The 70,708-nt window shown below is 38.7% G+C and overlaps 5 protein-coding genes across 7 annotated transcripts; 2 read left to right on the top strand and 3 right to left on the bottom strand.

The window, feature by feature from the left end:
• Positions 1 to 12,639: 12,639 nt before the first annotated feature.
• On the top strand, positions 12,640 to 19,385 carry LOC101466519 (uncharacterized). 2 transcript variants are annotated; one of them, XM_076880067.1, is made up of 7 exons: positions 14,373 to 14,398; positions 14,527 to 14,610; positions 16,790 to 17,106; positions 17,295 to 17,389; positions 17,478 to 17,612; positions 17,801 to 18,176; positions 18,980 to 19,385. In XM_076880067.1, exons 3-7 carry the CDS (start codon positions 16,824 to 16,826, stop codon positions 19,045 to 19,047), a joined length of 957 nt encoding a protein of 318 aa, XP_076736182.1. In that variant the 5' UTR covers positions 14,373 to 14,398; positions 14,527 to 14,610; positions 16,790 to 16,823; the 3' UTR covers positions 19,048 to 19,385. The 2 variants fall into 2 exon arrangements, with proteins under 2 accessions (XP_004572353.2, XP_076736182.1); XM_004572296.3 differs by lacking the exons at positions 14,373 to 14,398; positions 14,527 to 14,610 and adding an exon at positions 12,640 to 12,719.
• A 1,269-nt stretch (positions 19,386 to 20,654) lies between these two features.
• On the top strand, positions 20,655 to 27,178 carry fgb (fibrinogen beta chain). The gene is made up of 12 exons (XM_004572297.5): positions 20,655 to 20,814; positions 22,522 to 22,640; positions 22,899 to 23,001; positions 23,947 to 24,015; positions 24,230 to 24,344; positions 24,705 to 24,811; positions 24,973 to 25,087; positions 25,213 to 25,332; positions 25,422 to 25,544; positions 25,649 to 25,743; positions 26,086 to 26,276; positions 26,618 to 27,178. Exons 1-12 carry the CDS (start codon positions 20,665 to 20,667, stop codon positions 26,847 to 26,849), a joined length of 1,539 nt encoding a protein of 512 aa, XP_004572354.1. The 5' UTR covers positions 20,655 to 20,664; the 3' UTR covers positions 26,850 to 27,178.
• Positions 27,179 to 27,494: 316 nt separating this feature from the next.
• Positions 27,495 to 31,331, bottom strand: LOC101467072 (fibrinogen alpha chain). The gene is made up of 4 exons (XM_004572298.4): positions 30,657 to 31,331; positions 29,263 to 29,446; positions 29,013 to 29,158; positions 27,495 to 28,652 (listed from the first exon to the last, which is right to left on the bottom strand). The coding sequence occupies exons 1-4, from the start codon at positions 30,717 to 30,719 to the stop codon at positions 28,302 to 28,304; spliced, it is 744 nt and encodes a 247-aa protein (XP_004572355.1). The 5' UTR covers positions 30,720 to 31,331; the 3' UTR covers positions 27,495 to 28,301.
• A 1,496-nt stretch (positions 31,332 to 32,827) lies between these two features.
• On the bottom strand, positions 32,828 to 40,756 carry fga (fibrinogen alpha chain). The gene is made up of 8 exons (XM_004572299.4): positions 40,602 to 40,756; positions 38,799 to 38,900; positions 38,099 to 38,282; positions 37,566 to 37,711; positions 36,700 to 36,798; positions 35,657 to 35,818; positions 34,199 to 34,835; positions 32,828 to 33,750 (listed from the first exon to the last, which is right to left on the bottom strand). Exons 1-8 carry the CDS (start codon positions 40,752 to 40,754, stop codon positions 33,050 to 33,052), a joined length of 2,184 nt encoding a protein of 727 aa, XP_004572356.3. The 5' UTR covers positions 40,755 to 40,756; the 3' UTR covers positions 32,828 to 33,049.
• A 5,664-nt stretch (positions 40,757 to 46,420) lies between these two features.
• LOC101467679 (uncharacterized) lies at positions 46,421 to 53,358 on the bottom strand. Of its 2 annotated transcripts, none has more exons than XM_004572300.3 (4): positions 53,102 to 53,358; positions 51,658 to 51,778; positions 50,039 to 50,575; positions 46,421 to 48,124 (listed from the first exon to the last, which is right to left on the bottom strand). In XM_004572300.3, the coding sequence occupies exons 2-4, from the start codon at positions 51,758 to 51,760 to the stop codon at positions 46,797 to 46,799; spliced, it is 1,968 nt and encodes a 655-aa protein (XP_004572357.2). In that variant the 5' UTR covers positions 51,761 to 51,778; positions 53,102 to 53,358; the 3' UTR covers positions 46,421 to 46,796. The 2 variants fall into 2 exon arrangements, with proteins under 2 accessions (XP_004572357.2, XP_076736160.1); XM_076880045.1 differs by lacking the exon at positions 53,102 to 53,358 and adding an exon at positions 52,086 to 52,332.
• Positions 53,359 to 70,708: the final 17,350 nt, after the last annotated feature.

Below are 70,708 nucleotides of genomic sequence, written 5' to 3'. Positions count from 1 at the left end.
TGTGAGTAGCCATGAGCACGTGCGTTTTGTTTTCTGCTTGTTTATCAAGTGAAGCGGCCATTTGTGTGTTTTTCTGGCCCAACGAGCCCGAGCAACGATCAGGCCTGCAACAGTTTCAGTAAATGAGCTCTAAAAGGTTACAAATTTGAACTGAACTTAAAGGGGAATATCTTGGATAAATGTGTTGTTTCTAAAACATTGACTGTGAATTGGGAAGAGGAAAAAACCATCCAATTGAATTGTAAAGAAACACTTCAGAACTTGGAATATTGTCTTTTTTTTATTTAAATCATACTTTGTTTTGACTAAATCTTACATTTTGAATTTAAAGTTTTGTGTTGTGTCATATTCATGATTTACAGAGTTTATAGGTGATAAGGGTTAGTAAAAAGGTAAGAGAGGTTTAACATGTTAGATAAATTCATTATTCTTAGTGAAGATTAAACAGAACTCATTATTTTCACTAAGTGGAGGCACCGCCAACATTAAGATTTCTAAGTACAAAGGTTAAAACTGGTTAGCTATTGTTTCTCCTGTTTACCAATAAAATAAGTAACGTACCCGGGGCCCCACTCAGAGCACTATCACCATCTTAACCGAGGGTTAATCCAGAGCTACTTGAGTTGGGTGCTACACATTAAAGGCACCGCTGGGATAGTTTTGTTGTATTATATAAATTTTAAGTTACCACTAAATCTGCTGTAACCTTAAAGTGACTAAGAGTCACACTGGTCCTAAAAAGTAATTTCAATTAATTTCTTGTCTTCCCCCTACAAAGTAACTTGTTAAAACTATGGCCACTAAAAGTAATGTTTCACAATCAAATCTTGCAAATTGGTGCAGAGGTGAAGGACTTGATCAGGCACATGCCATTCTAGTTCTTGGAGTGTCTGAAGAGGAGGAAATATCCACAGTAGAAGAAACACTCGAACAAGTAAAAACCTTAGGCAAGGTAAGAGTAAGAGGAAAAATGTTTGATGCCAATAATCAAACCCTGACCATGTTATGTGAATGCCGTCAAGAAGTCGATCCTACCAAAGTTCCACCAGAGGTGATTTCCTTTAAAGAAGGAAGTAAATGGAAAATAGTTGTTGCAAAACAAGAAAGAAACCCTGACCTATTCACAGAGAAGTTGGACAGATTTCTACATGATGAAGGGAAAACATTGGAGGATGTTAAAAGACTATGTGATCCTAGCACCTCATGGAACAGCAACCTTTGGAACCTCAGAATCCGGTGAGGAATTTTATCTCACATTCAGAGCTATGAATCAAAGACAAGGTGAGTGCTTGTCTAACTTCTTGCTGAGACTGGAAAGATTACTGAACAAAGTAGTGCAAAAAGGAGGCCTACAAATAGATGAAGCCAACAAAGCAAGACTTGAGCAACTCATTAAAGGTGCCACTGAATCAGACTTCATGCTGCTTCAGCTAGGTCTAAGAGATAAGCGAAGTGATCCCCGACATTTTTAAGCCTACTCAAAGAAATTCGAGAAGAAGAGGAGCATGAAGCTGCAAGACAAAAACTCAAAAAACCAGCACAGAGACCGCATGTGCAAGTAGCAAGTGAAACAGACTCTAAAAGCTGTCAGCAACATGATTTTCAGTCCGAAATTCAAGAGCTAAAAGAAAAGCTGAAAGAGCTCAACAAGCAGTCTCATTCTACAGAGTCAAGCCACAAAAAGATGTCCAGAGAAAAGAAAAAAGAGAAATCAGACACAAGCAGCGAAGTGCAACAGTTAAGAAAATAAGTCAAAGAGCTGAAAACACAGTTAAGGGTAATGTCAGTAAAGCCCCAACATTATGCAAAAGAGAGAGGCCATTATTCTAAGTCCAAAGGAGACTTTAGTCCAAAGTCATCTACCTTTAAGCCAAAGAGTAGTAAAGAGTCAGATAATTTCTGCTACAGATGTGGAGAAAATGGCCATTTTGCAAACAAATGTACAGCTCCGGAGAATGCTCAAAAGGTAATCAAAAAGCTTATTCATCAAGTGCATGGAAGCCCATATGGACAAAGTCAAAGTACAGACGCTCAAGATCAGTGTTGCCCGAGTTAATACTACCAATGTTCCAACTCAAAGTGTCAACATACCGGAAGGTCTTATCGGTCCATCATCCATAGCTCCTATTAAGGTCAATAACATCTCATGCCATGGTCTTATGGATTCAGGGTCAACAGTGACCATTATCTTTGAGGATTGGTATAGAGCCAACATACCAACAGTCCCTATACAGCCCATTTCCAATCTAGCCATCTGGGGCCTATCAGCTGAGTCCTATCCTTACCATGGGTATGTAGTAGTAGAGATAGTTTCTTGAGGATGTAGCAGGTGTCAAGGGTCCTCTTAACGTCCTCGCTCTCGTCTGTCCTGAGCCCCCACAAGGTCATGAAACCCCTGTAGTGGTTGGTACCAACGCTTTTCTGTTCAGCCGCCTATTTCAGCTGTGCAGAGATAGCGGTAGTGAGAACAAAGTCAGCTCCATGAGGATACAGGCAGTTTATGATAAAATCCAAACTCAGTCCCTAGGATCCCATGCAGCCGACGATCCCATAGGGCAAGTGAAATGGCAAGGTCCAGGGTCACTTACCATTGCTCCCGGGAAAAAATGTTATGCCACGTGTAAAGTAAAGCAGAAAAGAACTAAACCCCAAGATGTTGTTTTGGTTGAAGCACCTGCCATGCCCCAACTCCCATCCGGCGTGTTGGTCCAGCCAGGTGTTCTCCGTGAAAGTGACATGGATGAGAACAGTTTCATCGTTCTATTACAGAATGAGTCAGAAAAACCTACCTCTATCCAAGTCGGCACAGTTATTGCTGAGATGCATGCAGTGGACGTTGATAGGTTTGTAGCTTGAACCTATTTGCTGGAACGTTGAAGACAATATAATTACACAGCAAGCAAGACACGAAGTAGGCAAAGTTCTTCATGTTTCTCGTGCACGGGAGAGAACCGGACAAACGCCGTTCCTTCGCTTGACCCCAGTTGCTCTTGTCCGCTCCCCCGTAACACTGCTCTTTTATTGAGGTTACATGAATATGCATAGGTTCATTAACATACTACGTATACATACACACAAAGAGTACCGTGTGTGTGTGTGTGTGTGTGTGTGTGTGTGTCCCCATAAACAACTTCCCTTAACCTGCTGGTCTGGAAAATCCAACAGTTCATCTATATGTAAAAAAGTACTTAGACTAAACTGACAACTGACATAGCTACGTTAATCCTACCGTAAAACAATAAAACAAGGTACGACCTCTTCCCATGCTCCCAGGATGATCTTTAGCAAGCCTTTGCAGCTTGCTAAAGATCACACATCCTATCACTACACAATTGATTATACACCTCTAAGCATATATGACAATCAACAATACAAAACCTAACAGACGTAGTCACCGACCCTAAAGTTTTAGAACCTGAAGCTAGTACCGTAGCTCCCGAACTCTTTGATTTTGGTGACTTTCCTGCCCCTACAGAGTGGAAGAAAAGACTACAGCAAAAGCTAGCGCAGAGACGTAATGTTTTCTCTCTTGATGAATGGGATGTGGGGTTAGCTAAAGACGTAGAACATAACATCTGCCTTAGCAACTCTACCCCCTTCAGAGAGCGTTCACGTCGTTTAGCTCCGGCTGATATTAATGAGGTACGACAACACCTACAGCAGTTGTTAGCTCCAGGCATTATCAAAGAGTCTCGAAGCCCATTCGATGCGATACAACCTATTGTTGTAGTGCGAAAAAAGAATGGCTCCATCAGAATCTGCATTGACTACAGAACTTTGAACAGTCGTACTATCCCCGACCAGTATACCGTCCCTCGTATTGATGACGCCTTAGATTGTCTTACAGGCAGCAAATGGTTCTCAGTCCTCGATCTTAGGAGTGGGTACTACCAAATTGCCATGTCCGAGCAAGATAAGGAAAAGACTGCATTTATCTGCCCCCTGGGGTTCTATCAATTTGAACTAATGCCACAAGGCATCACAGGAGCCCCAGCCACTTTTCAGCGGCTCATGGAGAAGGCAGTGGGTGATATGCACCTTCTCCAAGTCCTAGTGTACCTTGACGACATAATCGTCTTTGGTAGAACACTCGAAGAGCATGAGCAACGTCTCCTCAAAGTCTTAGATCGCCTTGAGGAGTTTGGTCTGAAATTGTCGCTTGACAAATGTCAGTTCTGTCAGTCCCAAGTCAAATCTGTTGGTCATATTGTCTCAAAAGATGGTATAGCCACCGATCCAGAAAAAGTAGAGGTTGCCAGGAACTGGCCAGAGCCAACAGATCTGAAAACCCCTCGCTCATTCCTTGGTTTCTGTAGGTATTATTGCAGATTTATTGCAAATTATTCAAGCATAGTCCACCCATTAACTGAGCTCACCAAAGGTTATCCACCTACTCAGAAAAACAAGTGAGCTCAAACCAAAGACCCAACCAAAACCTACCTCAAACCTTTTGAGCCATTCAAAGAGCGATGGGACCACTCTTGTCAAGCCGCATTCAGAAAAATCATTGAATGTCTGACCAATGCCCCTGTTTTGGCATTTGCAGACTCCACCAAACCTTATGTCCTACATGTGGATGCTAACCTGAACGGGTTAGGTGCCGTGCTCAATCAAGAGTACCCTGAGGGCCTTAAGCCTGTTGCTTTTGCTAGCCGAAAGATCAGTGACTCAGAACGAAACTATCTGGTCCATCAACTGTAGTTCTTAGCACTAAAGTGGGCGGTCGTGGATAAATTTCATGACTATCTTTATGGAGCTAAGTTCACGGTTAGAACCAACAACAATCCCCTAACCTGCGTGTTGACCACGGCAAAGTTAAATGCTGTTGGACATCGTTGGCTTGCAGCTTTAGCCACGTACGATTTCAACATCCAATATCGTCCTGGTCGTCACAACATAGATGCAGATCTATTGTCCTGACAACACACCAATGACACTGAATGGACAGATGTTCCACAGTCTACAATAAAAGCCATCTGTAAAAAGGAATCTATCTATGAAGCTACCAAGTCCCCTGTCAGGCTAGTAGACCAACTGGGAGTTCCTACATCCGTGATTCCAGAAGCTTATGTCCTTCCAGTAAGCCTAAAAGCAACTTTGGAAGATCAATTGACTCCTACAGACTTACAAGTCGCTCAAGATTTGGACCCAGTCATTGGACCAGTCAAACAAACCATCTAAATCCTTGTTCCAGGTAAAACTGGAACAAGGATCTGGAGGTGTCAAAACTCTACACAGAGACCATCTGCTACCAATCAGTTATCTTGTCAGAATTGCAGATAACTCAGTTTCACCTGAAAGAGTAAGAACACCAGTTACTAGAAGACGTCATGCCAACAGACGTCAGATACAGGACCAAGAAGATCGATTACTTGACGTCTTGCCAGACTCCGAATCTGAGAATGAGTATGTCTACAAGTACCCCACCATTACCAGTGACCATATTCAGAGACATGAATTCAGGTCAGACAGACCTAACACAGAATCTCTTCCCTCTGATAATTCCCCCTCATCTGAGAGTGAACCGGAATTGGAGGAAGGACCTTCTGAAAGTTCTCATGAAGCGGAATGCCAGCCATCAAATGTGGAAGGGGATACCAGTGATACGGCTGCAGACACCGAAGTGGAGTTGAGGACTCCCGCAAGACCTAAAACCCGAAAGTCAATGCGAGAGGTGAAACCAGTAATCCATTTGACCTATGACAAACCTGGAATGCAGTCTGAGGAACCTGTGACTATTGTACACCAAGGCATGGTTATACAGTTGAACCTCAGTAGCACCAGAGATAAAAACCATCATATAAAACACTAAACACCCAAGGCAGTACTCTGAGCCCAAGTTTAAAATCCTGCGTTAGATGAGGACATCTAAATATTTTAGACGGGGAGGGTGTAGCCTGGTCTCAAATATCTATTTTAGACCCTACAGGTTAAAAGGATATAAATATTGTCATGTAAAAACTTTATTGTAAATATTTCATATATGTGTTTAAAAAAACAAAAAAGAGTACAAATGCATTAAAAACGTGTTTAAAATCACAATAAATGGAAGTCAATCATAATTTAAGTGTTCATGGAGTTAAAAGTTACAAGAAACCCAGAGGTTTGTTATCTAATGTGAAACAAGGAAAACTTGCTTCAAGTTGTTTTACAAGCTCATTTTGGGTTGTCAATCTTGTATTTGCTTTTATCCCATTGGTTGATGTAAACCTATTGTCCAATCAGACGTAAGGAAGGCAGGATCTAAGTGAGGCGAAAGGAAAAAAAAAAAACTAAGCTAGTGAGAGTCTGAAGCAGCACGTTACTGGAGGAGGTTGTGTACCAGAGCTAACGGGAGAATAGTCAAAACAATAGCCGTGGATGCAGAGTCTACGTTCCTGTTATGGACTGTTTTACCCTGTGATGATGGACCGAGAGGAATTCTCTGGACCCTTCTGCTGTGGATAGGATTTCTGTGGGTTTGTCCCAGTGTGCTCAGCAGCCCATGTATGCCGCTAATTCCGACCACGTTGCCGAGTGGAGGCCGCATGGTCACAAACCGAGCCTGCCCCTCAGCTTGTCCTCGCACTTAGCCCAAAGGATTTGTGAGTAGCCATGAGCACGTGCGTTTTGTTTTCTGCTTGTTTATCAAGTGAAGCGGCCATTTGTGTGTTTTTCTGGCCCAACGAGCCCGAGCAACGATCAGGCCTGCAACAGTTTCAGTAAATGAGCTCTAAAAGGTTACAAATTTGAACTGAACTTAAAGGGGAATATCTTGGATAAATGTGTTGTTTCTAAAACATTGACTGTGAATTGGGAAGAGGAAAAAACCATCCAATTGAATTGTAAAGAAACACTTCAGAACTTGGAATATTGTCTTTTTTTTTATTTAAATCATACTTTGTTTTGACTAAATCTTACATTTTGAATTTAAAGTTTTGTGTTGTGTCATATTCATGATTTACAGAGTTTATAGGTGATAAGGGTTACTAAAAAGGTAAAAGAGAGGTTTAACATGTTAGATAAATTCATTATTCTTAGTGAAGATTAAACAGAACTCATTATTTTCACTAAGTGGAGTGTGGGATTATAATATTATTTTATGCCATGTTGTACCCCTAATTAAAGATTGTGAATTATTATGTAGTTTTAATTTGCATTATTCTCCTGAATTAGAAGAAGGTGATAACTATTGCATTTGTAAACAAATTTTACCTGCCTGGACACACACTTTGGACACACATTTGGCAGGGGTAATTGTACTTTCATGTACAAAAAAAGTCTGTGCACCTGTTTTGGTAGGTGAAATTCTAGTATGTGTATGTTAAGGCAAGGCAAGGCAAGTTTATTTGTATAGCACAATTCAACAACAAGGTGATTCAAAGTGCTTTACAGAGACATTAGAAACAAGAACAAATAAAAGGCATGATTTAAAATTGATTAAAACAAGCAAATAAACTAACTAATAAACAAACAAACAAACAAAACAGTATATAAAATCAAAACAGATAAAATCAGAACAATAGATAAAATCAGTAGTTAAATGTAAGTTTTGAAATTTAAGCTTAAAAGTGTGGATTTGGTGCTTTATTCAAATGCAGCTGAGAACAGGTGAGTCTTCAACCTGGATTTAAATAAACTGAGTGTTTCAGCTGATCTGAGGCTTTCTGGGAGTTTGTTCCAGATATAAGGAGCATAAAAGCTGAATGCAGCTTCTCCGTGTCTGGTTCTGACTCTGGGAACTGATAAAAGACCGGATCCAGATGACCTGAGGGATCTGGAAGGTTCATACTGGGTCAGGAGGTCATTGATGTATTTTGGTCCTAAACCATTCAGAGCTTTATAGACCAGCATCAGAACTTTAAAGTCTATCCTCTGACGGACAGGCAGCCAGTGTAAAGACCTCAGAGCTGGACTGATGTGGTCCACTTTTTTTGGTCTTAGTGAGGACTCGAGCAGCAGAGTTCTGAATGAGCTACGTTAGTAGCTATGAGCTATGTTACTGCAATATTGAACTGGTGTGTGTTACGACTGCGTCTGTCTTTTATACGCAGTGTGGTCAATCCTTAAAGGCTCAATCTGAAAAACGTCTAGCTTTAAGGGGAGAAACGGAATTTGTTTAAAAAAATGTGTGCTTACTTTTAGTAAATTCAATTTGTAGCAATAATTTAATGTGGTATCTGAGGACTTGTTTTGCCATTACTAAGTCCTCTCTCGTGGGTTGAGCTAGTGTTTGAGATAGTCTGCTAACAACCCAGCTTATATCTGGTCTTGTACACGTCATGGCATATATCAAACTGCCCACTATTTCTCTGTACTCTCTTGAGTTAAGTCTCATTTGCATCACTTCCTCCACATGTAGTAGTGTCCGTTTTTAGTTCACACGGTGTGGATCTGGGTTTGTATTCAGACATCCCAAAGCGTTCCAACACTCTTTGAATGTACCTCTTCTGATTCATCCTGATTTCACTCTCTTTTTGTATAAACTGTATCCCAAGAAAACTGGATATTTTCCCCAGGTCTTTCATGTTAAACTTTGACCTCATTGTTTCTTTGAATGTGTTTAACAAGTTAGTATTGCTAGCCGCAATGATCAAGTCATCTACCCAGATGATAACCAGTAGAGTTTCATGTTCAATGTCCTTTCTGTATACACAGTGATCAGAAAGGTTTCTTTCAAAGTCATTTATTTCAAGGTAGTCATTCAAGAGTTTGCATCAGTTTCTACCTGATTGTTTTAACCCGTAAAGGGATTTCTTTAATTTGTACACCAAGTTTTCTCCTGACTCTGTTTGCTCAAAACCTTCTGGTTGGTCCATGTATATTTCTTCCTCAATGGGAGCATGCAAATATGCAGTTTTAACATCCATTTGGTGGATAATAAGATCATTCTGGACTGCTATTTGCATTAAGGTTTGCACAGATATCATGTTTGCTGTTGGTGCAAATGTCTCTTGGTAGTCTATTCCTTGTGTCTGGTTGTAACCTTTTGCTACAAACCTGGCTTTGAATATTGGTCCTTGTTCATTTTCTTTGAGGGCGTAGACCCATTTTCCTCCAATGGTATTTCTACCAGTAGGTAAAGTAGTCAGTTTGAATGTGTCATTCTCTTTCAGAGAGTTGATTTCTTCTCATTGCCTGTTTCCACCTTGGTGCCTCTGGTGACATTAGCATCTCTTTATAGGTTTGGGGGATTCCGCAGGTTGCTCTGTAACAATAATCAACACTTACAGAAGTTACATTTGCTAAATCTTTGCAGTTAGATGTGTAATCCTCTAAATATTTAAGTTTCCTTTCTCTGTTAGGATAGCGCTCAGTTTGGTTTTGCTCATCACCCTCATTTCTTTCTATGTCAGGGTTTGGTTCACTTGTGTTGGTTTCCTCTTCTCTACGAGGTCTGTTCTCTGCTGCATTTTCATTTTTTTGTTCTGTACTTTCTTTTGAAGGCACTACGTGCTCATAAGTCTGAATTTCTGTGTCATATTCATCAGTCTGTGTTTGTTGTTCAACAGTGTTCTTCTTGATAAATCTCACGAGTCTGTGTTTTGACACTTTTCCTGTGTGAGGGTTATAAACCAGGTATGCTGGGCTATTTTTACTATAACCCACAAATATTCCTTTTTCACATCTGGGATCAAGTTTCTTGTGATCATGTATGTATGCATAACAGTCTGACCCAAATATCCACAGTTTTGAGAGATCTGGTCTTTTCCCTGTTAACATCTGATATGGTGTACTTTTAGTCCTGTTACTGTAGCATCTGTTGTGGGTGTGTGCTGCATTTTGAATGGCGTAAGGCCATAATTCTTTTGGCAGCTCTTTTTCTAGTAAAGAGCTGCCAGAAAAGTGTGGTGTCATTTTTCTGTTTTAGAAAGTAAACTGACACTGCCCCTGAAAAATCATCCGTAAATAATATAGCGTATTTATGACCACTTTGGCCACTTGGTTCAATGGGGCCGGCTAGATCAGTGTGCACCAACTGTAATGGCTCACTCGCTTTTGGGTCGCTTTGTCTGTTTCTGTTGTTAGTGAATTTCCCTTCTGTGCACACATTACAATCTAACATACCACTGCCTGTGATTTTCATGCCATCTACAACATCAGGTAGCTTTAACACATCGCTAACATTACAATGTCCTAAAATTTCGTGCCATGTTTTCACATCACAAGCCAGATTAACAGTGTCACAGGACATCATGTCATTGTATGATGTTTCATTGTTTACCGTTTTCAAATAGTAGAGTCTGTTGTATTCTTCAATGGAGAAGACTGTCCCATCTTTGTTCACTAGTTCATTCTGTCCCTTCTTGAAGACCACCTGCGCTCCATAGGTTGTAGCTGCCTTCACTGAAAATATGCTCTGAGGGTAGGATGGGATGAACAGGGCATCTCTCAGTGTGATGGTGGTACAGTGTCCTTGTATGTCCCGTAGAGAGACGTTGGCATCTCCCCTCTTGAGTGCGACGTTGTTTGTCCTGGATCCATCAGCGAGCTCCATGTAGTGTTTCTCAGGATCAAAAGTCTCATCAAACTTTATGAACTTGTTCTTCTCTGTAATGATGTGTGAAGTAGCACCACAGTCCACCATTAGTCCTTCTCTTATTATGTCAGTAGGCAGAAGTCTTTGACTAACTTTAAATACAAAAGTCTGCTCTTCTTTCTTGTCCTCTTGTTTTACTACAGTTAGTTTCACATCATCTCTGTACTTGGTTTTTCTTCTACATGTCTCATCACTATGTGTCGAGCTTCTATGGTAGGTACACCACTTAGGTGTTCCCTTTTGGCGACAATCTTTTACAAAATGTCCTCGGTTTCTGCATCCATGGCAGGTGATTGATGTTAAATCAACCTTCATCACATTATCCGCTTTTACTTTGTTGTCGAATTTCTCGGTTTCCTCATAACTTCGTAGGTTGCTTTTGAACTGTGTGGATGTTAAATCTTCACTGCTTTGAGTTGTGTGAATAGCAAATGCCTTGTAAGCTTCAGGAAGCCCCTTTAAAATCATAGCGATAATAAGTCCATCACTGATGACTTCTTTTGCATTTCTTAGGGAGGTCACTGCTTTTTCAGCTCGGATAATATAATCTGTCACTGTCTCATCTGGTTTCTTCTGTAAAGACGTCAGCTCTGTGTACAGTGCGATGATTCTGGGCTTGCCTTTACTATCGTAGTGGTCACGTAGTATTTTTAAAGCTTTTCTTCCGTCGTCAGTCGCATGTCTCATTACCAGTGAAAGGCTTTTATCATCAAGAAACTGTATTAGTTCAGCGTAGCATTCAGCATTCTTCTCTGCATCTGGGTTAGTGGCTGATAATATAGTGTCCTTTAGACCAATGATCCGCATGTGGCCGAGAAACTTTCCCTCCCAAAGTTCGTAACTGTTTTTGCTACAAACCTGGCTTTGAATATTTGTCCTTGTTCATTTTCTTTGAGGGCGTAGACCCATTTTCCTCCAATGGTATTTCTACCAGTAGGTAAAGTAGTCAGTTTGAATGTGGAAGTAATCCATAATCACCAAAATAAAATCCTTTCCAAAATAAAATGACAATCAGAAAACGTCTTTCACAACATAAGATAAATTAATATATTTACTCATGAGAACACAAATCTAACAAAAATAAAACGTAAGAGCTGACATAAGCAAACATTTTTTAGAATTGGAAGATGCTATGACCTGTTACTATGCAAAGAGAAGCAGAACTACACAAGCTAACATTAGCAATTAGCTAGCGCTAATTAGCGTCTAGGCTAGTATCAAATGAAGCACATCATTAGGAGAATTCACTTGCTCAAACTATCACAAGCAACTCACAGCAGTTAGTGCCAAACACACACTGGTAAAACACAACATTACTGCCAACTTACAGACTGTGTTGGCTTAAGAGGCAGCATAGGTAGGCACAGGAGTAGCTAACTGCCCTTTTCCTTTTAGACACAAAGCAGTGTCAGGTAGGATGTCAAAATAAAATGAACAGTGCCCCAGAAACAAATGAAGACTGCATGAACTTGTATAACACCACATAATATGTGGGGCGACTCTTAAGGAGTCAGAACAAAACTCATATAAGTAAATTCTTCTTAAATAATAAATAATTTGAAGAACAATTCCTCATAAAGAGGCAAACAAGATAGCAGGTAGCATTCAACTATTTTTTTCCCCATTTTCACACAACTTTTTCAATTACAAGAAACCAGGCATGTCTGTTACTGCAATATATATTAAAAAAAACATAATAATACAACAAGATTATATTAAACGGCAGTATGATCAGCAGGCTGCTTAATTAGATTGAAGTGGGATAATAAAAATGTATGATGCATTTCTAAGGTGTTTTATATTTACCTGCAAAAGCTGTCTGTAACCCAGATTAACACAATACAAGGTTGTAACTAAAGTTACCTGTGACCTAAACAGACTGTATGGGAACTCAAGACTCAATGAGTCTCTGTGAATACCAAGAAGGAAGTGATGTAACACAAAACTCATCATGACTTAACATTCTGAGAAAAGAATAAATACACTCACAATGGCTCATTTTCTGATACACAATGAGTAAAAAAAGGAGTAAGATGAAGTGCTGCATGATGAAAAGGGCAATTAATGCATCATGTGAAATTGTGATCCAGTGCTTCTGTGGGAAATCATATCATGACAAAGCAGAATCTGCAGAATAAAGGGAGAAGACACAGCAGACGCTTTCAAACCTGAATCAGCACTCCAGCTGACACTGAGCAGAGTGAGTACACTTTTTTTTCTTTTATGAAAATTAATATTAAAATTAAAATGCAAATGCTTATTGCATAAAAAAATCAACAAGTCAGATTTTTAAGTATCTGAAGACATTTGTAGTAATTCAAACAATAATTTTTGCAAACAAAAATTGAATTATAAATTATAAAAATCTCTCACAACTATGACAATTTTTTGAGAAAGAAGCATCTCGTGTGGATGAAATGTGGCTTTTCTTAATCTATTATTTATTTTTTGGAAACTGTATTGGGGGGAAGTAAAAAACCAAATGTGAAAATTAGATTATTTGTAAATTTTATTTTTTTGTATATTTAACTCAAGTTTTCTTAACTGGGTTATCATTTTCCAAAGCCACTGTTTTAAATAAGAATATTTTCTTACAATGCTCCTACTTCTACTTGTTTTACCTAAGCCTAACCTTTCACTCTTTCTTTTGTCCATTTTTAAATTTCCTTCCTCACTTTTTCCTAAATCTAACTCTAAACTCTCTACTTGTTCTTCAGTCCTTGTTCCTTACATCCCTTTCCTCTGCTTTGATGCAAACATTGTCTTTCCTTATTTTTTTCTTTTGCTTTATTCTCTTCTGCTCTCATTCCCTAAACCTTATCAAAACTCTCCCTCTGCCTTTGTTCCTTCTCCTTCATTTCACACTCCACCTCTACCCATCCCTTTTCTCAATCTTGGCTTAGCTATCTGTTATTTTATGTTATTTTATTTATACATCTTTATACATCTTTTGCATGGCAAAGAGGAATTTAGAGGTTCTATTCATTTTACATATTTTTTAGATTATTCCAGTATAGATCAAGTTAAAAAATATTTTAGAACCTATTAATGAATATAGGATACTATATTTACATCTAAATAATTGAAATACTGTACAAAAAAACATTATGGAAAAATTACAAGTGAACTTTGGATAAAACGTGGTATTAGTTATTCTAAAAAGAAGAAGAATATAAAAAAAAACTGTGTGCTCACTCTGACACAGATTAAACATATAAATGCATTTATAACAGCTGACTAAAAACAAAATAAGAAACAGATTTTTAATAAATGATTGTAAAAGTAGATTTTGTCACATATTTCAGCATTAGGGATGGGTACCGGTATTGGTTCTGACATAAACGGTAGTAACCAGACCGAAAAGCAGCGCACATTTCGGTGCTTTATTTCGGTGCTTTTTTTTTTTCCCTGAGATGTCATACACTTTGGATTCCAGCCAATCATTTTACCTTTGCAAGCGTAGTAGGCGGGCCCAGGTACGCACGTTCTTTTAAAACAGAGCTACAGATTAAAAACGCCCAAGGCAAAGCGGTCAAAGTCTGGCTGTACTTCACAGCAAAAGATGCAAGCTCAGCAGCAAAACAAATGGTTTAAGGGGATACTGTGCAAAGGAGGTAACACCTCGAATCTGATGAAACACCTGGCGACGTATAGCATTTTGTTAAAAGCTGAGAAATGCACCGTATTTGATAGCTTGCTGCGAGACCTCACATCGAGCACATCTACTGCGGGTGTGGTGCCTCTTATCGGACCCGGAGTTAGCAACATCCCCCAAGAACCCAAAGAGGAGAGTCCTGGCCCCTAGCCCTGCCAGTGTAGCAGAAATGATGATGGATGATGATGATGATGATGATGGCAGCAGCAACCGTTCTTCTCTGCGTGAGTAGCTTAATGTTCTTCGTGTGTAATTTACGCTGAGTAGGCTAACCACGTTATTACATTAATGCATTTAAGGTGAACTAGCAAATACAGTCGTAGTTACATGCAGCTGTCTTGTTTGATGGCAGATACTCCCTTCACCCTGGCCAAAAAGGCTAAAATGACCAAAGAAAAAGTGGAAAACAGCTAAACGTGAGAGGTTTTTGGACAAGGTTTGTGTTTTTTCCATTGATTAAGCACTGCTTCCAGCCAAGAGTGATACCATATATGCCCTCTAGCTGCAGAAAAGGCTAACATTGTTGTCTTTTTACAAAAAAACAGCTGAACATGAGAGGTTTTTGGACCAATTTTGTGTTCTCCATTCTTTAAGCACCGGTTCGAGCACTGTTTAAGCACCGGCACAGTTTCAAAAGTACCGGTTTGGTACTGGTATCGGATAAAGCCTAAACGATACCCATCCCTAATCAGCATGCAACCTCTCTCTCATCCACCATTCACACTGCTCCGTCTCAGTCTGCTTTCCTTTTTCAGTCCTGAAACCTGTCTGATTGAGCTGCTCTACTCTTAATTTGTTCTGACTAGTTCTCCACACTTTGGACTCTGCTCACTTCAGCTCCGGTTTCCCTGTTGCTCCACGCAGCCAAACCCGCCCAGTTCTCCAGGTCTCTCTGTCACAGCTCAGTATTCCATCCTTGAACCGTTAAGCTGTCAATAATTATTTATCTTTTATCTATCCACAGTCCATTTGACTATTTGCTAATAGTTAAATGCCTAATGTTAGTTTTTGCACTCATCGGGTAAACATTAATAATTAAAATATATTAGCGTCTGTGAAACAGGAACTTTCACCACTGAAATTCCTCTTAAAGCCGTGCTGTGTGAAATTCTGTGTCAGCTAAAGAAGGAAACCAAGATGGCATTTTTGATATTGTTGCAGTATTTTACATGATATTAATTTTAGTATTGATTACTATCTGAATATCATTTTTTGACAACAGTAAGACTAGAAAGTGTTATACAATTTTGAATAAAATAAACAATAGAATTCATGCAAAACAAATAGATTACTTGTTCGTGACTGTTTTGTGTTTTGCCTATTTTATGTTTTTCGAGATCATGCTTAGCCCTCTAGTCACTTACTACAGTAAGGGGGGTGGGGGTGCACACAACCAGTCAGTTTTAACAGCTGTGAAATTAACATAAGAAACATTTTTCACCACCAAATTCAGTTCAGTGGGTGGGTCAATGTGCTGTTCAGTGGGCCATTCAGTGGGTTGTTCAGTAGGTTGTAAAAGCGGGTCTTTCAATTTGGGGGGGGGGATTCCCATTCCTTTTTTTTTTTTTTTTTTTTTTTTTTTTGTGTGTCCCGTTTGGATCTTTAGCCATCAGAATTGTTGTCTTAAGGCCAAGAAAGATGCCAAGCGGATTTATTTTACCAAGTGGATCATCATGGCCTTGCCATATTGGTCCATTTGATTGACCTTTATTATAATTATGAATTTATTTTATTTTCAGTTGCTACAAACGGGACAGACATGACTGGGGGATAGGACGGGGAGAAAGAATGAAAGAAAGAGAGGGAGAGAAAGAAAACCAAAGGGGAGAAGAGACTGTGAGAAGGGGGGGAAGAAAGGAAAAAAACAAACAAAAAAAAACTCCTGGGTCACCTGTATGGAGAAAAAAAACATAAGAGAAAGCAAACAACAAAGAGCAACATAATAAAAAAAACAGCACCATCACAATAAACTAGCTAGCAGTAGATATCAGTAGATACTAAATAATAAACGATATTGTGCAGCACGCAAGACAGCGCACAATGTGCTTTGAGGCAGCAGCCAAGAAAGGTGTAGTCCGCGTCTGTGAATACCCGTGTGTACACCTGTGTGCATACCTGTGTGGATCAGCATGCTTGCATTCCAAAGGTTTCTCCATGTAACGATCTGCCATTCATTTCCTATCGCGGTCAATTTTGAGTGGGAACACCACAGAACAAAGTTCATTAAAACACTCAAAATTCAACGAAAAAGGGGCTCATCACTTTTATATGTTCAAGTGTGTGTCGTGTTTAGGAAATCGTAGGGCCTTGAGGCAATCAGATGTAAAACACAATATTTATTTATTTATTAATATTTTTAATTTGTAAATCAGTCGGATTTGACCCAAACACAACAGGAAGCTTGGTGATATAGTGCTAGAGTTAGGGTTTGGTTAACATCTGTTCTTTTTTAGAGAATTTTTGTAAGCCTGGAAACTTACAAAGTAAAATCTCTTAATAGAAAAAAAAAAAAGTAAAAATAGGCTTCACTTAAAATTCAGCATATTCCAATATTCAGCACATGGTTAAAACAAAATCCCCCTCAAGACTTTAACATTTTGATGTGTTGTCTGAAGGTCAACTTCCTCCATCATCATCTTCACGATCACCATGAAGATGCTTGCTGTGTCACTTACACTGTCCACTGTCCTGGCGATAAGCCAAGCCATTCCGATCAACCCCACCATGTCCTGGGATAAAGGCCATTGTTACCATGAAAGAATGAATTGCTCAAACCTCATTGGATCATTCTGCCCTAAGTGTGATGACAATGGAAACTTCCTTCCAAGGCAGTGCTCCGGGTCTACCGGGTACTGTTGGTGCGTTGACATCATGACTGGAAAGAAGATACCGAATACAACAACACCACCTGATACCCCACCTGTTAACTGCAGTGAGTGGCTTTAGCAATGTGTACCCACATTACACTAAGTCATTCAAAAGGAGAAACCTGTACAAGACAAGTAAAAACATGTGCAATATAATGAACAGATCTAGCACACAAAATGTTAAAACATAAGTATAACTGTGCTTTTTTTAATTTTGTTGATTTGGACTTTGTTTTTTTTTTGTTTTTTTAAGTGATAGGGGACTCAGACTGCCCAGACGGCTGGTCTCGATTCGGTGACCGGTGTTTCAACTATATCAGCACCCCAAAGACATGGACTGAAGCTCAGGTGAGCTATCATAGAGATGATGAATACAACATACTATTCATTCAGTTGTTCATATGTATTGTAATGAATACAAAATGGCTCCCACCAGATTTTTTGTCAGTTCGATGGCGGCAACCTGGCATCCATTCACAATTATGAGGAAAACCACTTTGTCCAGTCTTTGACCAGAGGGGACACCGACAACTTCCCAGAAACCTGGGCTGGTGCCACTAGCGCCGTCCATGTATGGATATATATATATTTTTTTAAATCAGTGTTATAATCCATGCCTGTACACTTAGTCAGGATTGAAATCTGGCAGCTTCAGTGGAAATTAAATAGTTGCAAACTTAAACACTACCAAAATCCCACCTAAGATATAACTATGCAAGTTCACTATATGTATTTATGTATGTTTGTGTCTGTCCATAGCCTGGTTTTTGGATGTGGATTGATGGCTCCAAGTTTTACTATGAAGACTGGTGCGATGATGACGATCATGATGATACGAGTGAAGAAGACAGCCATGACAACACAAATGAAGAAGACAGCCATGGAAAATCCAGTAAGAAAGACAGCCATGATGATACAAGTGAGGAAGACAGCCATGGCAAATCCAGCAAGAAGGACAGTCATGACGATACAAGTGAGGAAGACAGCCATGATGATACAAGTGAACAAGACAGCCATGGCAAATCCAGTAAGAAGGACAGCCATGATGATACCAGTGAGCAGGACAGTGAAGATGATGATGACCATGACAACACCAAGAAGACAGCTAGCATCTGCATGAAGATAAATTGCCATTGTAATGCTATAAACACACACAAATACACAGACATGTACACATACCAACAAACTAATATGAGTACAGATAAAGTTAGCCTGCTGTTATTCTTACTTATGTTCTAAGTGGAGATAAAAATGTCAAGGTGGGTTTTACATTACTTTACAAACTACAGTTTACAAAAGAGTGTAACTAGATAAAGGTGTTCATTTAGTACTCCTATATTGGGGGAAAACTAGCCAGTAAGTACACATGCATTGCTGGGACAGTTAGCACACATATATTATAAGTAGACTAGTCAAAAAGCACATCTGTATTATAGTGACACGAGTTAGCACATCTGGTCAGTAAACATATCTGCATCTCAAATACACTGATCACTTAGAACATATACACAGCAAGGACAATATATGGATTGGCTTTACCATTAATATATTTTATTTACACACTTTCTGTACTTTAATATCCTAAAGGACAATCAAAGCCATTCACATCCTTTGAGTAGGTCTAAGGTTGAAAAATACTCTGCATTAGCTGATTACTAATGTTTGCTAGGTGCCTGACAGTGAGCTAGAATCTTAAGCATGCTCTTAAGACCTTCATGTTTTCCCCACACCTCATCCAAAGCAAAGTTTTTAGAAACATTTAGAAAATGGCTCTGTCAGATTCCCCTTTGCCAATGTATTGACATAAGAGCAGCCACATATTCAGTCACAAAGAATCTACAAAATGACCCTGACCGATAGTAAGATCAGCTAAAACACACAATTTATAATTCCAGTTTGAAATTCTTAAATTCACATGTGTTTTTCTTGTTTTTGCAGATAATCTGAAGTGGTGCACTGCAACCTGCAATGATGCCTTCCCATTTGTTTGTTCGAAAAGGATCTGAACTCAGACCAGATGATGAAAAAACCAAGAGTCTTGACTATACGCACTACACATGACAGCCCCACAAAATTTGTTTCTTACTCTTTTTTGTTTTGTTTTATGTTTTTAAATGTAATCAATAGGTATTAAAAACATCTTTAGGGGTAGTTTTTCTTGTTCAACCAGTTGTTTACTGAATTTGGTTCAGTTCTAGATATAAATCCAAATCATTTGTGCATGTGAACTTGGATCAAATTCTTCTAATAATCTATTTTTGTATAATCAAGCATGTTTCAATTACTCTAAGTATAAAAAACAGAATAAAAACAAAGCAACACAAATGAATTGTGTTTATTGTCACACAATAGAAATCGGGTCCAACTAAACCTAATGTCTTTGAAAACCTACATTTTAGGGACATACATTGATCAGAAAATCTGCACTGTGAGGACACTATTTGATTGACATTCCTACATCATACATACACTGATTACACCTATATTGTGTCAGAAAAAATCTTTTCATACAGTGATATGTTACCATATTTGTTTACTTGGTTAAGACACAAACCATTCAGTTAACACACTAACATCATGGAGATATCTATTAATTCCCAAGCCTACTGTGTGGGGATGCTGATCAGTCTCACCCAGCAGCTACTATAAAACCACCTGTTTAAAATAATAATAACTTTAAAATAACTTAGATTTCTATAGCACCTTTCAAGAAACCCAAGGATTCTTTGCACAAGAGTATCTAGTAGTTAAAAAGGCTCGAGGTTAAGTTTTGTTTTGATGAAGAGGTGAGTTTTGAGAAGTTTCTTGAACGACTCCAGTGAGTCTTCCAAGAAAGGTATTGTGACTCTTATATGGGAGAGTTGCAGTGGGTGGGGGCTGCCACACTTTAGTACAAAGTAACTACTACTAAAAATTAGGTTAAAGAACAAAGGTTTTTAATACATTATACTTTGTCCAGCAGCACACATTTGTGCACGCATGACTCTGTGTTGATTTTAGTGATTTCATAACATTGTACAATGTACCCTTTTGGATTTAAACAAATATCAGTTGTTTCAACATCCTAACCTCCAATCAATGCATGACTCACTGCAGGTTCTTCGGGAAAACCGTAAAACTGTTCTCACTGTACATTTTCTGCATTTTCCTAATGAAAACAACAAAAGTAAACAGGAATCAAGGAGCGCTGGAGACAGTTCCCAACACTAAACACTCTTCACACTTCAAAGAATACGTTATATAATTTCTCCTCTTTAATATTATGTTTTTGATATTAAAGGACAGTTAAGGCCACTACGTTTCTAACCAATCTGCCACTCCTGAAACTAAGAATTTCAAATGTTATTTTAAAGCAATGATGCTTTTGCTGCTATCATAACATTGTTCTGAAAAAGTTTCACTAGATAGAAACAGCTTTTTAAAAACACAAGTTACCACATTTTGTGGCATTCTGCCTTTCGGCCCCTTTGCCCTTTTGTTCATTGACATTCCCCAGACTTACCTAGTGTGGCAGTGACTAAGATTGGGTAAACTGTCCCAACAGTTACGGAACAGATCAATACAAGTGGGGGAGGACGCCTACGCATGTGCAGAGATGGAGGATAAATATGTGGTAAAATCAAATGTCTGGGAGAGAAAAGGCAGTTTGGACAGTGTGTGACAAGACTAACTTCATAAAGTACACCATGAAGATACTGCTGTTGGTTTATCTGTGTGTGTATGTCGCCTGGGCACAGGACCTTGAGTTTGATAACGAAGAGGATGATGACTTGGTGAGTATGTGTCTAAAGCGGAAACGTTTTTATATCACACATTTTTTTGATTAATTCCTTTGATGAAAGGACATAGTCAATAAAATATATTAAACTTACTTTCATAGTGTATCAGTTAGTTTTTAAAAGAGTGTACACTGTGTAAAGAACTATGTTTAAAATTTCAGCTGTGTTATTATCAAAATATCTACCTGTCTATCTGTTATGTTATTTTATGAAATACATTTCTTCACAGATTGGGTCTATTTTTACTGAGAAATGCTAGACTTGAAAAAAATGCATTGCTTGTTTTGTTTTATTTTTATTCATGTATCTATTTTGATTGGGTTTATCTTTTATTTGATTTGCACATATGAGAACTTCTCAATTCTAATTCTCAATGGACAAATGGTGCTAAAACATAGATTACACATAATTAAAAAAAAATAAGATCTACGTTAGGAGCTAAATTTGTTTGGGAGAAATTGAAACATGTTTTTGAAATAATTTCAAGTTTTACTTTTTAAATACAGTTCTTACCAAATTTGTCTGACCACCACCGAATGTTTTGAGGTTTTATGCCAGTTCTGCCCTAAATTAAGAGTAGTAGTACTGGTAATTACCAGAATCAGAATTTTTATGTTTATCGTATGATTAATCCACCAGTATGCGTAAAATCTCTAATCAAAATTGTGTTGTTAATGCTAAGATATATATTTTTGGAAAACAATATTGTCGATAGTAATATTGACATCCATGAGTTTTCCAATTTACTGTTTTAGAAAACAAAATATAAGGCACACTGTTATTTTATGATCAAGGTGACAAGTTACATTTATATACTTACAATACTGAAAAGAGAGCACTCTATATGCCATAAAAAGAATGGCATAAACAAGTTTTTGATGTATTTATAAAATATTTTGGTCAGAGGGCCCGGTGGCGCCAGTGTCCAGCAGCCTCGCCTCTCTCAGTGCGCCCCAGGGCGACTGTAGCTACACTGTAGCTTGCCATCACCAGTGTGTGAATGTAGTAAAGCGTTATAAAAATACAGACCATTTTACAGACCATTTATTTGTGCTTCCTCATTTTTGTGACGTGGTCTAATAAATGTAGCATTTTTTTTAACATGATTTAATTAGCACGGTGGCACGGTGGTTAGCACTGTTGCCGCACAGCAAGAAGGTCCTGAGTTCAATTCCTCCATCAGGCCTGGGTCTTTCTGTGTGGAGTTTGTATGTTCTCCTCGTGTTTGCGTGGGTTCTCTCCGGGTACTCCGGCTTCCTCCCACCGTCCAAAGACATGCAGCTTGTGGGGATAGGTTAATTGATTAATCCAAATTGCCACTAGGTGTGAATGTGAATGGTTGTCTGTCCCTATGTGTTAGCCCTGCGACAGACTGGCGACCTGTCCAGGGTGTACCCCGCCTTTCGCCCTATGACAGCTGGGATAGGCTCCAGCGCCCCCCACGACCCTGAAAAGGATAAGCGGAAGCGAATGGATGGATGGATGGATGGTTTAATTAACCCAGATCTGTAACAATTTGAAATAAATAATCATATATGTTTATGGAATACATTGTTTCTTTAATTTTAATATTTTGGTTGTCCAGCATAGTTTTATAGTATTCTCACTGCCATGATTTAATTTGAAATATGTCTTTAAAACAACATTTATGAAATGAGAGGAAATTTGTTACTCACAGCAGTTTCTTAAAATCTTCCACAGGCAACACCGGAATCAAATGGAACAGCTGTAGATGCTCGTGGTCACCGCCCACTACAAAAGGGCAGGGAGACCTTCACTGGAAATAGATATGCCCCTCCTCCTGTCAGCAGTGGTAGCAGGTAAGGCTTTTTTTTTTTAATAAATGAAATAAAAACAGTGAAAAGAAACAAAATCTAACGCAGCCATCCTTATGATATAGATGAAATGAAATGAAATCTTATAGTATAAAATTGGCAATAAAATTTCGTTAATAATAAAATTTTGTGAAATACAGCAAAGTGGCATGATGTGGTCTGCGGTGCCACTGTAGGGGATACAAATAACAAATAATCGCCGGTATATTTGTGTGTGTTTTTTAAATTATTTTTTTCATTAAGGTATCGTGGGCGCCCCACTCCTGCTCCAGTTGGTGGCCGACAGATGCAGGAGAAAGTTGAGCAGCCCGAGGCAGGAGGATGTACACATGCTTCAGAGGAGATGGTAAAAAAAAAAAAAAAAAAAAAAGATAATAGTAACACACATACAATTAAATATAGGCCAGTGGTCTTAGGTGATGTCAGGACCAGAATACTTTCCAAGAGGAAATTATGTGGTCACAGTTGCTCCAGTACAGCAAGAAAAGTTCCTAACTAAACACAATTGATTAACACAATATATTGCGTAGTTACAAAATGTAACAAAATAGGTTTAATGGATACAAATAGCTCTAATATGAATATCCCAGTATATTGCACAACTATATAGACATTAAATCAAATCAAATTCAAATTTTATTTGTCACGTACACAGTCATACACAGTACGATATGTAGTGAAATGCTTGGACAACTGCTCGTGACCTAAAGAAAACAAAAAAGGAAAGGCTATGAATAAGATAGGAAATAAATATGAAAAATTAAAAAGGGTAAAGGGTAAATTAAAAAGGGTAAATAAGGTGCCCTTATTATTTTACTGTCATACTGTACTTTGATATTTTCTCTGTAGAGGATGTGCAGATAGTGAGGATATGCAACTATTTGGTCCAACTAGTTACTACAATGAAAAGTAAAATGAAAAGTAAAAAGTGCAAATTTTAGTGTTCAGTTTATTATGAATGTACAAATAAAATGCAAAGTCTGCCACAATTAGTTGATCAATGTTTGCTTCCATGCAAGCTATGGGATAACCGCAGAAAGAAAGCACCATATGCCTATTTGTGACCAGGTTCACCTAGCTGAAAACAAGCAGTTTCCATCAAAATCAATTGGTCTGTGACTGGGGTGTTCTTGGGAAACCTTTAATTGCTGATGTTAACTGTAGTTTTTTATTGCCTTTAAGTTACATTAATAAGCTACTTTGAAGTCAGAAAATTAGAACAAAGTCAAAGAACATGTATTTTAGTGACACAAGAGAAGTTAGCTTAACTTGTTTTGCTTTTGTCCATCAGGGTGTTTTGTGTCCCACTGGCTGCGATCTAAAGACCACGTTGCTGAAGCAAGAGAGAAATGTCAAGAGGGTAAATCAAACTTGTGCAATCATTTAAAGGGCGGTAGTCATCATCTTTGAGATCTTTCCAAGCAAACATTAGCAAAAATGTTTGCTGCTATGATTAGCAGAATAAGGTTTGGTTTGGATATGAGTTTAAACCAACTATGGGAAATCATTACTTTGTGAAAAGACTAAGTTCAACCTCCTGTATTTGTTTTATTTTTTGCAACTGTTTTACACAGAGCATTGACGAACTCAAGCCTCAGGTGAATGATTTGTCCCAGTCCTCCAACACTGTCTTCAACTACGTCAATGGCATTTCCAACTCGCTGAGGGAGAGGCAAAGACTATCCAACGGTGCGAAAGAAATTTGCAATATAACACTGAAAATGTAAAAAAAAAAAACAACCCAAAGATTATTTATAACTATGGCCTGATTAAATTTATTTGTACTGACATTACAATATATCAATTATAACTAATTGCCAGTAATTCTGTGAGTGTTACAAGTTAATAAATAAAACAAATACAATGAAATACAGTGAATCACATCTAATTAAATACAAAATTTTTAGAAAGCAAGCAAAAAAAGTTTCTATGGTAACCATTAAACACTATTGGTTTATAATAGTTGTTTCATTAAAAATGCCTGCCTTAAAATAATATCTGAAAATGTGAAATGCTGAACATGTTTTTTCTGTTTTCTTGTGCTCTTAGACAACAGTAGGGTAGTTAGTCAGTACACCGACCGAGTGGAGGAGCAGCACACCTACATCAAAGAGATAGTGGATACTGTGTTCCCTTCCAATATCAGATTATTGCAGGTAAATACAAAGTGACATAGTAGTATACATATAATAGTATAATTATAATGATACAGTGTGTTTTTCAAGTTTAGGAACCATGTAGAATTTATATGATAGAAAATGAGAACAAAAACAGTACAATCAGCCTTGTTCTAATTTATAACATGTCATGACTCCAGGGGGTCCTGGACAAGATCAAGCTGAAGATACAGAAGCTGGAGAAGGCCATCCAGGCCCAGAGGGATGAGTGCAAGACGCCATGCAAGACTAAATGTCCCATACCAGTAGTTTCTGGTAAGAAATGACAAAAAAAGCTAGAGAGAGGCTACTTGCTGTGAACTTAAACACTTAAGACTATCATGACCTGAATGACTTAGAAGCTCCACAGATGTTAAAGCTTTTTCTTTTGTTTGTTTTAGGTAAAGAGTGTGAGGACATCTTCCGTCGGGGAGGAGTAGATTCCCAGATGTATATGATCCAGCCTGATGCCTTTTACCCTCCATACAAGGTTTTCTGTGATCAGGCCTCCCAGAATGGAGGTGAGACTTTTCTTTGATCATTACTGTGATTTAATGGTTTTCAGTTAAGGTTTGTCTTTTTTACATTTCCTTTTTAAATTTGTTCCCAGGATGGCTTCTTATCCAGAATAGGCTTGATGGCAGTGTTGACTTTGGTCGACGCTGGGACGAATATCGCCGTGGATTTGGAAATATTGCCTTTGATTCTGGCAAGGGTCACTGTGCGACTCCTGGTAAGAGAGTTAAAACACAAGACAAAAATGTACTGTAACCCTTTCTTAATGGTTACACTTATTTCTGGTCAGCTACTGTAATATACCTTCTTACATGCCTACAGGTGAATACTGGCTGGGTAATGACCGTATCAGTCAGCTGACTAAGATGGGCCCAACTGAGGTTCTCATCGAGATGGAGGACTGGACAGGAGCCAAGGTGAGTTTTTAAAGGGATTGGCAGGTCCAAGAAATTATCATAGGACTAGTGAAAAAGTTTAAGCTTGATAATTGTAGACTCCTGTGAATTTTAAATGTAGAAATTTGTTTATTTGATAATAAAGCAAATTGTGTACAGTTTTGAATAGTTGATCTAAAAAAAAGAAGCAATTTCAAAAAAAGTTTTTTTGAATTTAGGAAATTGTAATTTGCATTAATGGTTAGGGTCTAATAGTTAATTATCAGGAAGACATGAATGCAATATTACAGTGTTTTCACCTACTCCTTCTAATGACTATGTCAGTTAGGAATTAAATTAAAACTGGTTTCTGCTTTTAATCAGGTCCATGCCCAGTACAACCAGTTCACTGTCCAATCAGAGACATCCAACTACGTGCTTGCTGTTGGTGGTTATTCTGGTAATGCTGGCAACTGTTTCCTGGAAGGATCTCTTGAGCTCTTTGGTGAAAACCGTACTATGACCATTCACAATGGCATGATGTTCAGTACCTACGACAGAGACAACGACAACTGGTAGGTATCCTAAAAAAAGTAAATAATAAATTATTACTTAAAATATAAATACTAGAATACTAGCTGTAACAGCTAATTATCATGTTACTAAAATGTAAAGAAATCAAGCCCATCTTAGCATTTTGGATGACCCACAAGTTTACTCAGTCTGTTAAATATGTTCAAAAGGATTTTGACTTTGGCTTTAACACCCCTCTATAAACTAAATGTGGCAGTAGTTAATACATCTACCAGCATCTAAATGTAATGTTATGTAATAAATGTAAATGGTAATAGCTCAGATTTAGAATTTTTCAGAAATTTCACATTTTAACTTTACTCTTCTTGTCCGTACCAATCAGGACCCCTGGTAATCCCACCAAACAGTGCTCCAAGGAGGATGGAGGTGGCTGGTGGTACAATCGCTGCCACTCAGCCAATCCCAATGGGCGGTACTACATTGGAGGAGCCTACACACGACAGATGGCCAAGCATGGCACAGATGATGGTGTGGTGTGGATGAACTGGAAGGGCAGCTGGTACTCGCTCAAGGCTATTAGCATGAAGATCAGGCCTTACTTTGCCTCCAGATAATCCAAGAGTGTCGATGCACATAACATATAAAAGAAGGTGCCAAACTAAATGGTATATGACATGCAGATTTACAAATAACTAACACTAAGTGTCAACAAACTGTAACGAGAACTAAAAAACAAGGCTAAAGTAATGCAGGAGCAATGCAAGTATTAAAAATATGTTGGGGATGTCAGATAAACTTGTTACCAACAAAAGTAAGAGAAAAAAACCTAATTAGTTGTGAGTAAATATGCTGCGATCTGTCCTTTTTTGTTATGTGTGACAACTATAAGGATGAGTTGATGCAAACTGTCCTCGACTACTCAATAAACACATTGAGGAACATATTATATTGTTTGTGTTGGTTATTTCACCTAAGAAACAAAAATGTCTTTGCTATTTAAATGTTCTTTTGCTTAAACACTATGAGCACTTCTGTGACATAAATAAGACAAATCTGGTACCACTGGAATCATCTGCTCATTTTTGCTGCATACCAAGAAAACTATTAAAGGATTTATGTGACAATGAATTAAATGTAAAAACATTGATTATTTAATTTTTTGCAAGTTTTGGAGTTTAAAGTTTTGATTATAATTGACAGGGATGATATCCAGTCATCCAGTAAACTCAAGTAAACATAAATATAAAACAAAATTGGTTATCAGAAACTATTTAATAAAACAGAATAAGGATACAATGGATAGCAACTTGTAACCATTCAGACAGCATTTTCACTTACACAAATAAAATTTAGTAAGTTGCATAAAGCAATGACTGCACAGCGAGGGTAAAGTAATAGTTTTATTGCCTAATCATGGAGTTTGTGAGGTAAATAACAGATGACCAAACAGGAGTGCATTGTCTGGATAATGAATGGAGGTAACAGGAGAATTTCTCAGGTGCATTGATAAGGCACAGAATTAGTAATACTGTCTACTCCCATCATCCTTTGAAAAAAGCACAGTCCACCTCTTCAATGTAATAACACAAGCTAGCTTTTGCTTGTGGGGTCTATTCTCTTGCCTGACAAAGCAGATGCTGTAAGGCAGTTCCACTGCCAAAAGTGGGAGTGTACTGTGGGTGTGTTTAGGGAGATGTCACAGTAACATCCACTAATACCTTGACTCAAAGTTTCCCAGCAGAACACAGACTGCATCATTAACGTTAGTAGTTTAACTATATTTAAATTCACCAAAAGGCTTTTCCCCCCCATTGTTTTTAATCAAAAATGCCCCTGGATTGAACTGTAAAACAGCATGTCATAAATCAGAGTTATTCTTCATGTTATCTCATCTATTCAAATGACATACCACCGAAAAATATGGAAAAGACTAGCCCACAAACTACTCACATTGCTGATCCAAATATAAACTGAAACGATAGCTAAACTTTGCAGATGAAACAAAATAATGGTTATTTAAGTAACAAGATTACAATGTGCTTCCTTGTTTTCTGTCAGCCCCATATTTAATTAAACCTTTCTACATGATTGTGATCATTTACATCCTCTAACTCCTCCAGTAGCTCCTCCAAAATGATCTGATTCTGTTCAATGTCCTCAAATTGGGTCAGTAGTTCTTTCTGGACTGTCGGGATCGTCTTGTATCCTTCAGCTGGTTCTGGGACTATGTCTATAGGCTGGAGCTTAATATGTGGGATGCCTGCAGGAGGTAAAGGTGCTTTGGCTCTTCTGTTTAGAGTCTTGTCCATGTCTTCCATGTGAGTTCGAAGGATGTGATAGTCGGGATGATCAATTTCAAATGGCAGCACAGACTGGCAAGACCCGCGACAGGCTCGTAGCTTCATGTCAATGTCCACCTGGCAACAAAAACAAGTTGAATAAGCAGTTATTCAAGCAACAAACACCATAAAGAACAAAAAACAAAGTAAGAAAAAGTATTACAAAAAATATAAATGTATCAGGTTGAACATAACTTGTCTGAAATCTGTTTCTTTGCAATAGAGGACAATAACGCCATTTATGAAATGGCATTCCATTAATACTAACTACACTGAGTTGTTTAACGTGTCAAATATAAAATAAAATGTTTTAGGGCATTAATTTAAAACATTGCAGCAATCAGTGTCAGAAGAATAAGGTAATCAACAAGTCTTAAATGTAAATACAGTCAAACAATTGCACAATCGACCAATCAATAGTATTTGTTTATGTCTTACCTCTGTTCGATATAGCTCCTCTGTCTGTTTCTGCAGTTTGCTAATCAGTTTTTTTATCTGTTGGGACAGACTGCTTGATCGTTTCTGTAGCGTTGTGAAATTTCTGCCCAATTCTTCTGCTTGTTCCACGAATTTCAGCTTAAACACTAGAGATGAAATTCTGCATTAGTAACTCAGCATTACTTTAGTAAGTATTTACGAATTATTTTATCCACAACCACAAATCCAAACATCCCCAAAGAGTCTTAACTGTATCTGTTGATGATGACTCGCCGGTTAAAGTTGTATATGTGAGTCATTGTAGTCATGGACTTCTCTGTTGCATCTTCATACATCTCTGCTGTTTTACACACCTCCCGCAGTTTTCTTTCCACTTTGTTTTCCATCTGTGAGATCAAACCTTGGAGTCTGCAGCCAGGCGGGCATTTAGAAAACTTTGGAGAAGGACAAGAGAACAGGTCAGGTTGGCAGTGCATCATAGTAACAGGTCATTCTGAGTTATCATGCATCATAACAACAAAAAAAACCCATCTTATTTACACTTTGCGCTTTAGATTTTTCAGAGTAATGCTAGTAAAGTGGTAGCACGGTGCTGGGTTGAAATAATTCAAATAATTAGACAACTGCTAATTAAGCCATGTTGTAGGACTGTCCTTCATAACAATCAATTGTTATCAGTGGTGCCAGAGTATTCATGAATTATACTGATAACACTTAGTTCACGAGTAACTATTTATTTTAAGACAGATTACAAAGAAAAAATTGAAACGTTAAAGAAATCTTTCCAAATTCTTTACCAACTTTGAAATTTAGTCTACATCTTGCCAGCTGTTGGATGTGTGTCAGTGCATGGGTTACAGATAAAATAAACTGGAATTGATTGAAACAATTTCATTATTGACATTTTTCTCAAATTAACTGGCTTAATGGTTAATGTGGTTATGTCCTTTTTTGGGAAGAAGAGGGGGTGTTTTGTTTTTATTCTAGGATGTGTAACTGTAATGATAACCCCACTGATCTCAAACAGGGAAGGATATCAGAACAGATGTAGTTACTGCTTAAACAGCTTAAACCTTTTGACTGATGTATTTTAGATTGCGATCCCTGACAAATAAAAGCAAGATAAAAAGTACTTTAGGTGTGCTAGTTTAAGTTTTCAAGCAATTGTGTAATAATACGTAAGTCGACTGAAAATGTTTAAATTCTACCAGTTATCAAGAGCAAATCCTGGATTCAATTCAAAGTTTTTGTAGATGTCATCTGTGCGCTTTGCACTTCAGCTAAAGGTGGCTGCTTGTGTAAGGTGATTTTCTGCCTATTGGTTTATGAGACTGAGCAAGTCAATAAATGCTGGTTTGCTGGTTTTCTAACATAGTGACCTCTTTCAGTATGGCTGGTCACCTTTGGCTAAAGCTGACGTGTGGTGGTCAAGAGTACTGGACACCAAAACCCAAGTGCCCTCTTCCTCTCAAAGAGAGCACTTAAGTTGGTTTCCCTCATGTTTTCTGTGAATTTCTTTTAATTTAAGCTCAAGAAACTCAAATTATTTTCACATCCTGATATTACAATGGTTTAAACTAGCAAATGATTTTCTTTATAGTACTCATCAATAGAGTTGTATTTATGTGCTTGTATGCTTCTTACCCAGTCATCATCTAAACACAGCGGGGTCTCTAGTTTTGCTTCACATTGCTGCTTCCTGTACATCTGGGTTGCACTGGGGGACGGTCGGCCATCTTCATTCTGCTGTTTGAACCTGATACACACTGCAGAGAGGGAAAAAAAAGTCCACCTTCAACTGTGCTCTAATTCAAATAGGACAGTACAAACGAAATGTGATTTGCGTGCACTTTCTTGTGTTTATTTTGTGTCACTGATGGAACTTGTGGACTGTACAAAGATCAGTAACTTCGGGGTTGTTATTTAACATTTCCACATGAAAAACAAGCACAAAATCAATATTAGTTATGAAACTGTGAGGTGAAAATGGGCTCTATGGATAAAAAGCATAAAAGATAACTTTCCAATGTCCTTATCACCAGGCCAGAGATAAAAACAATGACCATAAAAACTTATTACATAAAAAACACAAGGATGTTACAGTTAAAATGTAATCTTTATGTAGATCCTGTTGTTATGTTGCATACTAATCTGCGCTAGACCACATTGGTGCTTTTATTTTTAATGCCCTCTATGGGTTATATACAGTATCACAGGTATTGCTAGTCACAGTTGGTATTTAAATAGTTGATTCTTATAGAGAGCTTTTCTACTCTCTTGGAGCACTCAAAGCATATTTTCATTTAAATCAATTCAAATAAATTGTATCCTAAGAGTGCCTTGGTAACTTTTACAGTTGTATGTCTCATTTAATTGTTATTTATAGGCAAATAAACTGAATGTGCCATTTTTATACTGAAATTTGAGCTTTCACACTGAACAAAAACGAATTAACTGACATTGAAGAACCATTTTTTTTTTTTTTGTTCATGTTCGTAAGTAAAATAACTGCTATCTGGCATCTTAATCATAATCTAAAGATGCGCTTTATTATATGGTAAAAAATACATTTTAATAAATAATAAAATGCATTTTAAAAATGATGGATAATAATAGTTATATTTTAGCATTAGAAATATAATTTTGATTAGAGTTTGCACACACTGATGGATTAACCATTAAAGATTCTCGTTATTATAAATACTTTTAATTTAGGACAGCTTTACCTTACAATGTGAAGTGCCTTGAGGCAACTGCTGTGTTATTTGGTGTTATATATATATTATATATAAATAAAACTGAACTGAATTGAATTTAACAAAAAAAATACATTAAGTGACAGCCTAATAAATGTATTAGGTCATCTATATGTGAGATTTTTTGTTATTTCTTTTAAATGAAAACAACGACTTTGTTCCTTTAGAAATCTGAGGACTCTTAACTCAGTATTTTGAAGCACAGATCAAAGAATGTGATACTGTTATAAGTTTCAGGGTTTAAAACAAAGGGATACTCAGATCTCCTTTATAGAATGACTTGTGCATAACATTTTAATGCCTTCTGAATACTTTTTCTTATTTTCGGTAATAATACTTAATCACTATCTTGTTTTCATGTTTTCACATTCATGTTTTTTAATCTTGTAATCTTTATGTAGTTCCTGTTGTTTTGATGCCTAAATTCAGCAATGCACATATAAATTTTTAAAGTTTTGAATTATTATTACCATTAGTAGTAGTAGTATTTCTTGCACTATATCATATTGTGTAAGAACTTTTTGTCACCAGTTCCTTGTGTACACACATTCGACAATACTTGCTTTGGCTAATTCTTGCGCGGAGTTCAATTTGCATGTTATGTGTGCTAACACGTCATCATCAACCCAGCAACTCTAAGAAGGAAGGAAGACAACATAACAATAAATACAATTCATCAAACACAGAATGACTTAGCATGGTTAACTGCTTTACTTTTCAGCGGCAATCTTTGACACTACAAACTAGATATACCCATTCAGAATATTTTAACATATATTTTGTATTACTCACATTATGAAATAATATATCCTTATATTGCGCTTTATTTTTAAAATATTAATAGCAAAGTGAGTGCCAGTTATACATACAGTCTATAAGACCATATAAATACTCCTAATACCCAGTTATTTTACATGTGGTTTATTACTCTGCAACCATGTGGTTTAATATTTTGATAGATTTTGTACATATTTTCTATCTTTAAGTTTCAATTCAAGTCAATAAGATTAAATTCAAGTTATTTATTTAGTGGGAAATGAGAACACAAACCACAGTGAGTAAAGTGAAGACTGAGTCTTTATTGATTGAGCAGAGTTCAGTGGTTGAGAAACACGAAAAACATTGGGTCACTGCAAGAACATTGGACTGGTAGTGCTAACAAAAGAATCAATACTGTTTACACAGCATGCTCACAAACAGAAAGTACTTATTGCACAGATAGATTGATTCTACCTTTGGTTTTTGTCCTCTGGTTGTTATCTATTCACCTGTTTTTTCAAGTTAAAAAGCAGTTGGTCGGATAAACATCCGAACAGTTTTCAGGCTGTAATTTGCTGGTTTGTATGTCACCCACACAACTCCATTCTCGGTTCCATGTGGGATGTTTGTTTTGGGGTCATATGTGCCTTTATAATAAATACCGTTTAAATTAGCTGACTGGCAGTTGTTGTACCACCACCCACCCCCATAAATCTCTGCACAATTATGCTCCGATCTATCGTTATCTTTGTCGAAGGTGCTGAATTTCATTCCGTTGTGGGATAAATCAGATGCTTTTGGCATTAATAGAGCATCCCCAGCATCCCCGCTGTATGTGGAGACATGCAGCGGGTACCCCTCCGCCTCTGATCCTACCCGTATAGTGTACTCTGCACTGGCTACAGCACCTTCCCAGTCCTCTAGTTCAACTTTCAGCATAGTCTCACTTTCATTACTTAGCAAGTGGAGGTTATGGTTGCCTAACCAAAACTCGCCTTTGCCCTGAGTGTCCACTGATCCAAACCCATTGCGGTATTCAACCCAGCTGTGGTTGAAGCTGAGTGCACCACTCTCTCGCTGCTGGACTAACAACCACCCTCCCATAATACCCTCCTGCTGGCAGTAAACATCCACTACTGCCTCAGAGTCGGTGCCGCCAGGTTTGATCTTAAACAGGCCATTTGTTTCCCCATTCAGATGGTTCTGGTAGATTTCAACGCAATCTGTAAACAGAGAGGGGCATACCGCAAACCGCGAGTTAGCGTGGACTGGCTAAAATGGACACTTCATCGACAAAAGCTAAACTTGCTGGCAGTCGATTCTTCGTCTCCTGATCTCTATGTTAAACACTCTTTTGTGGCAAATAAGTCTGTGGCTAGCAGGACGGATGTGGGTGGTGATATTTGCAGGATTTTTGGAGAGTTTGGTTAATCGCTAATCAGGAATTTGTTGATTGGTAAACTATCAATGAGAAATATGTTTTTATCAAATGTATTATATGGGAAATCTTAAAATATTTAAACTCCAGAAACAAACAACAAAAAATGCTGTATTCACTTATCATTTTGGTACATAGGGCTAGCTAGCAAGCTATCTGATGCTAATGCATGCTATCTAGCTAATCATTTTCTTCTTGGCTTTGTATATTTTACTCCAGGTCAGTTTCAGTACCTTTTCCTACATAATCCGCCTGGCGTTCGATTCGTGATGTGACCTTCACACTCCTGGCGTGAAAATCAGGAACATCATCTTCTGTATTGTCAGTCAGAAACGCGCCAAGGTCGAGCCCGACATCAGAGTCGAATGGATCGCTAAACCCAGTTTTGGTATTTCCAGAGACGCTGCCCTTAGTGCTGCTGAGATGTACGGTCTTGGTGGAGCCAGTAGAAGAGGATGAAGATGTATGGCTGAGAGAGGGGAACAAGGAGCTTATCCCACCCTTGGTGAAGTCTCCTGTCACCTGGCATCCGGGTCCTCCTTCTATCACCTCCTCTGTCCTTTCCACTGGCCCATCGCTTGTATGAACCACAGTTGTTCGGGTTCTCTTGGTGCAGGTGATGGTTTTGGTGGACACATGACTTGTACTGGGTTGGCCGAGGCTATGCGACCCTCCACCCAAACCAAACGTGTCCGCGTCGCCACGACCACTAATCTCAGTGATTGATCTAGATGATGTGGAAGAGGTGGACGATGAAGATGAGGTGGATGAGGATGTAGACGAAGAGAAGGAAGTACCTGGGACCTTGGAAACAGTTGCTGGGGATGAGCTAGAGCCTTCCTCTTCCAGGACCAAATGGACAGTCCTCACCTAGAAAAAGAAAAGAGAAAAAAACTCTTAAGGAATATTGGTTCAGTGAAAGTACTTTTTTATACAAATATAGAGCAATATTAACAGAATTTGATGAAATGATAGATCCTGCTCAAGAGGGAGAATGGTTTCCAACTTCCGGAAGGTCAGTAACTCAATAGCTGCTTCTTGCTTGAGAAGTCCCTGACATTTTTTTCATGGTGCCATAACAATTCCCAATAAATGTTTGTGTAACATAAAAGCCTAAAGTTTCCAAACATACAGTACAGTTAACCAAATAAGAACCACAAACCAAAAGGAATCAAATTTTAGGGTATTTAAAATTAAATTGAATTGAACTAAATGCTGTCAAACGTTTTAAAAAGACTAAACTGTCAATAACAAATGTCAGTTGATATCAAAATTTGATATGTCTGCTTCCTCTGGGTCTTAGAACTCCACTAGTGGGCAATCCAAGGGGACAAAAAGTGCTCCAAAGTAGCATAAAACAATCAAACACTAGCTCACTGGTGCAAGATGTAAACAATGGGATGCATTTACTTAAGATTTTCATCAATCACTGCATTACCGCTTAGAGTTAAGATTAACATTTTAGCCACATGGTAAAGATGCATAGTTTTAGAAATGAGGCGCTTAGCTTTCAGGAGAATGTCAACTAAAGGCAATTTTGGCCTTATCTCTCTCCTATTGTAAGATTTCCATTTGAAGTACATGAAAACGCCATAATAATAGTTATTTTTGAATATACCTCTAAACCTGAAAAGTTACCAGCAACGTAATGCTTGTTAAGAGATGAAATCTAAATGTGACGGCTCTCTTACATCAGGGAACTTGTCTGCAGTCTGCTGTCCTGCTGCTCCTTCAACGGCCCCGGATTTGAAGTTGCTATCCACAACCATATCCCTTAGCGGCCTGCTCTTCATCACGTACAGCGTCCCCACAGTCTCGACATTCTGGGGTGCCTGGGAGTCTAACTGCTGGACCTGGAAAGACAGACAGAAAGAGAAGTTCACAACCTAATGTTGGGAAAAATTCAATTGTCAGAAGAATGACAAACACAAATCTTACACAAAAATATCTTTTTATTAATTCTGAAAAAATTGAATATAAAAATGGTCACAACTAAATATTTTGACTTTTTAACAAATATAACTTTTTCTGTATCTTTGAATTTATTACCTTTCAAAAAACAGCCAATAAAAACTTTCTTTTTGGTTGTTTTATTTCCAATGTTATCTTAAAATAGTGTATTTCTCACTATTTATTCTCATGTTTTGGCTTGGTGGGATGAGCAGGTGACCAAATCCTGTATGATTAGAGTGGCCGACCTGAGTTTGAGTCCGACCCGCAACCCTTTAAACTTTAAACCACTTTTAACAGATGTAAAGTAATAACTTTATTTTGGTGACAAAAGTAATGGCAAACTGCAAATGGGTGAAAACTGTGAAGACTCATTGACAGTTATAGCAAATTATTTAAGTTCTTCATGTCAAGGGTGGCACAAGTTATTAAGTTTTGGGGGCAATTACAGTTCTGCATAGAGCCATGTAGGTTTGGGTAGCTTTTAAAAATACTTCTTTTTCCATTTAAAAATAGGAAAAAGAAGTTTTTTCCAAGGTTATCTCTAGTGGTCAATAAAATGGGACAGATATGCAAAAACCTAAGAAATTGTGAGAGGTGAAATTACTTGGACTTAAAATGTATTTAAAACAGCAGATTACTCGAGATAGCTGGTGTTTCACTGTATGCAAACCCCACAATTAGTTATTTATTGACTCACTCTGCTGATTGGCAATTTAATGAGCTTGTTTTTAATTTATTCACCCTTAACTGGGTGGATAGATGTGGTCGCTTGAATTCTCACCTGTTTATTCAAGGTGACATAGCTTTCCGTGTCCACTTGGTACTCAGAGTAGCCTCCACAGGATCCTTTGCAGGAACGAAGCTTAATATCAATATCCACCTGAAAGAGGAGATCAAGTTTTTTTAAAAAATGTGAAACCCAAGAGTAAAAAAAAAGTAACTTGTAAAAAAAGTGGTAGTTTTAAATATATGTGAACAAATTCACTCTGCCATTGTAACATATCTTTACAATAAAAAACAATATTTTACTGCTTCTCACTGTTACACAGGTGCCATAAAAAGATTTTACTTTAGTTAATCGGACCTTTTGATTAATTAATATTCAGAGTTTTGTCAGAAGTTGAGCTACATTCGCAGTACAAATCTGAATATATCCATGTGTAGATATTTATTATACTGATTTATGTTGATTTATTGTGTCCTGCCTTCTTTCCCTCACCCCCAACTGGTCACGGCAGATGGATGTCCCTCCCTGAACTTGGTTCTGCTGTTTCTTCCTGTTAAAAGGGAGTTCTTCCTTCCTACTGTCGCCAAGGGCTTGCTTTAAGGGTTCAACGGATTGTTGGAGTTTTCTCTGTATTATTCTAAGGTCTTTACCTTACAGCATAAAGCAACTAGAGGTGACTGTTGTTGTGATTTGGCGCTGGCTAAGTGCTTTTTAAAATGTTCTTATTTTCTTTCTTCTAGACTTCTGAAACCTGTGGCTTCACTACTGTTGGTTACAGGCATTTCAATATTTTTGCATAGTCAACTATCCTCAGTACTTTAAATTCTTTCTTCTCTAGTGCATTTGTAAATACTTTTAAGGATGTTCTTGTCATGTTTTTTATGCAAACATGTATTTTTGACTGTGCTGGCTTGGTATACCTCCAGTCTCTGCATCTCTGTGACCTGGTCTTTGACCTGATCCCTCAGGGCTGCCAGTACAGTCATCTGTTTGTCGATTTTAATCTTCATGTCTGTGATCCTCTGACGAAGAGTCTGAGCCAATTCAAGGTAGTTGTTGTCGCCACCTAGTAGAAGAAAACAGGAAACGTTTAGTTTAATAAATGGATGGATTGATTCTTACTTTTGTTTAAATGCATTTTGTCAGCTGTCCGGAGATGGGAGGGTTCTGCTGGATATAAATAATTGAGATAATATTGGGAATAAAACCACATGATGGCTTCCACAAACTGGTGCGCACTCCCATGTCCCATTTCTTTCCGCTAAATATCTTTTAAATATGACTGTGTACACCTTTAAAGCTGCTTGTTAGGGTTGCACTTTTGATCAGTTTATGCAGATATTTATTTAACTGTGAAACAACTTCCAGGTGTCCTATAACCACCTAGACTGGGTTCCTGTAACCATTAAACTCTTGACTGGGAAACAGAAGAAGTGCACAAAGCCACACTAACCAGCGTCAGTGGTTAGCTTTTCTTTCAAGTAGGTGTAGGTCTGTTTCGACACCGTATCAGCGGAGCGATGTTTGGCCTTGTTTTGATCCAGCAGGCTGCGGATTTTCTCGATCTTCTTCAGCATATTGTGATCGTATTTCTCCATCAGACCCTGGATCCTGCAGCCTGATGGACATTTAGGGCCCTAATGGATGACCAAAGAGAAGACATAATTATTCCTTATTTCTGTGTCACATGAAAATCAGAGTCATTTAAATATAGAACAACAGGTTATTCTAATAATTGGCAGTACAACCAGAGGCACAAAAGCTCCAGTCTGGCCCGGATTGTACATTCTGTAGTGTATTTTCACAAGTTTAACCATTTTTCCTACCCATAAAGACCTCCCTCATGGTCATTCACAATATAACATTTATTATAGATTTCTGTCATTTTAAGCATTAATTATTGCAATCGGCTCGTGCTGACAGATTTCCTTCCCTTATTATAGCAGCATCTCTTTACCATATATAAACACTAAGACATAATTTTGAAATCTTATCGATTAAGTACATAGTTAGACTTTTGCACTGACAGAAACTGGAATTTCACCAGTCCAGCTTTCTTGTAAACATTGAATCTTAAAATTGCACACATTAATTGAGGTCAATAAGAACTTTGCCTAGCTTGAGCTCTGAGAGACAACAGAGAATCTGCATACCCATTCAACGTCTGTGCAGAAAGGCCATTCCTTCTCAGTGGCACATTTTTCACTTCTGGTGCCCTGCTCCACTGGACGAGCTCCCCTGGGATCAACCTGGGCCTAGACGAAGACAAGAAAGTCAACATTGTTTTAGTTAGGGCAGAAAACATAGCTAGTGTCTCTGGTTGTTCTTGGTGTACAATGGATTTTTGAGGGGTGACTATGCACATATAGTTGCAAGCAAAGAGTCTTTGTGACAGAGCAGCTATTTTAGTCCATTTGGTCTACAACAAGGACTTTTACAATGAAACCCTACTTAAACAAAACCCTGGTTAAAGGCTTGGTGATACATTCTGAACTTCTTTGATAAAACTAACTAAAAATCTTAAAAACAGATGCTGCACATCAGACATGTACATTATAACACGTATAACCAATTTCAATTGAACTGCTCAAATTAGGAGGTGTTTCTTTGGAATAATATTACTGACTAAAAATATTTAAATTGTTTGCTTCTTACCCACAAATAAAGATTTTATTAATAATTTTTATAAAGTAAAATCCACAATTACAATAATTATATAAGCAGAAATACTTTTCAAATTTATTTATTGCAAATTTATTTTGAAATGTACTCAATTTTATACTGTTATTAGTACATAATTATTTTTCTTATCATCCTCCTAGGACCCTGGGGTGGCTGTGGCTCAGGTGGTAGAGCAGATCAACTACTGATTGGAAGGTTGGTGGTTTGATTCCTGGCTGCCCCAGTCTGCATGCCAAATATCCTTGGGCAAGATACTAACCCCAAGTTGCCCTCCGATGCGTTCATCGGAGTGTGAATGTGTGTGAATGCTTATTAGTTGCACTTGAGTTTAGAAGCGCTTGTATGAATGGGTGAATGAGGCATGTTGTATACAGCGCTTTGAGTACTCTGGGAGAGTAGAAAAGCGCCATATAAGAATCAGTCCATTTACCTGACGTCCACATATGTGGACATCACATTTTGGGTTATTTAGACCAAAATACTCAATTTTGCTCTACATGGGCCTGATATTCACTTACGAGGACATTAAACTGCTACTGTTCTGTCGAAATATTAAATGAATATCCTCATATGTGGCTATAATTTTTTTAAGAGAAAAAAATCAGGTAAAAAAATAATAATCAGGTAATTCTTTGTTTTTACATTCATCTGGCCCCAATATGCTCAAATATCAAAGAGAAATTAAAAATGCATGCCGTGGAAAAGTTTGGGTCTTAGGAGGTTAAATGTTGCATACGAAAATTTTAGGTCAGTGGTAGTTAATCAGTCTGCAGTATTTAAATAACTGGCTTTAAATAATATATATAAAAACTGTAAGTATAAATGAAGCTCTGTTTTGTTAGGTCTGCTAAGTTACACATCCTTTATTTGAATTCTTAAAACAGCTAAAGATAGTGACTGTTTCTTTGATTGATCAGTATTCAGCATTCTGCTCAAGCCGACGTCCACAACTGCTAAATCTTTTGTTACTATATTCATATAAATCAATAATAATAATAATAATAATTACCAGAAATATATCTAATAAACTTAGGTAGTAAAATAAAAGAGTAAATAATGGATAAGACAGTGTGCTCGACATCTTTATAAATAGAACAGCCAAATTCTATGTTCATGTATTCATATCAGTAAATAATAAACATATGTGTGATCAGTAAATACATAATTATTCTTGTTATTTATTAAACAACACATAGTATACAGTAAAATGACAAAGAAAAAAATTTCAGGGCCACATCTTTGTAAAATTATTTAAAAACATCAGAGAAACTCACCAGTGTTGAGGACACACATATCAGACACAAAAGGAAACAGAGTCGCTCCATCGTTCCTGTTTCTGTGCGAAGAGTTGTTCCTGAATGATTTTCTAACGCTGCTCTCTGATCATTTGAAGCCTCCAGGTTCAGTTTCACAAACCGGTGAGTCATCAGCAAACACTGGTCAGATCAGAGTTGAGCAACAGCTTCTAATCGATGTGTTTGTTGTACTGTGTGTATCTTTACTCAAAAATAATGCATTCAAACACACACACACACACACACACACACACACACACACACACACACACACACACACACACACTAAAGTCAAACATGCTGCCTACTCAGTTCAGTTGCAGCAGGATTTCCTGTCAGTTCCTGTACATTTTACACCAACCAAATAGTGACAAACACCAACGACACTAACATTGACTCAACTGAACTCAATCAGAAAAGGGCAACAAAAACATTCGAGGATTTTAAAATGATAGAATAGAGTTTCTATTTACTCCCATTTTACAGCATTACCGCGGGTTTTGTTAAAATATAAATGAATCTCTCCATATTAATATTACATGCGTCAGAAAAATGTCATTTATTTACCACCTTTCAATACAAAGATCACAAAGTGCTTCACAAAAAAATACCAGAGAATAAAAAAGTTAACGACACACAGGTTAAAAAAAAATGCAATGATAAAATGTATAACATTTTTAAATAACAATAATGATTTAGCTTCTCAAGTTAAGGTGTATGTTAACACCAAATATAAAAGAGAAATACAGGCCAGAAGGTAAAATATTGTTGTAGAAGTTAATGAATAAAGGAGCGCATAAAAAGTACCACACAGCAGGCCACGATATTAAAAAACACACCAACAGAGTGGACAGGACCAGTTAAATGACTAGAACTAGGGGATGAGAGCTAGCAACTACCAGCTAGGCTGCTGTGGGGTGTGCACAGCAAGATTTATCATTTATTTCAAAGGCTTTATTTGACTGATTGTTAAGCAGGACACTAATTTATTGATCCAGTACAAAAGTAATAGTAAAAATGAGAAACTGCAGTTTCATAGTGCCAATACAGTATTTTGGGAGATACACTAAGCCAACTACTTACAGTTTTATAAACACGTGAACGCTTTCGATATTATTTCTCTTAACAGGAAAGGAAATAAACCGAATCACAATTATCTTCCCATTAAAATTGTCCTTCTAAAATTCTCATTAGTCTTTTGCTATAACCGTTTCTGTGAACAGATGTACATAAATATGTAAATATGTAAATATGAGGAGAATCACACACTGTTAAATACACACCAGGAACATGGTTATTTATCAAATCAAAAACAAAGTGATGCAGTAATGTTGTGGGTATGGAGCTGGATTCCCTTAAGGTGGTGTCGGAGAGGCGGATGTTGTCCAAGATAAAGACAATGTTGGGTAACACCTCCCACCCACTCATGACATGCTGGCTTGTCACAGGAGCACGTTCAGTGGGAGACTGAGATTACCAAAAAGCACCACTGAATCACACAGGAAATCATTCCTGCCTGTGGCCATCTCCCTGTACAACTCCTCCATCAAACACACTGTAAACACTGCGATAGCTACGCACGTTTTACACACGCTCTTTTCTACTCTGTAATGTTGCTGTCAATATTCTTAATATTTATTTATAACTACACCTGTCAACCCGGGATATTTATTATTTGGTGATTTGTATATATTGTGCTATTCCTTATATCTTAACATATTGTATTGTTAAATAGTCTGCTTTTGTTAATGTTACTGTACTGGAGCAACTATAACCCACATAATTTCCCTGGGGATTAATGAAGTATTCTGATTCTGATAAATGTATAGACAGACTAAATTACTACAGGAAATATCTTTTCTTTCTTGTCTACCAGTGAGGAGAATAATGAAGCAACACCGCCATCTACTGGAACAAACAAAGAATCACTCTTGAGTTTAAGGCTGCTTAAAGAGCAGCACAGACCAAACAAAATGGCACGACTGATTAATAGTAACATATGAAGTGCATTGATATCAGCAGCAGCAATAAGTCTCAGCCAATCTTTCTGATCTGGGTCTGTAGAAGATTAAAGCTTATACTTAAACAAAGAAACAAACAATATGCATGCTTTTATTTTCAGGAAAAGTAAAAGTGGATTGACAAATTAGTGATAGGAAACAATTTAGGATTGAATGTCTCACAAAGACACATAAAACTCTTTAAATCAGTGCAGACAAAGATACAGATTTTAACCATATAAAGAACCCTATTAGCAGAATGTAAGTTCTTCACTAAGTGCAGAAGTACATTATCATCTTCATCTCAACTTTTTACCACACAGACAAGAAACTGTTTTACACACTGTGTTGCTTCACTTCTCATTTACTATCAGTTAAATACCATCGACTTCTTTTGTAAAACCATAAGTAAATCCTGCAAAAACATCAAACACTGGAGAGCCAGAGCCAGCGTGATACATCGAAGTGTGTTAGGTCGCTACTTTTCCTGCTTTATTTCCACCCTCTAATATGTTTTCAATGCTTTGCTTTGTGGCATAATTACTGATCAAGTGGATGATTATTGGATTTAATGACTTAATTTAATGACTCAAATAACCATCAGCAGCCTGCCCTCTCTTCTCTGTCTCAATGATACATGTAGGATCCATTTGTTTCACTTCCCCTGCTGGGTGTCCAATGATGCAGGCTTTACCATTGGGAGGCAGTGGAGCCCCAGTGGTACCTTGTTCTTTGCTCTTGTTTTGCCTTTGAGCTTTCAGGGTTACCTGGATGATTGAGCATGCATCAAGATGTTTCAGGGTTGAGCTCCAGAACTGCATAATCTAGCTCAGCGTCAAAGTCTATGAATGTATTCTCTGCTGTAAAGCAGTAGAAATTTGTTTCTGGCTCAGTCTTAGTCAAATATAGCAAACACTTCTGGATCCTGCTGGAGCGCCTTTCCTTTAAAGGAGCTGCAGATAAATTTGCCTTCATTACTGCAACTGATAATTTCACTGCTATCATGTGCACTGGGTGAAGAGTTTGTGTGACTAGAACTCGTCCCATCAGAACATTGAACAAAGACCAACACAAACTACTCTCAGATTAAAAATGTGATTAAATTTAGCGATAGTTAACGGTATAGAGTAAGCACTTACCTTAACTTTGATGTTTTTCTCAGCCATGTTCAGCGATTCAGATTTATTATGAAAAGAAATACTCATGTTTCCAAAGTCATATTTTCATCTTTCTCTCATATAGTTGCTTTCAGTGTGATGAAATGGGACACTTTGGGGAGCTAGTGGTGTCTCTGAAACCACCTCAAGAAGAAAAGAACCAACTCCTCAGTTATATTAGCTATTTTATCTGCTTTGCTTCCTTCATGAACTTTTACAACTACAGCCAGAATCACCAATTAACCTAACATGGAAGTTCATTGATACTAAAATTAATAATTACACACCAACCTAGAAGATGGTCAAAATGCAGTGTATTTGAATGTCAGGAGTTTAACAACCATCTGCATGTCCTTGTACTAAGATAAGTGCTAAGCTATTACTGAGGTCATAGGTGTTGTTGTTTTTGTACCAGACATTAAAAACCTAAAGCTTCACACTGAACAGCTCAGTCATGTCTTACACACAAAAACAATTCAGGACCAAGTTCAAGACATAGTAAGAAATGACCAAATACGTGTTGACGCATTATGAGTTACCACTTTGGCTTAAAAATTCACAACATTGGCAGTGCAGATTAAAGGTTTACACTTTTACAAGATTCTTGGATTGTAAACTCATGTATAATGGTCTGCTCTGACTTGCAGAGTAGTATGTGGGGAGGGTGTGAATCCCTGGAGAGAGACTGCCAAAAATATCCAAATAGATGAGCGGGAATGGGTTAATAAGTCGAACCCATTGAGGCACAAATATGTTGACCACAGCGAAGAGCGAGAATTCAAGAGGGTAAAAAAAAAAAGTCCCTGAATTTTATTTAGTTCCATTATCACTGTCACTTCATTAAAAAATTGAAATTACATAAAGGCTCACAATCTGAAGGTAAACAGATAAAACACCCAGCACAAGTTTGAATGCTGGTAACTAGGGCTGCCACGATTTGTCGACTAGTCACGATTACGTCGACTACCAAAATCGTCGACGACTGATTTAATAGTCGACGTGTCGTTTGAAGCTTTGTAAGATCGCAAAAGACGCAGGAATAATAGCAGGATTTAAGAGTGTAATAACGGACTGAAACAGAAGATGGCAGCACTGCATGTACAAGGATGCCAGCTGCCGTTAAACCCCGAAGAAGAAGAAGCAGCTGTGTCCCAGAATTCATAGCGCAGCCCAGCGCAGTTGTCATGGCGGTAGCTAGTTAGTTTTAATATTACTCTTATTATTCTTTCTGGGTCACAAAATAAACGTTTAACATATTTTCAGGCGAGAATGTAGCTGTGTAAACCTCAAATATCGGCTCAGTTTATTATTATTACATTATTATTGTACTTTATTGAGCCCCGTGGGGAAATTGCTCTCTGCATTTAACCCATTCACTCAGTGAAGCAGTGGGCAGCCATTGGGCGCCCGGGGAGCAGTGTGTAGGGACGGTACCTTGCTCAGGGGTACCTCAGGGTAGTTGTTACACATATTTTCAAAAGCGCTCCGACGTTTTCGGAGACGTCTGTTACCCACTAGCTCGATAGCTAGCCGGGGGCTAGGTCACTAGCGCCGTGAGAACACCGGACTCCCGGCAAATTGTTTTCAAACCCACCGCCGTCTTTCGCGACTCAGGTTAAATATATATGAGTCACTTAGATAAATTAAAAATGTTGTTGTTTGGCTTTTTTTTTTTTTTTTAGTATTTTATTTGTTCCTGAGTAAATCGGTTTGGCTGAGATTAAAGTTATAGTTTTTACACAGCTGAATAAACGTCAAGCAGACAGCTGATTATCAGAAGTGTGAGATGCTGGAGAATATACTCCGGTGTCCTGTTATATTTTAGATAGCAAGGAGTTTATTAAACTTTACCAAAACAATCTGCAAATTTCATTAAAATTGAATAAACTATCATCTTGTCTTTATTTTTAGTTAGCACCTTAAAAGCTTAAAGCTGTAAGCTAATGATAGTTATATAAGAGCAGATGCTGCTGGTGCAATTAAGCTGTAGTTTTACGTCCAGTGGATGATGATCTGATTAGTCGACTAATCGCATAAATAATCGGTGACTAGTCGACTATCAAAATAATCGTTTGTGGCAGCCCTACTGGTAACAGTGTTGGCCACTTGCGTAGGTTGACACGTATCACGTTAAAAACGTGCACATTGCAAGAAATCCAGTGGCAGCACAGTTTGGGTTACAGCAGATATCACACTGGAGTAAAGGTAGGAAAGCATTGTCTCTGCAACTAGGAGAAGAATAAATTTATAAAGATAGGTGACCAATAGTTGCATTGAATTACATCGCAAAGCCAACCATCTACAAGTAGTTGTGGCAACTCTCAGACAGATTGCAATCTGCAGTTATTTGGAAACCTCTGCCAATCAATCGGAGTCAGTCTGTGTCAATGAGCGCAATGAGTTTCCTTAATTAGAGATACATGACTTAAAACAGGGCAAAAAGTTGATGCCCATTTTGACCAACAGCAGTTTTTTCTTTTTAATTTTCTCTATTATCTATATTATTAATTACTCTGACAACTACAGTGAGGTAGACGTACTGAGAGTCTAGTGTGGTGAAAGTATGATTGTAACTCACTACTTGATGATCAATATCCAATCTGTATTTTACCAATGAAAACTATGACATCCAGACACAAGATAGTTTCTTAGTTCTTTGGTTTTAATATTGACTTTTATTCCCGAAATAGTTTCTTTTTTTGGCATTTCATTTTTTTCATCCTTTTCAGTTTGGGACAAATCCCCAATTTAATATATTAATCTGTAAAAAAAATAAAATAAAAGAATACAAAACTGTCCCAAACTATAATTCTAAAAGCATTTTATCATTTAAAGACCAAGGCAGCGAGTTTCTCTCTAACATTCTTCCGTCTCATTTTACATGAAGAACAACTAAAAGAGCTACAGTTAAAGCTTAAAATGGGGTGAAGCTGAGTCAACGTAATCTCATCTCAGCAGTCATCCCTGTTTGTCCTCCTAATCTGCGGCTGCTTCCACTAAAACATCAGATTCAGTCTCTACTTTTTCTTGTTGTGAGTTAATCTGTGATTTGTGAGGTGCTGCAGGAGCCTGAAGCGCTTCTTGCAGAGTTCACACTCAAACGGCCTTTCATCGGTGTGGGTGCGCATGTGCTTTGTGAGATTCCCACTGTGGTTGAACTGCTTCCCACACTCCTTGCACGCGAAGGGTTTTTCCCCTGAGTGGATCATCTGGTGTTTCTTCATATTCATGATCTGGGAAAAGCACTTTCCACACTGAGAGCAGCGATGTGGTTTTTCTGCTGACTCAGCACACCCGTGATTGGCTAACTCCTCCTGATCTCTAAATTCCCGCCCGCACAGGGAACACCGTGGTGGTTTCTCCTCATGAGCGGACAGGTGTGTTTTCAACGTGGACGGGTGACAATAACCTTTCCCACATTTTTCACACTTGTATGGTTTCTCCCCTGTGTGGCCACGCTCATGGAATATCAGGTGCTGCTGCAGCCGGAAACTTTTGTCGCAGTGTGAGCAGTGAAAGCGCTTCTCCCCGGTGTGTATCATTTGGTGCTTCTTCAAGTTGCTCCTGATACTGAAGGCCTTGGGGCAGAGTCTGCACTTGAAGGGCTGCTCTCCAGTGTGGGTGTGGATGTGTGATGCCAGCGATTCCTGCAGTCTAAACTTCTTTGCGCAAAGCTGACATTGGTAGGGTTTCTCCCCTGTGTGGATTCGCTCGTGCTTCCTCAGTTTGAAAAGCTGTTTGAAGCTTTTGCCACAGTGGCTGCAGTTGTGAGGTCTCTCCTCAGAGTGGCTCAACATGTGTATTCTGAGGTCCCCGCGCCTGGCACAGGTCTTGCCGCACTGGTCGCATTTATATGGTTTCTCCCCTGTGTGGATCAGCATGTGCTCCTTCAGAGTTCCTTCCCTGCCAAACTGCTTCCCACAGACCTCACAGTGGTAAGATTTCTCCCCAGTGTGAGTGAGGAGATGCTGCCGCAGTGTGTACAGCATGTAGAAGCTCTTATTACATTGTGTGCAGGTGTGAGGCCTCTCTCGTTGAACCTCATTACTGTCTTTGCCCTCGTGACTTTCACCGTTCTCTTTGTGACAGAGCTCATGCAGCTTCAGCCCGCGTTTAGTGTCAAATGTTAGAATGCACCTGCTGCATGAGAACGTCTCCTGCTCCAGCTGGTCTGAATCTTCTGTGGGTTTTGTTCTGCTGCAGTTGTGCCGCTGGTGTCGGAGGACGTTGCTCTTCCTTGCGAAGGACTTCCCACAGTGCTCACAGCGGTGGTGTCGGGGTTCAGACGCAGCATCCTGTTGGTTCTCTGTTTGGTTTTCATTGGTTGAAGACACGCAAGAAGGAGCTGCAAGGAAGAGGAAAGAAGAAAGTGATGATTACAAGTCACAATGCTCAAAATTATTCCATTAGCGTGTTGAAAATGATGTTTAGAAGAGAAGCTTGAAGGACGTAAAAAAATTGATGTTTTAATTACAATCAATCTGCTTTTATAACAAGACTAATGTCTGACCTTTTGACCTATGGCCTTGAAGCATTACATACTAAAATAGCATGTTTACCCATAAGATGAAATCTTTGGGTTCTATAAGCTGTAAAAACTTGAAATTTGAAGGTATTTTCACGCTGTTTGCAATTTGCGAACCTTTATGCCATCTTTGTGACATCGTAAGGCATTGTGTTGAAAAAGTGCTTTGTACAGTGCTCTCCATGCCCTTTTATAATACATATATATACTTAATATGGTTTCTTTAAATCTTTTTTCAAGGTCAACTTTGATGTTGAGGGTGCTAAGTTTGTGGATGATCCAGAAAAAATTGTGGGTAAGCAAAGCTTTTACTGATTTTTACATTTGCTGTGACCTTGACATGATTTTCACCAAAATTGAATCAGCTCGAGCTATTGTTGGACCTGAGAACTCCTAGCAGATGCAACAGGGTCTTGCACTAAGTTTATAATACTCAAGCTAATACCAATACTACTCGTACTACTACAACTAATCATAATGATACTAATAACAATAACAACAACAAGTACGGCTGGGCAATATGAGAAAAATCTAATGTTCAAATACCCCCCCCCCCCCAAAACAAAACAAAACAAAACAAAAAAAACCCACTTTGGTGTAGTACAACATTCAAATCGACCATTCGGTGTTTTACTTCTACTTCAAATACAAAAAAATGACACTACTGTGGTAGTACATCTCTTTCTGTGTTCAACACCAGACATTTAACAAACAAAAGATCAGAACAAACAAAAGTACATCAAGCAATAATTCATGTGACAAAATAAACTAACTGAAATGAAAAAGGTGCTCTTTTGTGCTTATGATATATGAAAATTTTAAAACAAAAAATGGGATTATCTCAAATTACAGAAAGAAAAGTCTAGATAGTGACTATAAAAATGACTGACCAAGAACAGTCACAGGTATCACAGCTGGTTTAACATTTTCTTTGCTGTGTGAGGAGATGTTGACATGTGTCAATGGCTTAATATTGCCATAGCAATTTATACTCGATGGTCACGATAAAGCCATTTTAACCACCATACATGGAAAAACTTGCGATACCTGAAGTATATTCGATATATCGCCCACCCCTAATAATAAGGCCTTTTTCTAGAAGCTAAACATGCTCTGAAATTCATCAGGAGAATTGCAACTGGTGAAGATTTACTTTCACATCAGTTGAATGTGAACAGTTGGGCTTACTACAAATAAACCCAACTGATGTTTTTTTTTTTTACATGCATATGTGAGATTGGTACACACATGTAACATCACAGGATGCACAAAAAACCCTACAAAAACCAAACCTTTTGTAGCCATGCTGTAAAGCTAACAATTTAGGAGGGTAGTGTGGAAATAATATCATTTAGAAATAATGACATTTCTAGGTTTTACGTTAAAGGTTTGATCTGATCAGCGTCATATTTACTCAGTCTAATGCAAAGACCTCACTGATGATAAATTGGAAAACTTTTGAGTTTTTATTGAAGAGCGTGTCTCTTGCTCCATGGGGAAATTTGTAACTCACACATATGTCGTCCAGTACGGCCCAAACTTCTCATGTTTGATGAAGACCTGAACATCTACTCAGCAGTATCTAATAGTCACAGTGCCACCAAGAGGCAACAGAGCAGTAGTGCAAAGCTAAAATATTGGCAGCAAAGCCTTAAAAAAAACTTTCTGGTGAAAATTTTAAGTTTTAATCAAATAATTAAAAAATTACTAAAACACTAGTTATTAAACATTCACCTCCAGACTCGGGCTCGGGGGTTTCTGCATCTTCAGCTTCCTCTGCTTCAGTGTCCTGCTGTGCCGTCTCTGCTCTGTCTGATAAAGCATCTTCTTCCTGACTTTGCTGTGACATTGCATCCATGTCCTCCTCTGAACTGGCGCCCAGTGCAGCTGTTTCGAGGGACTCTGATAGTTCGGAACACTGTATGAGCCACGCCATCCCTTTGGTGCCGCTGCCGTTCTCCTGAAACACTAACATTTTGCCATCAGTCCGAGCAAGCTCTTCAGGTTTGTTTTCCACCAAGATGTTGTTTTTATTTTCTTCTTCTTCTTTATACAAATGAATCTCTGCTCCGACTCCGCTGTCCTGCCAGACTGGGTGCAGCTCCAGCTTTGAGCCCTCGTACTCTCTCCCCAACTGCTCGTCCTCCTCTTTCAAGTTGAGCTGCAAGCTGCTGTGATTATCGTCACTGTTCAGCACTGGAGTTTTCATGCAGTCCACCAAAGAGACAGACAGCTCCCTCAGAGTGAGGACTGGAAGGTCACCAGACGGGGCTGAAAGGACGTTAAGAAGAGGAAGACACAGAAAACTGATGGATTATTTGCTGACCTCTTCAGGGTTTACTGTTTGAACTTTACTTTAAAAGGAGGCTGAAATAATTTGTTCACATACAGATATGAGCAGTGAGCAAAAACCTTAAACTGTTTTAAAATTCAGCCAATCGCCTGTTCACAGGGCTTTAAAATAGACTCCAGAATGGTGGCCAAGTTTTAAAACTTTTTATAAAACAGATAAAAATCTATGCATTACTTCACATTTTCCCAAAGTCTCTTCAGACTCTATTTCTCAGAAACAGCAGTTTGACAACAGGGCAACATTTGTTACATATGTAACCAGAGAAGACCTCTAAAGAATCATCAGCTATGCATGAAGCTTCAGGCTCATGTGAGTTCAGTCTCTCTCTCCGAGTGGTCATTGTATATGTAAATCTAGACAAAAAAAAGTTTAATTCATGTGAATGCGGATTTTAGCAGATGACTATGTTGCCATAAAAGAAAGAAAAGGCTGGTTTACATTAGTCTTTGTGGGCAGTGTCACAGTTTTATGCCCAAGAAGTAATCTGCCCAAACAGTAAAATCCTGGTTTGCCTGTAACTGTGGAACATCACTATAGGAAATTAAGAACATCGGAGCAGGTCCTCAGGCATGCTGGTACTGATTTGTGGAGCTTGACAGCATGATAAAAATCATACTAGTGATAAAAGCAGTCAGCCCAGACACAAGAAAGGCTGCGTTAGAGCTACCAGCCGAGTGGAGGCCAGTAGCTGTGCAGTTTGTTTTTGGCATTACTAGTGAGTAGTTTGCTTTGTTGAACCATCTCATTGTTATTTTAGCATATTTCTGTTGGTTACTGACTTTCAGTTTAGCCATTTTTTTGTTTTTTTGACTATAGCAATAAAAGCATATTATTTATAAAAACTACTGTGTTTGACTTGTTTCTTTTCCCAGCTCTAATTGTTGTTGACTCCCTCATTCCCTTGCCCTTGTTTGTATACTTGATGAGGGTATCTAAGCCTGTGACCAGCACTGTAAGATGTAGGAAGGATCCTGATCTTGTGTTTCTGAATGCTGCTCACCTTCAAGCTCTGCCCTCGGGACCCCCAGAGTCTTCATACAGTCCACCAGGCAGACAGTGAGCTGCTTGCGGCCCAGCATGGACAGACTGCTGACCGACTCCATGATCGCCCGTCAAGAGACCTGAAAGACAGTCAGGTTCAGCATGTTTTGAGCTTTTCTTGCATATAAATATTTTTTGGTGCAGGCCAAAGTTAATTTTGTCAGTGCCAAAAGAAAACCCACTAAAACCCAAATAAAAATATTTTAACTAGTAATTAATTATGTGGGGATTTGTTTACGCAAGTTTAAGTATGTGTCTGTTTATCAAATAGCCCAATAAAATTACCATTTAAGTGGAAATCTCTAACACAGATGCTTTGCCTTTATTGAATGGGACTAATTGTGCTTATGTGTGCAGTCAACCACCAAAAGCCCAAGACAGCAGTACCTTAAACAACCACTTGTTACATTTAAGCCTCTTTGCCACCGGTAGCTACTTGACCCCGGTTCCAAGTGAGCTGAGTTGAGCCAAAAATGTGATGTAACCAGGCTCCATGCCACTGATTGGATGAGTCATAAGAGTGACGCCTCCGGAAGAATCACACTCCTCATTTTTGAAACACAGAAACGAGGGAAATGGCTGCACACAAACCAACACTGTGGTCCAATGATGAGGTGCAGAGGTTTACCATCAGCTTAGCAGCAGGTATACCATCGCCTCGATGTCCTCAACATAACAATGTGTTGTGTTGCTTTGCATTGGTGTCCTATACAAATGACATCACAGGACTTTTGGGACGAATGCTATAACGAATCCTCCCACAGTGAGGTTTAACACCCAGTGTTAAAGGTAAACAACCGAAACCAAGCAGACTTCCTGCTGAAGCATAATTCAGGCTTAAGGCCATGTCATCCATTGTATTCAACATGGCAGCTTCCACAAACCACCAGCCACTGATATGCATTTATGAGAATGCATCAGCAAGATTAATTAATGCATGTTTATGACTACAAAACTTTTTTTTCCCTATAAAACCAAAAAATAATCATTGACAGCTCCTTTACAATGTCAGTACAACAGGCACAAAAACCTGCAAATATTTAACATCTTCGTCAATAAGAAACGTAAAACATTAACAATCCATCAATAAATATTAATAATAATGACGGTGTTTCGGTGTCACAGTTTACACTGTTTTTATCTGTTTTAGCTTGAGGCACTGCTCTGCTTTAAGCTTCCCGAGTATCTTGGTATGGTTTACTTTACAATAGCCCCAGCTTTAGTTTCCAATTCAGTGCTTAACGTGGCTTTGCGAACTAATTTTCTCCCCTTTAGTTAGCAATTTGAGGCTAACTGTAGCCCAGCTCCTGTTTTACAGCACAGACTTAAACTTCATGTCTGATATCCTGCTCTCCTTACACCGAGCACAAGAGGAAATCCCCGAGCACACAGGGTGAACTCACCAGAAGGAGTTTAGTCCGCTTTCTCCCCCGGCCTAACTCCCGAGCTAAACCGCTCGTGCAGCCCGATTTCCGCTTCGTGTAAACATGAATAAACTTCCACCATCAATTTCTACTTCTGACATGCAGAGCTGCACTCTCCTCTGTTTATAATCTCATCAGGAAAAGAAACTGTGAAGAAGGACGCACAGAAACAACATGAGAAAGAAGTCCGCAACGTGTGTTTGGTGTGTTTTTCCAGCTTTACGCGAAGAAGGGGATGTGCGACCAATGAGCTTTGGGGAAGGGAGGAGAAGGCGGGCTCTTGTGTAGAACTGTAGCCAATCACAGCATGGATGGAGTTCAAACAGAAGGGTCGCGGCTCAGGACAAAATTGATATGAACGCCTTTCTTTACACTGGTCCGTGACAGTGATTGGTCTGATAGTTCAGATTATTTCAGGCGCTGTTCCTCTTATCAGATTTAATTTTAAAATTTCACATAATTTTCATCAGTGTTTCAGTCTAATTACCACAATAAATTCTTTTAATTAGTTTATTTGGGCTTTGTTTTCTTATTTCATATTTGTCACATTTCTTGTCTCAAGTGTTCTATTAAACAAAGATAATCCAAGTAAGTACAAAATGCAGATTTTAAAGGATTTAATTTATTAATGGGGAAAAGAATATCAAAACCTGATCCTATATGAAAAATTAGCTGAGTCCCCAAAACGTAATAACTGGTTTTGCCACACTTGGCAGCAAGAACTGCAATCAACTGTTTGTGATAACAAGCAAAGTGTCTTTTGCCTCACTGTGAAAAACCCGCCCACTTGAGATGCCAAACCATCTCCATTCATCCATATATTATCTTCTGCGAGAGGCACGGTTCACCCTGGACAGGTCGTCAGTCTGTTGCAGGGCTAACACAGAGACAGACAACCATCCACAGTGGCGGTTCTAGCCTGTTTGCCCCCCCCCCCCCCCCGGGCGACACTCCCTCTGACCCCCCCCCCCCCCCCCCCACACACACACACACACACATACACACACATAAAACATATTGAGGATTGTACATTAACATAAAAGTGTTGTCGAAATTCACCAGAGAGACACACACACACATATGAAGAGAGAGAGAGTATGCATTGTATGCAAACGGATACCAAACAGCTATCATAATTCATCATACATTGAGAACAGGACAAATCAACAACTGACAATGACTAATTAATATTAAAATCTGTAACATAATGTATTGTTTGGAGTTTAGTCTGTTACTGTTACTGTTTTTACCATTTCTTCTTGGAGCAACTGTAACCCACATTATTTCCTTAGGGATTAATAACGTATTCTGATTCTGATCATTTCAGGATGACCTGCCATTATCCAATGACACATCTGCTTACCTGTATCTTTTGCTCGTTTCTCCTCCTCTTCTTTTCTATTTTTTCTAAACTGAGCACCTGATGGCTTTGAACTTTTCTTGTCCATCTTCCATTGGTTTTAATTTTGGACCAGGGGCGGAGCGTGGGGGTGGCTTACTGGGCTTAAGCCCGGGTTGTTTTGTCAGAAGCCCGGGGTCTTTTGGAGTGTAATTTTTTCATAGTTAGATGCCTGGCTGACAACTGTATAAAACAAAAAGTACACACAATATTCGAAGCACATAGTGCACACTGTGGGAATTTACGACTGTGCGTGAATCCCCCCCTGATATTGGTATGATCCGAGCTCAGGCACTAAGCGACTGAGCGAGAGGGCTGGGCAGCTGCTGCCTGTGAGTGCGCTGTTGGAGAAACGGAGCCAGCCATACTAAGGAGAGCTTAAGTTTGAGCAGGTACCAAAGCAAATCATTCGTACCATACAAATAATGTAAATATGACGGTGCATCATGAAAGATTGATGTCAAACTGATTGCTTGACCCATATTACGTTACTTGCGCTTCAAGTGAATCAACAAATGGCGAAATGAAAAGCCGAACAACAACAATGCTGTTTCTTTAGAGAGTCTTAGCTTACGTGTGTTTATTTCATATTTTCAGTTCTTACCCTCCCCGACTAAATCGGTTTCAGTAATGCACTGAAATATAAGAATGGACATTAGAGGGCTCTTTCAAAGAAAAAACTCAGGTAAATGTTATTTTATATATTATGCTTTGTATGTTGTTCAGTATATTTCTATGCAAACCAAGAGGGATTTCAGTACACAGCAGGATATTCACATTTGTAACCAGATATTTACACTTTAGGGAGAAAACATAAAACATTTTTACTGTACAACATCAATTTAGAGTAAACTTTTGTTTTAGATAAATATTGAAATATATTTTGAATTAGTTAAATGTCAGAATAAAGAGAGACAGAGCTTTCTGTTTTTATCACTTTGATCAAATTTAGGAGTACATGTACACTAAGTTTATTGTTAATTAATAAGAAACTCCAGACGATTCCATTCTGAGCTGAAGAAGCTTCTGATAGGTTAGTAGAGTCCATGTGAGTAAATTGGTGGCACAGCTGTGGATGCATATAAGGCAAAACACAGAGCCTGTTTCTTTGACATGGGAAAATCAAGAGATGTCAACCAAAACACCAAGAAAAGAACTGTGGAGCTCCATAAGTGTGGCTCAGTTTGAATACAATTTGGTGCCATTTGCAATTAAGAAATACAGATAGTTTCTCTCTTTACTCTTAAAGTTAACAAATATGTTTTTTATATTTATCAATCTAAAAAAAATAAACATTTAGTCGGATTTGATGTTACAATTAAAAAAGTGTTTGTGTTTTTATCTGAAGAGTGTGTAAATATCTGGTTTCAACTGTATATTTGATGATTGTCAGCACAGAGAGGGAGAGAGAGGAACAGAGAGGGAGATGGAGAATGAGGACAGAACAGAGATGAACAAGAGCAGGTGAGACACACATGTTAGTCAAATGGTTGTTTATCAAAAGTATCACTGTATCATAGGTACTCATGTATCTTCTAGTGTTTCTTTTTAGGTTTGTTATTTTTCAAATTCTGTATTTATTAAGTTATGCAGGCTTGTTTGCACAACAAGGCTAAATAATTATATAAACTTTTCTCAATCTAAATAGTGGACTTTGGTAGAATTAAAAAATAAGTGTAGTGCAGGTCTATGATGATTTTTAGTGCTACTATCATCTAGTTCTGATTGTGGTTATGTCTTGGTTAAATACCAAGTAGTCCTGATTTTGAACTGTTGTAGTCCTGTTTTAATTCCAGATCAGTTCTGGGTCTGGTTGAATTGGGGTTTAGTCCTCGTGTCTTGATACAGCCCCGACCTTGTTCTGCCTTGCTGCTTAATTAAAAAACTAGTTTAAGGTGTCCTGCATGTGTGATATATATTTTTCCCTATATGAAGTCATTCTTTTTTGAACAAAACTCAAAACAGAGCCTATTAATCTTTCAGTCATTTCTACCCCCCCCCTTCCCCCCCCCCAAAAAAAAAAAAAAAAATCCACAATCCACCAACCCGAGAATCACCACAACATAACCTAACAGAGCTACATCTTAGTTCACAGATTCACTTTGTCTAAGGTGTATTTCTGGGATTTCACACAACCCAGGATTCAAATCATGAATAGATAATGGGCTTGGATTTACAACATTATGAATGAAAACATTATGAATGAAATGTGCTCTATTTGGAGGCAGCAGGTCTCCCTCCCCTTTCCACGGGTTGTGTACTGCATGCAGTGGAGATGACAATAAAGTTTTACTTTGACTTCAGCAGCGAGCAGGCGCACCGAGGGCTCTCGCGCTCACTTTTCGCGTACAGAAAAACGTCGGTGCAAATTATAAGTCCCCCGCCGCCCCGCCCTCTCCTCCCTGTGCCGCAAGCAGAAGGCGCACTTCGCAAACGGAGAGCGCCCTTACTCCCAGCAAATGGGCGATAGAAAACCGATCGGTGCCTATGCCATTCCCAGTATGCGCTGGCTGATGTCGGGGCAGCATGAGTGCGAGCAATTTATTTATTTATTTATTTTTTTCCGATGCCCACGATGCCGCCCCCCACCACGATGCCGCCCCGGCAACCGCCCGTGTCGCCCGTATCAAAAACCGCTACTGACCATCCACACCCACCAACTAACCTGACCCACTTGCTGCATGTCTTTGGACCTTGGGAGGAAGCACAGACCCACACAGGAGAACATGCAAACTGTGGACTAGTGAAATTTCTCTTTCTGGTAGTTGAAAGAAGTTAAATAAATAACATATTTAATCACTAATTTATTTATTTATTTTTACAATGCATCTCAGTTTTTTTTACACGATAAACAAAAAGCTGCTTTGAGTTTAATTTTGCAGGAATAAAATACGCAAAATTACAGAAAAAATTCTAACAACTCATTGTGCAGCCTGTCCTATAATTTTGTTTGTTTGTTCTTTACTGTGAAACCACTGTAAAAAAATGTATATCTATATTTTACCCAGCTTAGATTATGGGATGGGAATTAACTGCAGATGCTAAACAAAGTGTGAAAAGTGCCATCATTACTCTGAATTTGTTTGACAGTATAAACTAATACTGTAACACACTGCGTTATGGATGGGCCTCGGGGTCCACGCCCACACAGTGAATTCACTGCGTTGAACTCTTCTGATACACTTAAGCTACAAGTTACACTAATTCACACAGATTAATAATAAAAACATTAAACAGTCATAGCACAGCTATTGGACTGTAAACTCAATTGAATTATTCTGTGCTGGTAAGCAGCATGACTGAAGACGACACTGAGCGATGACCCAGTGCAGAGCAGTCGTGTCTCTTTGTGTGTCTGTTTGTGTCTTTGAAACTAAAAAGAGTCAATTTCAGCTTCTACAGCCAGTTATAAAAAATGGCCCTTCTGGAAAATTTCAAAAAAGAGCAACGAGGATAATGTGCACAGTCCTACTGTGTGATGAGTTCACTGATCTATTTCTAAATCAGAGAAAATATCTCTCCTGTTACCTCCTCTGCTAGCACAGATATTTTCACAGTTTTATAACTGTTGCTACAATTTTCTGAGTATATGTGTGTGTGTGTGTGTTTTTAATAACAAAATATTATTTTATAAAAAAAAAATAAAACCAACAAATAATAATAATACATACCAGAATGAAGACAGGACGTATGTGTCCTCTGAGCACCACTAGATGGAGACAAATGATAAGTTTACTCTAAGAGTGCTTTTTAGTAATGGTTTGCAATCACATCAGTAGAAACAAGTGGAGGCTCTACGGATTAAAAAACAAACTGTAGAAAACATGAGAAAAATCAGAGTGGAGGAGGCCTGTTTGCAGATCTCAGAACTAAAGCGTGTGTCTTACTGTGACTCAAGTGTTTCTGGATGAAGACTAAATGAGAAAAAAAGGCTGAAATAGCTTCTGAGCTAGACATCCTGCTGCTCCTCAGGCAGGCAGCTGATAAAGCCTCCAACAATCATACTAAGAGTAACAAAAAAAAACCACACACACACATGCCCACAAGCTGTGTCCTTCTGTTACGCACAGTGCTGACATCCCTTTGAAGTTTAAACTGTTGTTGCTTTGCAAGTTTCAATTAAGTGACTCAGTTTTTGGAATTTTATTTCTCATGAATGCCTGATTAATATCTGAAGCAATGACACTGGTTCAGGCATCACTGCGTTCACTTCCTTCAGAGCAGGAAGTACAAAGCACAAATGATGCAAAACATGAGAAATATTTGAGCATATGATAAACACCTGTTCATATTTTTAAGGTGTTATGGCCCTGTCCATAATCTGTTTTGGTGGCTGTTGTTGTCTGTTCCTTTAAGTCTTTGCAGGTCCCGGAGTGGATGAGCTGACGGCTGCTGATTGGTCCCCTGGCCATGTGATCTTTTTCAAATCCCTCACCAGCAGTTGTCCCAGGGCAGCCACTGACAGCAGCAGCAGACCTGACCCTGGCCTTCAAAACTTGAGACTTTTGTGCTTGTGATTTGTGCGGCTTCTCTGAGTTTTGTATATAGTGTGTATATTAGCTTTCATTGTACATAGCACATTGTAAATAGCACTGCAACAGAAGGGGTGAGCTGCCGTATTGTTTTTTCTTGCACTGTTTTCTCCTGTTTATTTCAGTTAGGGAGTTAGGTGTAGCGCTTGTCTTTTGTTTGATGTTTGATTTCACATAGGGTTTTAGATAGCACCTCCTCCTGACTTAGCTTGTTTTGTTTGTTATTTTGGCCTTTGTTCACCCTGGAGCTTCATTTTTGCAGTGTAGATAATAAAACACGATTCACTAAGGAATTGGTTTCCCTCTGTGTATGGTTTTGGGGACCAGGGCGGGGCAGTCTTTTCAAACTTATGTTGCGTTCCTGTACCCCTAGACTGGGGCGTAACATAAGGTGTCCAAACATCAATTCAGTCCAGAGTGAGTTTTACAATTGGAAGAAGGAAGAAGAGGTCAGAATTACTGATTTACAATTTATTACTATAAACTGTAAATAAATAATGGAAATACATAATGCTTTCCACTAATTTGTGAAGTACTATATTTAAAGCCTGAAGCTGGATGTGGATATGATGAAGATCAGACTTAGAATCTGGGCTATACTTGTCAATCAAAGGGTAAGAAAACCCTCTTTATCTTACATTTTTAAACTAATGGGACCATTCGAACATCACATTGTATCAAGTAACACTTGAATTAAGAACTGAGTCCATCAGAATATTTCACTGAGCTCACATCGACAGGCCTAATCATAGAAGTGTCATTGTGATCCAAAGCCATTATCAAAGTTCAGATAGCAAGTTTGAAACTTCTAAGTCTTCTTCAGCCCACCCAAACCTCTAATCACACATCTCATCAGACGAGTTGAAGAAGCATTTCGTCCTTTACGGGTTGTTTTATTGATTCATGGCCCAACAATTTGTTCAGGTTCATTCCCCATATAAAGCTTTAATCCTAGAATGTTATATGCACTATCTGCTATCAAGACTTTTAAAATAAATAACAATATTTACAGCTCACTAGCAGTATATTCACTGTCTAACAGTAGGTCATGGTCCTTACTTTAGGAACCACTCAGGTCCAAAGTGCTAGGATTGAATTTACCCGGTTAAAGAAAAAGCTCCTGCAGCTCAGTGCTTTTTACTTTCTTTTCTTCTTCTTCTTCTTCTTTTTTTTTTTTTTTTGTGTCCCGTTTGGATCTTTAGCCATCAGAATTGTTGTCTGAAGGCCACGAAAGATGCCAAGCAGATTTACTTTACCAATTGGATCATCATGGCCTTGCCATATTGGTCCATTTGATTGACCTTTATTATACTTATGTATTTATTTGATTTGATTTTTGGTTGTTACAAACGGGACAGACATGACTGGGGGATAGGACAGGGAGAAAGAATGAAAGAAAGAGAGGGAGAGAAAAATAGAGGGGAGAAGAGACGGTGAGAAGGGGGAAGAAAAAAAAGAAAAACAAACAAAACACCTGGATCACCTGTATGGAGATAAGAAAAAACCGAAGAGAAAACAAACATGTTACGTAATAAATACAGCACCATCACAATAAACTAGCTAACAGTAGATAACAGTAGATACGTAATATTACATGTTATTGTGCAGCACGCAAGATAGACAGCACACAATGTGCTTTGAGGTTGCAGCCAAGAAAGGTGTAGTTTGTCTGTGAACACCCGTGTGTACACCTGTGTGGATCAGCATGCTTGTATTCCAAAGGTTTCTCCATGTAACAATCTGATAGGGAGTGTGGGGAGCCATAGCCCCGTCCCCCAGGGTATGAAGCAGGTATGGAGGAGATCCAGGCACCAGACATTCAGAGACCCCAGAGTACGAGAACCCAAGGAGGACCACCAAAGGGGCAACCGTGCAACCCTCCTGGGAAGAGCTGAGGAAAGCCCCAAAACGAGAGGTCATCCAGCAGCTACGGAGCAGAGGCCAGAGGGGGTTGCAGTGACATGCCCACGGGCTTTGCCCACCCCCCAGAAGGGTCCCAGCCAGGCCACAGGCGCCAGGCCCTGCCAATCGGCCACCAGGAGTGAGCCGGTACATACATGAGCGCCCAGCTCCAGACACCAAGAACCACCAACACACCAACGTCTGAGGGCATCAGCCACTGGCAGGGAGTGTGGTGAGGGGAGATTGGCCTCCGTACCTCGGAGAGCCTGAGATGTTCCCAGAGAGGTTGAGTCTGAGACCCAACCTGACATATAGACACAGACGAACAGGCGCACGCGGACACAAACATGCATTCCCATCCCCATATGCAGAAACAAATACTCGGTACTCACCAACGTGTAGACAGACACAAATAGACACTGTACACACATTCACACTCCCCAAACATGCTCTATATCCCAGGTCCAGGTACCCCTGCCTCCAGAGGGGCAAACAGTACCCGGACCCAGGAGATGTAACCCTTCTCTCTGGGGTGGAGGAAGGCAGATCGCCTCCTTATCTGCAGTAGCAGGGAGGCCCCGCATCCCAGACCCCAGTCTGATGGCCAGCACCTCCTCCCAGCCCCCCAGCCCTGACGGGTAACAGAACCGGGGTGAGTGAAGACCCCAAACCTCCCTCCGCCCGCTCATATGTAGTGTTGCTGTGTGCTGTTCTAAAGTGCATTTAAAACACAGCAGGGCATGGTGCTTCCTGCCAGAGAGCAGCACGGCTCCTCCCGAAAACCCTCAGTGTCTATGTGCATTTAAAATTGAGGGTAGGGCACCATCGCCAGAGGTGGGTTTGAATACACAGACCATCCGCTGGACACTGTATAACGTGCCCACCCCCAAGGCCCTATATGTATGTGTTATGAGAGTATGAGTAATGTGGATGTCTAGGTTGCGGAATAAAATTGAGGCACAGGCGGCCAGAAGGGGACAGAGCACCTGCACCCCAAGCCCTGCGTGTGTGTGGGTGTAGTGGAGCGGGAAGAGGGAGGCAGCCGAGGATGGGGAGGGCAGAAAAGGAAGGGCAAGTGGCCCCTCCTTGGAGCCAGCTCCCCCGCTGACCCTTCTCTTCTTCTAAAACAACTTTTAAAAGTTCTCTTCATCACTTCTAACAGTTTTACACCTCAGGAGATTTTTTTTAATGCTGTGTCAAAATTTAGTCAAAAACTTTGTGTTTTTCAAATGTTGCCACTTGAAGCTAGTTTTAATAAGAGGAAGCTTTGTGAATAAAAATAATAATATTAATAAACAAATATTTTCTTCGCATGCAAGAGCAAAGTGAACTGGAGTCAAATCATTCCTTTGTGTGCACAAACTAGTTTTGTTATTGTATTAATTAGCACAAATTAGCAGGTACCTGTGTATGGTTTATGCTAATCAAGCACATTAGCATCACCTCATAACTTAGTGCTGCACCTTCTCATTAAAGTTTGGTCACCTTGAGCTCCAAAGAACAAATCAGCAACAGCCAATAAGCTGAAGATGAGCACTCAAAATCCCCAAACCAGTCAGCGCAGAGCTCTCTACTCTACTGGTGAGGGTGTGAGGGTTAAATATACTGGGCAGCAACAACTGCAATTACAGCAATTCTGTAATTATAAGTAAGTATTACAGAAACTTGTTATTATAGTAACTAGGACACAACATACCCCAAAATAACAAACACACAACACAATAGTCACGAGAACAAAATGTGGAGTTGAGACAGATGATTTAAGAAGGATATTAAAAAAATCTGTTTTATCAGTAAATTGCAGAAACCTGCTGAACACTGTGTTGAGTACAGTGTGACAAAAAACCTCCATTTATATTAAATTGCCCCAATCAATCACAGTAATCACAGTGCCAATATTTGGTTTCCATTGGATTAATTTCATTGACGGGTAGCAAAGCTAAATTAATGCATCAATACAGAGCAAAAGCCATTCTGTAAACTCAGAGAAATTTGCTCATTTAAAGGAAAAGTTCAAACACTCCGATAAACATTTTATCCTCAAAACTAGCAAATAAACTGATCAGATTTCATCTCTTGCAAAAAATCTTATTGGATTCAGCCGCTGCTGAGAACTTAAAAGTGGACGAAACTGGTGACTTTTGCAGCTTTTGTGTGAACATCAGTCACAAAGGACATTGGCCATCTTTCTGTAAGAGAGTATCTGGATGCTACAGAGCTTCATTTCCTTGCCTTTACTTAACTAGGAAGTAAAACTCTTGAGATGAAGAATCTCTTTTGCGAAGAAGTATTGAGCCGAGACCGTATTTCTATCTGAAATGTTGTTTTTACCACTTCCTGTGTGGATTAGACCTCCCGCTGGCTTGAATCCCAGACACTTAAATCAAATTTCAAAATGAAACAGACCAAATCTCACAAGTCTCAATTAGACTGGATACGTTTTGGTTTTAACTAGTTTGGGAGTTCACTTTTACAGAAAACTTGCCTCTCCTTCAGCCAGTTGAATGTTTTAGGGGACATCTCTCAGTAACATGATAAAAATCAGTGAATCCTACTCCCTAAAGATGGGTATAAGTAATTCAGCAACCCTTTTAGCCAACTCTTCTTGAACTTAAAGTAGATCAGTGCTGACTTTGTGCTTCATATACGAAGAGTTCAACTTCATAAGAACCAGCTGTAGCCAATCTGGCCCGACCCTCATGTGGTTATGAGCTCTGCTTTGTTTTGTGTGAATTTAAGGATGAGTCAGTTGCTCTTTGCCTGCTGATGTGAGTTTCTCTTCTCCCAGGAACTGCTTGAAATAAAAATTATTCAGCACAGCAACTTCTTATGACATGCACACCTTCAAAGAAGAGAAAACACTTGCTTTAAGGGAGCCTACCTTAAGAGCAGCAAATTAGCATGCTGCAAACAAGTCCTGTACTTGACATCATGCCAAAAATGATCCAACGGCACTAGAAAGCAAATTCTAAGAGTCTAAAAAGTAAGGCCCAGGATCCATTACAATTTGCATTACTGCAATGTGTGAAGTGCAGAAAGAAATACACACATTTTTTGTTTTTTTATTACTGGTTTGCTGCATTGCGCAAATTGAAGAGAATTGAAACTCATAAAGAAGTCAAAAATTAACCTAATTAATCATCAAGTACAAAATGTAACCAGTGCTAGTAAAGTGTAGTGGTTAGCACAAGTTGCTGGTTTGATTCCAGCTGCAGACACACATTCTTTTTGAATGATTTGATCTGTGTAAAACACTGCCAAATCAAAACATGTGGAGCAACCCACTGTGATAATGAGTGGAGCAATACCATCATTGAACAATGCCAAAGTTGAAGTGCTAATATTTTTTATCTACATCATGGATCTTATGATGTAATCAACTTTGCTAAATGATTTGAAGTGGCACTTGTTTGATACATCAGAAGTGAGAACTTGGTGAAATTGGAAAAAGTGCACATAATTAATGTGAAGTGCCTGTAAAACGACATGTGATCTTGGCTTGAGCACAGTCTGGGTGAAGACTCAGACGTCACTCTGTGTTAGTTTCACTAAAGTCTGACCAAAATTCTTAGTTTAGAGTAGTGATTCTTATGAATTGTAGATGAATGGACAGATGGATGGACATCTAGCCACTGTTTACCGACTAGTGAATTTGAATCCACAAAAATAAAGTAGGTAAGAGTTCCAAAGACACACACACACAAAATGTGACTAAAAATTTCTGTTAACAGGTTGAAAAGCTTTGAAGTTTTTTGCCCATTCCAACAAAATCTTCCATCACCACCAAGATCAACTGCCAGATTTCACTCCCCACAGTGTCTTCTGTTTTCCATCAGTAAAAAAAAGACACATTTCCTTTTTTTTTTTTTTTTTTGCATTCTGGAGGATTTCCAGCAGCCATAAAAGGCACCAGTGCAACAGGAAATAACTCAACTAGATATATAATGTTGTAAATAAAAGGTAAAATGTTCATGTGGATCAAAACTTTTGGAGTTTCTTGACAACATCAACACAATCCTCACTCGCCATATTGCAGTCAATGAGATCTGGCACATCTCACGGGAGAAGGGGCTATAATGGGTTTTGGTAGGAAACAGCCCAGGAGGTGTGCAGGAAGATGACATTGAATATAACAATTTTGATTTTATTGACCTTTGCTCAACATTTTTTAAAATTACAACTCATTAATCAGGCTTGATTTGGGAGAAGATCAATTTTTGATGTTAATAAAACCATAATTGCAGATTTAGGCTGCGTCATGGAGAAATGAGAATTACCATGGTTCAATATTCCCTTAAGCGTCTCTGATCAGTATAACCCAGTGGTAATCACTTTGCCATCAGAGTGATGGAGGGCTACATTACACTTTAGCTTCATGTCAAACAAGCACATTATTAGAAATTACTGTAGAAGATTATCCTTTCCAAATGAAGTGTTTTACATGCGCTTTTACTCCACAGAACTTCTGTTACAAGCTTTTGTATATGGCAATTTCATAAATAGAAGAAGCAAAGCCAGCCCCACCCCTTAGATAAATCATTGGCGAACTGGCAGACTTTGAGATTTCCCATTCAGGTTGCTAGTGAGCCAAGTTTATGTCAGAATAAAGCATCACCTCATCTGCATTTGTGTCCTCAACCCTGAATAGGTCTAAAATTTGTTGTCCAGAGTGCCGAAATTTGGCCAGAAAAGCAAAGCCACAGCCAAATGACATTTCGATGCTATAATTTAGGTCTTCTCCTTCCATGCACTCCACTGCTTCTTGAGTCCCTACAACCGGAGCGTGTTCTGTCATTCCTTTTCTGCTGGGCCTTGTAGTTGCAGATTTTGCTCTTAGGATTCTTGGTAGTGCACTTTTCTGCTTAGCTAAGTTACGTAACTACGGGCCAGACATTTGAAGTGGGTGGGAAATGCCAATCGCCCTATCCCAAGTTGGCATAGCATCAAAATGAATTTAAAATAATTGCATATTACTGCTTTTAAATTCACTTATTAATATTCAGTCTCTGTGTGTAGTGGCTCAACGTTTTGATCTCAGTTTCACAGATTCCCCAGTCTACATTTAACACCCCCACACAAATATCCACGCAAACAGTGAAGCTTTTCTCACCATGCAAGATCACGTCCTCATCCTGAAACATCAAAACCCTTTTTACAAGATAATACCTCAGGTACAAAACCTGCTCCAACACACATTAAGAGGACATATCAGCATTTCGTGATGTACTCAGGAAACCTCGAGAATTCAGAGGTTTCCTGAGCACATCCTTTCCTCACCTTTTTCTTTCTCTCTGCACACTGAGAGCAGAGGGGAAGGTGGAAGTATGTGCTAATCAATACTTCAATACTCATTTTGTGCAGCCAAAATAATACCCAGATCTCAATGCACGTTACTTCCAGAGGCCTGCTCTGGCGATCAATTTTAACCTTTTAAAACCCGTCAGGTCACTGGTGACCTATTTGGGGTCGCGATTAAGGTTTGCTTTGGCCACGTTCTAAAAAGACATATTTTCACTAACTAGATGTTCCCTTTTAAATTATGTCTTATACCATTACCTTTCCAGTTTGAAAAATTATTTTAAAAAATCAGGGCTGACATGAACCACACCCATTTAGGTCAAATCACAAAGTTGCTGGCACTAAACATCCAATACGTACCCATAAAAAAGCCAAATCTAACTTCTCTCAACATCTGCCAGTTCATTGATGGTCCATTTAGATTTGGCTTAGTCTTAATCATTGAGTCTCACAGAGATCGAACCACCAATCCTAACCACTTGGTTTTGGTGTCTAACCCACCAGCCTGGGATCTCTCCCTGTCAAAGAAAACAGGTCTTAGTATCACTCAAAAAGAGGAGTTGTATCATAGATACATCAACAATTAGATTTTATACCAAAAGATTAACTCCACTCAGGCTCAAGGGTACAAGACGGCGAGACAGAAAGCCAAACACACATGTATAAAATATAAGGAGTTTGATCTCATGCTGGGTATCACATAAGTATCATTTAAGCAGAAAGAGTAAAGTAGAAGAAGAGTAAGTGGTTCTTGATAATACTTTATCATGGAAATATCTCTCAGCAAAGCCTATACTTGACTGAAGTACACAAAAGCAAAAGTGGGTTTTCGTGGATCAACCAGAAGTGACTTTTGTTTTCGACACATGCAAAAAAGTCACATTTGCGATCAAATGTCATACTCTTTGGCATTACAGCTTTTATGTTAAAAGCTTTTCCATTTGGGTGTTCCAAACAGGAGGAAATACTATAAAATGTGCTGGATCTTAATTAAATCCTAACCCTAGATGAGATGCTTGTGACCTGGTTGATGGTAAAAGCTTAATGGTAAATGGAGTAGCATATTCTTTCTCTAATTGAGGACTTAATGCGATGCATAATACAAGCCTCATTCACCCAGTTGCATACACATTCATATGAGCACTTTTTTCTAAGCACTTTCTCTAACAATCAATCAACTCTGGGTTCAGCATCTTTCCCAAGGATATGGCGACATAGAGACGCCTTCTGATTGGCAGGTAACCCTCTACCCTCTACCCCCTGAGCCACAGGAGCATCAGTGCTTAGAAATAATATCCAACATGTCAAGATTTAGCTTCACTTTGCACACAACAAACAAATGGTGACATATCAGATGCATCGCAGTTTGAAGGTAATGGAAATCAGACATTCATGAAAAACGTGATCGAAGATCAGTTTTGATTTTAAATATAAATTCTGAAAAGTAGTTTTTTAAAAGCATTATAATAAAAATATAACATTATGGTGTGTTTCAAAAATCTAATTTTACTGTCTTTGAGGTAACATTGGTGAAGCAACAGCTGATATAGCACAGAATTAATTTAGCCTGCTCAGAAATTAGCTGCACAGATGCTCCTGAAATTAGGCTGTGCTTTGCCAGGTTGCAACAACAGACACCTTGAAACTGTAGTTATAGGTATTGTGTGGATGAACTGGCAACTTTGGTGATATTAGTTAAGCAAAGTTTAAGGATGTATGTATCACGGTCAGTCATTGTTACTATTTTTTAGGGTCAAACAGATAGAAGATAAGGTAGAAACAGTTTAAATACCTGAGGTCAACCATCCAAAGTGCCAGGGGTGATTTGGGATAGAAGAATGGCAACAAGAGTGAAAGGCAAGGTTTACAAGGTGGTAGTGAGGCCTGCTACGATGTATGGTTTTCAGATGGTAGCAATAACAAAAAGACAGGAGGCTAAGCTGGAGGTGGCAGAGCTAAATGTGTTAAAACTTTCATTATGAGCGACCAGATGGACCAGAGTGGAAAAAGTTAGACATGAAAAGTGTGGTTTGAAGAAAAAGTTAGAGAGTCAAGGATGAGACGCACAGAGGAGCGATAGTTGGTATATTGGACAAAGGATGTTGAATATGAAGCTGCCAGGCAGCAGAAAGGTCAAAGACCACAGATAATATTCATGGATGTAAGTGAAGGAGAACATGTCAGAAGCTGATGCTAGTAAACCCTCTCCTTGACCGATCTGTGAAATTCCCAAAGGGAGTCTGCTGAAACTATCATAATGGAATAATGGAAGTAAACACAAGGTGATACACATGATGAATGCTTTGAATGGAGTTGGCCAATTGTGAAGGTTATGTCATAGACTATACAACGACTCGGTGTGAGAAAGACTGACTAAATCTTCATAAGTTAATCTTTTCTGATGAAAAACTAAAAAAAATAAAATGAATCGAAATCAGCTCATATTTGTTCCACTTAATTAAGCTTTTCCTTTATCCTTTCTTTGGAGCTATTTTCTTTGCATATTATTATGTTCTATTTGTATTTTTTTTACTTTTTCTCAAGTTAATTCATAATGTCTCTCTGTGTCCATTTCCCCCCATTTTTTCTTTCTTTCAATCGGCTTCTCTTATGTAACTTTCCTCTCTTCTTCTTCACTTCTTCCTCCTCCTTTCGCCTCAGACAGATGCTAATTGCTGCTGATGCATTTTTAATGTTCAGCCACCCAGACCGGAGTCTTTCGATTGTGTGTCGCCGGCCTGTTTGTAGTGCTCTGCAATTAGGTGTGCTGTGTGAATGTTTGTGTGTAATCTTGTGACAGGAAGTCAATTTGTACTCATCTTTTCTCGCTTCAATCTGCACTCCCAGTGGAGGCCTTAATGGCAAAATGAAGAGAGCTGAGTAACAGGAAGCCAGGCGGCAGAGTTCCTCGTCCATCACTGCTGAAAGTTTGTAGTTAACAGCTTTTCCTCAAACTATTTCAGGGTGGCTTCGCTTCATTAAGTGAGCTCGCAGTGTCCTGTCATACTGCCAAAAAACTGGGTCACTTGTGCTTGTTCAAGTTAGTGTGTATGTGTTTGTGTATTTTTATACCCTGGAGTCCAAATTATCCTTCAAAGGGTGGCAACATCAAGATGATGCTCTAAAGTGAGGACATTTTGCCAGTCTTTAAAGGAATTGTTAAAACTGTTAATACTCTGGATCAGTACGGCCTCTCAAAAAACAAAAATAAAAGCAAAAAATAGAAAAAGTCACTTCAGATTATGAAACTAAGAAGAACTCAATGGGATGTTGCCATAGAGACGATTGAGGCATTTTGGATTCATCTCCAGCTTTCCACAGTCAACATTTGTTTCTGTTTTGTCATGATGTAGGAGTGTTGGATTATAAAATCTGTGTGGTTAATCGCTTAAGAAGAAATCAGAAAACTACATACATACATAGAAACTACATAGCGATATCCTGATAGTTCACACTGAGCAGTGATTGGGTGAATGGATGGGCCAAGAGAATGCTGGAAACCTGCTTTTCATTTACAGCATTTTTCAGTTGACATCTATTTCTGTCCTGTGCTGATTTCTGTTTCAGATCAGAACATCTGAAATCTGCTTTTTGTCTAGAAACAGTCAACATTTGTTTCTATTCTGTCCGAAGCTTATGTCTTCTATGTTGTGAGATGTGATGATTCATGTGCTGTGCGCTGAGTTGTTTTTTTTTCTGTTCTCAAACTGAGCTCCCTGTTGGAGCTCAGTCTGGGGGGAGTTCTTTTTTTCTCCTCGTCTTTCCTCATGTTGTGCATTTTCTATGGTTTCGGTTTGGGTTGCTGCTTGTGCGGTCAACCGGCCAGTGCTACCTAGGCTGACCTGTCTCCCCAATGTGATGTTTGTGTATTGTATGTATGGTCGGCGAGGTATCATCTATCTTAATTGCCCCTTGGGGATAAATAAAGTTTTTGGACTTGACTAATAGGGGCAAAGAATAAAAAAACTGGTAAGCCAGTTAGTGTTAACCAGAAATATGTAGTTGTAAGTTTGCACTGAGAGGTTGTCCAGGGAGATGGATCGGTCAAGAGAACACTAGAAATCTTCGTTTGTTTCTGTTCTGTTCTAATAGCATTTGCATCAACAGCATTCTAAAAATTAAGAGGAAGCATAAAATCAAGCCCTAGAGCATGAACGAGAAACATACAGTATACGTTATAAGTTCTCGAAGAAAGGGTCCAGGGGGATGCATTGGAAACCAGCTTTCCTTTTCAGATCATAAAATCTGGTAGGCCCATCATGTTAACTTTAAACATATAACCTGTTTTTCACACACTGCTTCAGCATAGTTGACGTTTTGTTAAATAAATAATGACACACTGTAATACTGTATGTCATATATTGTTTATTACAGGTTGTAATTATAAAGTTTTATAATTAAATTGTTTCAGGACCAGATGATTTTTAAAATTATGTCCTAATATGTGAAACCTTA

Source organism: Maylandia zebra, linkage group LG3 (assembly GCF_041146795.1).
Source record: "Maylandia zebra isolate NMK-2024a linkage group LG3, Mzebra_GT3a, whole genome shotgun sequence".
NCBI lineage: Eukaryota > Metazoa > Chordata > Actinopteri > Cichliformes > Cichlidae > Maylandia > Maylandia zebra.
The sequence above is the reverse complement of the archived record's forward strand: the minus strand, read 5'-3'. Positions and strand labels throughout refer to the sequence as shown.

What these genes read in the sequence shown, in the direction of transcription:
- LOC101466519 (XM_004572296.3), top strand. Translation starts at nt 16,824, where the DNA reads ATGAAGATGCTTGCTGTGTCACTTACACTGTCCACTGTCCTGGCGATA. An exon ending in GTGCCACTAGCGCCGTCCAT is followed by an intron (nt 17,613 to 17,800) that starts GTATGGATATAT and finishes GTCTGTCCATAG; the next exon opens with CCTGGTTTTTGGATGTGGAT. An exon ending in CATGAAGATAAATTGCCATT is followed by an intron (nt 18,177 to 18,979) that starts GTAATGCTATAA and finishes TTGTTTTTGCAG; the next exon opens with ATAATCTGAAGTGGTGCACT.
- fgb (XM_004572297.5), top strand. Translation starts at nt 20,665, where the DNA reads ATGTCTGGGAGAGAAAAGGCAGTTTGGACAGTGTGTGACAAGACTAAC. An exon ending in CCTGTCAGCAGTGGTAGCAG is followed by an intron (nt 22,641 to 22,898) that starts GTAAGGCTTTTT and finishes TTTTTCATTAAG; the next exon opens with GTATCGTGGGCGCCCCACTC. An exon ending in GAGGCAAAGACTATCCAACG is followed by an intron (nt 24,345 to 24,704) that starts GTGCGAAAGAAA and finishes TTGTGCTCTTAG; the next exon opens with ACAACAGTAGGGTAGTTAGT.
- LOC101467072 (XM_004572298.4), bottom strand. Translation starts at nt 30,719, where the DNA reads ATGTACAGGAAGCAGCAATGTGAAGCAAAACTAGAGACCCCGCTGTGT. An exon ending in AGTCATCATCAACAGATACA is followed by an intron (nt 29,159 to 29,262) that starts GTTAAGACTCTT and finishes TTTCATCTCTAG; the next exon opens with TGTTTAAGCTGAAATTCGTG. An exon ending in AGGAGCTATATCGAACAGAG is followed by an intron (nt 28,653 to 29,012) that starts GTAAGACATAAA and finishes TTTTGTTGCCAG; the next exon opens with GTGGACATTGACATGAAGCT.
- fga (XM_004572299.4), bottom strand. Translation starts at nt 40,754, where the DNA reads ATGACTCACCGGTTTGTGAAACTGAACCTGGAGGCTTCAAATGATCAG. An exon ending in TATGTGTGTCCTCAACACTG is followed by an intron (nt 38,901 to 40,601) that starts GTGAGTTTCTCT and finishes GTCTTCGTCTAG; the next exon opens with GCCCAGGTTGATCCCAGGGG. An exon ending in TCTGCACAGACGTTGAATGG is followed by an intron (nt 38,283 to 38,798) that starts GTATGCAGATTC and finishes GTCATCCATTAG; the next exon opens with GGCCCTAAATGTCCATCAGG.
- LOC101467679 (XM_004572300.3), bottom strand. Translation starts at nt 51,760, where the DNA reads ATGGAGTCGGTCAGCAGTCTGTCCATGCTGGGCCGCAAGCAGCTCACT. An exon ending in CCCGAGGGCAGAGCTTGAAG is followed by an intron (nt 50,576 to 51,657) that starts GTGAGCAGCATT and finishes ACGTCCTTTCAG; the next exon opens with CCCCGTCTGGTGACCTTCCA. An exon ending in CCCCGAGCCCGAGTCTGGAG is followed by an intron (nt 48,125 to 50,038) that starts GTGAATGTTTAA and finishes TCTTCCTTGCAG; the next exon opens with CTCCTTCTTGCGTGTCTTCA.